Here is a 60,948-nt window from a genome sequence, read left to right as displayed (position 1 = left end):
ACCCTCTTGAACAATGGCAATGAAAATCTTTGCAATGACCACATAGAGGTAGGGTTTGTTTCAGCTTATCAAAGTAATAATGGTATCTTCTTCTTTCAGAATACATGTACTATGGAAAACATTCACATCACAAAAGCTGAGCTTTTTTAAAAAATTGGTCCTACAGATAAATAAGGGGTAGGAAACAAGGATTACTGAAAATCACAAAAAACTCTCCTTAGTAACAGATTAGGACTGTGTTTTTTTTCCCCAAATAGGTTAACTACAGCACTCGTAAATACAACATTTTGATAGCATTTGATATGGGCTTTCAAACCCAGTTATTTGATGGGTTCAACATGAGTAAAAACATTATGTCATTGCAGTAATGAAAAATTTACAACCTCAAGTTCGTCTTCAGTACAATGTAACATTTGAACACATTATCTAAATCACACAATGAATATCATTTCATATATTTGGTTGATAGAGAAGGGAAGGAATACACTTTTTTTAATACAGAAAAGAAAGTCCAAACTAGAAATAAATTGCTAATTAGATGCATTTGTTCAATTTACACGAAGCCTTGGTTATCTAATTCCCATCAATCAAAACTGAACATATTCCTCTACCTACTTCAATGTGTGTTTGCAACTCTTACAAACGTCAGTGCCTATAGGTAGTTCTTTTTCATTAACAATCTCATGAACAAGAATGAGATCATTTCAATATACAATTCAGATTATATCATTCATTTTCTGGTATTATATACTATCATATGCAATACTGGAAGTTTTATCTATACATGATACTTTCACACTGCAATGTAATCCTTACAAAAGAAAACAAAAAGCATAACACTATGATATGACTCTCCTTTTATCATGAGTTATATACCTTTTAACACAAACACACAAAATGTGTCAACACAAACCACCTCAATGCACAAACCCATACAACACTAAATAATGTTTCAAGCAACAAGTTTGCATGTTTCATGGAACAATTTCTGATAACAATGTTATGAAGAATGAATCATCAAAGTGCATTTTATATGTTTGGTGTTACACGAGTAAATTTTTGGTTGTTTTTGCAGATAAGCTGAGATGCGTAACTAAGCGAGGACCTCTCTTACATACAGAGAGACAGAAACAAAACTAATGAATATGTACAAACACACACAGGTACCCAAATACACAATCTGTGTAAAATACAAGATGAATTTGAAGTTCAACAATAAGACCAGCTTCAGATGAATACAAGGCATATAGCGCCCTCTGTGTTAGCATCCAGTGAAGCCTAGTCAGCCCAGGATTGGTCGACCTTACACAGTCTATCAGTAGTCATTCAAGTCATATGACCCAAGTGTGTCCTATAGGTGGATACTGGAAAAATACTAGAAATTAGTTATCATCATTACTAGCTCAAGGTCTGTCCAAAATAACTGTTGTTTTGCTTCCCCCCCCCCCCCCCCCCCCCCGTGTCATGTGTCATTTCAACCACTGAGCACAGTTACAAAATCAGTGTCATTTAATTTCTTAAAGTGCCTGTGCATGTGTTTAAACACCATTGTGAAAGGCCAGTGGTTTACATTCTACTGTGTGCAAACACAATGAGAGTAGTTTGGATCTCTCTTTCAAGTTCACACGTTTTCGTGTTGTCCAACAGCACTCTCTGACCCAGAGCAAATGGTCTTGGCAACCTTTCTGCAAAGTGCGATTATCTGTAAATAAGATGATATGTGACCGTGCACCTCAAAACGAACATAAAGTCGCACACACTGATTTTGCGTTAGGACTGAAAATAGTGAAATGGGTCAACCTAGCTGAACCTGACTTTTTCATATTTTCTGAAAGAGCGGGTCTTTTTTTACGTTATGCCAAAATTTGGTATCATAAAACGGGCAGGAAAGTGTGTTTTTTAGCAGTTTATCTCGAACTTTTTTGGTAGAATAGTGTGATTATGTGTGTCTTTAGAATCCCTTTTTCATTTCTGTAAAACCTTGTCCACACTCTTCACTTTCAACTCTAATAACTTTTGAAAGAATAAGGCTACTGCTCTGAAAGTTCACATTAATTATGGACAGAATGTGTTAATGAGGCATGCTTAATTTCAGTTTAACCTGATAATCCCTTCATTGTTGTTACTCTGGTGGTTTACTTCCTGTTTTTTGTCCCATTCATCGCACAGCCATCACGGTTTGGTAAAGATTAAGCGCTTGAATAGACACTGTACTTCAGAGCCTCTTCTCTCAGTTCACACTTTTCCTGAGTTTGTGCTTTCTTTCCAAAATCTAGATAGGTTAGGAGAGTCCATTTGATTTGAGTTATACATCATTTTAAAGCTTAAAGTCTGCTCTTTCAGAATAAGATCGTAGCTAAAATTTCATGTCTGGCGACTTTTTGTTTGTTTTGAGGTGCAGGGTCACATATATCATGACTCTCTGGCTAGGCAATAAATCACTAAATTCCTCGCGTTCGGTTACACATGAAATAAGACTTAATATCTCTGTGGAATTGTACAATGCTTCACACATTCACAGAGAAAATGGCCAAGTTTTAGGAATGTTTCCATAGGTAGTTGCTAATCCAGGGGGCAGGTTGCCCTTAAATCTGATGCACACTACTCTGGAGCCACCTGAAATTACCAATTTGGGATGTAAACTTCACAGAAATCATGAGGGAAGGTTGCTACGTTTATCTCAGAGACATTTCAGTGATACAAATGTCAGACAGATATGAAACATAGTCAACATCATGCACAACTGATCTGCAAAACTTTGATAAAATCATCATTTTCACAAGGGCAGTGAATACTGGGTTTAGACACAGATGTTAATACCCTGAGGTAAAAGTGACCCTGACTTTTGTTTTTTGTTTTTTTCTGATAGGCCTAAGTGTAGTCTATTTCGGCACACTGGACCTCTCCGGTATTTCTATGCACTTTTAGACTTTGCACTGAATTTTCTCTGTAAGAGACATTGTTGAACAGTCAAGCTTTGCCAACCATGCCAATTGACAAATGCTGACTTCAAAAAGTAATACTCTCAGCTATTCATCTCAATTCACAAGTCAAGCAATCATGGTAGAAGGTCGCACATACGCCACAGACTTTATACATTTTATTCTTTGATATTGTATTTTGCACATATTCCTGTTGTCTTACACAATTGTCAGGTTGTCATTTGTGAGTCCTAGTCTCTGTAACATAGCCCACTGTGTACCATGTCCAGCATGTCTGCATTGCGTTGATAGTCAATCTTCGACAGCTGACGAAGAGATCCACGTTACGAGGACACACAAGAATGGATGACATATCTACACATCAAAATATGTAAACATGGCTCACAAATAAACAGGAAACCTAATCATAATCATGATTCGTGAACAATCACATGATATCATCTATGCCATATGATGCATAGTTTCTCTTGAATAATTTTCTTCAAAAATTTACTTATTGCTTTTTTGATGGTAGTAAGTTACAAAGGACACAACTTTCACAAACCCACCTGAAAAAGAGGGAACAAAAGACAAACACACAAAAGTGACACAAAGCTCATACATTTTTGCAGTGACTGCAATTTGATATTCATGAACACTAACAGAAGTCCTTGTTGCACTTACTCACTACAGGATTCATTTAGAGCAAAAAAAAAACAACAACAAAAAAGACCCCTCTCTCTGTTACTTGTTCACTGACAAATAAAACAACATTGCAGCTATTAGTCTCACTGAAAGAACCCCATTTCAGAGAGTAACAAGTCTGCATAACAGTGTGGCCAGCACACAAAAGTGAATACAAAAATACAGGAAATAAAAAGGCTGAGAAAACTGAAGATAAAAAAAAGAAATGACAAACCTACACATCTACATGTCAACATCTTGATATTGATTCATTTTTTTTAACAACACAAAATGAAATCAATGACCACCAGGAAATGCACTGATGATCATGAGATATCAAAACTTTGTGATGCAAATACTTAAACCCTGCTTGAATACACCTTTATGTGCTTTTTTTCTTTTTACACAAGCTACATCTTTTTTACCTCACATCACACTTTCTCTAGACACTGCTGTAACATGACACAGAACTAGCAAGTTCTCACACATCAAACCCCCCATAGCACACATCTTTGCAACTGGGGTATTAAAAGAAACAAATCAAACAAACAAACAAACAAACAAACAAACAAATCCGGAGCAAGCTTCAGTTCTTCATTTTCCAAACAAGAGTTTAAAACACATCAACATGGCCCAACCAAAAATCCTACAAAGAAGGTCTTCACAAATGACTGAGTGCTCAGTAAGATTTGAGCACAACAAAATGAACATTTGAATCCAAAAACCAGAAGGTGAAGTCCTTGTAGAAGCCAGGTCAAGCACCAGTCCTAAATGAAACTCGTTTCGAGCTGCATCCTTCCACACAATGGTTGATGCAACACTTTGGAAGTATTTTATGACAGTGAGCTGTGAAGCCAAAGCTCAATCACTGACTATATTTGCAAGTCAAGGATGAGATACATGTAATATCAAATCCACACTTGACATCAGCTAGTGTTGGAAAGTGACTTTGTCTGAAGAAATGATGTGCTGTGTATCATAATTATCCATTTCATCATTCAAAAACAAACAAAAAACAACTACAAAGCAAAACATTCTGATGAGAAAGACACACGAGCAAAACAAGAGGCAAACTTCATGCAGAAAGCATTTGAAAGTTCAGAAGTATTGGATCCTTGTCTTTATCTTGAAAGAGAATACGGAGAGGAGTAACACGTCTTTCTTATGAGTGCCTTCAATACACACACACAAAGACAAATGTGAAAGCTTGCTCTTATTGAGATCTCACTTGCTGCTTGGCTACTAACCATTAACATACTCTGTATTGTCCACACACGTTAATACTGAATTACTCTTTTGATTCAAAAAGAAAATGAAAAGGAGAAGCAGAAATCGTCACAGCCATCTTCAGTTTCACTACTACTTCAAAACGGAGGTGATTCCTTTCACACACACACCCACATGGTAAAGAGGGGAAAAGTTCACCCTTGAATAAAGTGCATGATTTCAGAGCGAGTGAAATTACCTCCGCAACTGTGTGCATGCTTTTGGCAATGTCCACAAACAAACAAACAAACATGGCTGAAAGAAGCAACCAAGATAAACTAAAAGTGACTGTCTCACAGAATCCAACCAAAAGACTCCTTTTACACCACTTTTACTCTCTGACTGATATACAAGATATCAACCATGTGACAAAAATCACATCCATGACATCATCTCTGCGTGAGTAAAACTGTATTCAAACTGATGGTGGCTAGTATGGCACAATGCAGATATTGAATTAAGTTGGACTACCTGCTGTTCTTTGACAAATAGCTGTCAGGGAAGTCATACAAGAAATATTAAACTGGAAGGGAGGGGGGCAAATGGTTCCCCAACTCCATGAATAGTCATGGTTTCTTCTCCTGCTTTAGAATTAGCGAGAATTGATTGTATGTATATTGGATGCCAGATTCAACAACAAACCTCCACGTGTGCCTCTACCAAGAGTGTCAGCATATGTTGCCATGGTGGAAGAAGTGGAGAGTCTACTGTCAAAAAGGACAACAGCCATTGATGCACACAGTAGCTGTACTGATTAATGAGCTAAACTATGAATGCAATGTGAACTCAACCCTTGGAACATGGAGTCATTGCACGACCAGTCCGTAGATAGCATACATCTATGGAGTTTTCAGCAAACATTGTCATCATTACAGTCAAAAATGTGAAATAAAAAAAAACAACAACTATGAAGCACACAAGCATTACATAGAACACTGGCTGGTGTTTCTCCACAAACCATGATAAAATTGGTGCAAGTCACATGCAAGCATCCGACCCCACTCTTCAAACTGAATATCAAGCTTTCAAATTGGCATAGTTAAAAGTAATGATTATTCAAGTTGCACAAACATATGTACATATATAAAATATGTTTACCAAGTATAAAATATGTCAAACTTGCTAAATAAATAAGATTGCTAGATAATGTATATTCTTTTGCTTACAGAAAGACTAAAGAGAAAATCTACATATCAATCAGTCATATATATATATTTATATATATTATATATCCTACAGCAGTCTATATATAATGTTTGTTTTTGTGTTTTTCTGTTTATTACAATGATAAATAGTGAAAGCATTGAATAATATTCCTGAATATAACTTATATCATGAGTATATACAACTACAGAAATTACTGCATTGAATAAAAAGAATATGAATACTAGTACTAAAAAGTGAAGCATCACACTATAGTTCATATACTGTACTGTGCTAAAATGGCTCATTTCTATAATTTTTTTCTATTTTTGTTTCTTTTTGTTAGTGTATATCTTCTGACTTTCTTTTTTTTTATTATGGTGACCAGAATTATACTGGCTAAGATTCGGAATAAACGTAATTATGTGAATATCACACAGGTAGTATAACTACGGAAAAGTCTAGTTGAATACAATACTTAGATGGGATTAACTATAGTCATTTTGCCAATTTTAGAGTACACTTTATCTATTTCACATCTCCCTGGTTATCTATGTAATGTGAGCACATCTTAGAAATCCTTCATTCTTTTAAGAAACTCACAGACTTTATTCATGGGAAAAAGACAACAGACTGCCCAGTCCTGCTATTAACATGCTGGTTGGGATTTCAGCTGGATTTCAGTTTTCATGGAACAGTTTCATGTCACAATTTCAGCCTAATGAAAAAGAAGCCATGCAAAGCCATGACAGCTCTTCTGGTCATTGTTCAACCCAGAATGGTCTCTCCACTTTAATAGCATGGATTGAGTTGAAACGTCAACTCACAATTCACCCTTTTCAATAAAAGCACCTATTACTTTCACTGTCCTCTGATGAAAAAAAAAAATGCTTCAAAGATATACAAACCTTAATTCACACATAAGAGGACATACCATAAACATTCATTATGCTTGCATGAAAGTATTTTCTGATACTTGTGCTTCAAGAAACAACCATCACAAAAACATCACGCAGTTTGGGGGTTAAAATAGAGTAGAACAATAAGGTTCAGAAAGAGTTACTTTGATCTTAAAACCTTGTTAATAACAAGGAGAAAATAACCTTATTCCTTTTAAAAACCAATCATGACATGCTGTTTAACATGCCCAGAGCTAGCCTGAATGTAGCTATATAATAAACAAGTTTATCATGAGCTTTTTGTGTTATTGTAGTTCTATAAAATCAAAGTTACTCCTCTTCATAAGGAACTGCACTTATTGCATCTAATGTTTTTAATGCCAAACTTTAAATAGTTTCTCTTTACATACATTTTTGAAGGTAATCACATGCGGGGGTGGGCAGAGTTGAAATAATGATTTCTACCTCTGGTCATATAGCTTGCTCTGATTATCACCTCTTCCTTAGTTGTGGTTTCTTTTTTTTGTAGTAAGTTAAGTGGTACGTGAATCACAGAAATGTTGAAGCATACATAAACTACAGGAAAGCAAATGGTATAGGAAACATACCTCCAGACTTCTGTGTTACATGAGTCACTACGAGAGGAGGATTTATCACAGTAGTCATGGCTACCATACAAAAACTAGAGGGTAGAAAGGGGCAGTACGGAGGCAAGACAGGGGTAAGCTTGTATTGCAATGCGTCGCCTATGTGTGAATCATAGATGCATCTCACTCATGCAGAATTATGTTGGCAGCTATACTTCATCAACCAACAGAGGGCAGTGTTCACTAATTGCCATACTTGAAACTTGTTATTAATTGTTGGCTTTGTGGTAGGACAAAGGTGATGGTCTAAATTCACAGACACAACCTGACTGAATCCTTTGGAGGTCTCTTAATGGAGTTATCCAAGCACACAGGGGGTGAAGAGTGTTTCTTGCACCTTCTCTACACTCTGACGGGTAAACAGCATAGAGGAACTTAAACAAAGAAATGATTCATTAACCCGTTGAAGACTAGTCCCGAGTATACTCGGGCAAGTGTCTATGGGAAATGCGCGTTGTAGCAAAATCGACCTGTCCTCAATGGGTTAAGGCAGGCTGAGACAAAACGATAATAACAAACAAATCAAAGGCAGTATACACCTACATGGCAGAAGTTAATTACCTGAATATATTTGAGATAAGACATCTTTAAAATGTGTTGCAAATCAAAAGAGTCTGCAGGAGATCACAAAGGAAGTCTTCCAACACAAGTTAAGATGCTTATCATGTACCCATCTTTCCAAATAATGCAAATGAATGACATGAAGACATAAAGCTGGTCCTGAAGTAAGTGGCATTTCGTCTGATTCTTCCTGAATGCGACTATTGCTCTCTAATGCCTACACTAAGTCTCTCACCATGCTTAGACATATGAATAATTGCATGCAATATGCACTCATCATTGAGAAGAATGGTCACTCTATGATTTCTCTCTTCAACAAAAAAGCCTGAACAAAACATAACTTCTTCCCCTAAAGAGCACATCTTGCAAAATAGGCAACATATGGCCATTCCAAATGAAGTCAGCCAAGAAACAATACCCCAAATAACAGAGAAAAGAAAAAGCACAGGCAAGACAATACCAGCTTTCATAAATGATGCTCTATCTCTTATCACTATGTCACAGACAGAAGAGGAACAATATGAGGGAGAGAGAAAGATGAAGACTAATCCAGCTGAGCACACTTCATGTACCACACCATGAGGTACTACTGACTGTGAGACTGTCAGTTAGTTCACAAAGCGCAAACTCTCTTCCATCGTCTCAAGGATAACTGTCCATGCTATGGGAGCAGCAGGCGAAACCAAGCCATTCCTCGTAGGTTATACCTTTTGGGGAAAACTCAACGACAGCATTTAACCTCCTTAATGTCTTTCTTCATTGGAGAGTTACAGATCATGTGAATCTTTATGCTTGGCATTTGTTTTTTTTTGTGACACACATGTAGATTTCTTCTTTCACTTTAAAACAAATTTCCTTTGCACAACACCCTCATCGTAAAAAATATGAGACATCCGAAATAAAGTGTGTCCTTAGAGACGGGACACACTTTTAACAGTGATCTTTCCCTCTTCAATGAAAGCTTTTGTCACCAAAGAAGGACTGCGTAAAACTGAGTGAGCCCAACCCTGGTCTCACACCGGACATTGAGAACTTGTTGTGCTGTATCCTACTAAGTTTGGGAAGGGGGATGCATCCAAAGCACTTGTCTTGGTATCCAATCTTCATACACACTCCCAAGCTCACTCTTAACTGTTTCAAGGTACAAATACTGACAAATTTACTCGACTACTCTTTCAGGAGAACAATTAACATGTAATTCTTTTGTATAAATGTTGCTGTTGATATATTGGGAAAGGGTCAGGGGTCAGAAATAGTAGTGTTTTCGTCCCTTTTGCCGCCTAAATACGTCTACTGTTTGATGTGGTGTTGGTTAGTTTTGCTTTTAATCATTCGCTCAGGCCCGACTGACTGACATCCATACTGTCACATGAGGCAGACTCCATGCTGCTGTCATCCCAGGCTGCTCCCATCACTTCCTGCTCTCTCTGGACCACTTCCAATTCTCTCTCCGTCATCTGGCGTCACTTCTTCCTCAGCTGCACTCCCCCCGGCGTCGACGAAGTCGACGACGACGACAGGGATGTTGTCTCTGACTCGTCGATGTCCTTCTCCTCGGCCGATACCTTGATGCGCTCCTTCTTCTCCTCCACTAGTTCCTCTATACTGCTCTTGGCCAGTTCTTGCCAGTTGTTTCGGTTCATTTGGCACATCTCCAACAGGGGCTTCATCTGATCATTGACTCTGGTCAGGGACTGGATAGACAAAACACAAAGAGACATGTGACACTCTTTCAACAAGCTATTTACTTCCAAAATGTATCAATGGCTAACACTTGGGAACTAAACATTGTTGAATTCTACACATGACTAACCTAAAGTGGTAGTGTGGCTGGAATACTCCCTAAAGAGTCAAATGAACTGCACTGAAGGTACATGTTTGAGTGACTGATTTCGTTTCATAGAAAAGCCGGTCCTTGTGCCCAGCTGTTTGTTCGATGCAGCCACTTGTTTACAACAGGCACCTGATTTTTTTTTTTTTTTTTTTTTTTTTTGTTGCAACTAACTGCATAGCTCACACCTAACCTTAGATATAGCATCCACCTGGGGGGGGGGGGGGGGGGGGGGGGGGGCATTTCATGAAGTGCTTTGGTCAGATGTTTTTCTGACTAGCTGTTATAAGCTACTGAAATCCTTTCATCTGATTGGCTGAGAGCAAATTTGTCCGACCGATATGTCAGACAAAACGCTTCATGAAATGCCCCCCTGATTTGTCTCCCCTGGTTTACACTACACTGTGTATGACAGCCACACTATAGTCTTATCTGATGATATAATGATGATATACTTGGTACTGACAAGTTTCTTCTCTTTCTGCAGACAGTGTGTTTTAGATTGCTCACTTCTTCTTTTTGCAGCTGCAAGTTTGAACGATCCAAGGCTCTTGGTGACTTACTATGTGTCTGCCTCTCAATGCAACATTGAGGGAATGACTGAGGTGTGATAGTGCAAGTCACAGACTTTCTTATAGGACTACACTGCTAATTAATCAAAATCTCATCTCATGGTACATATTATATGGACCCATCATGGCAGAAGTGAAGACAAAGCTAAGATAGGCTCTACCTCTTAAAAGTTGAAGAAGTTACGTCGAAATTGTTCATCCAGAATCTGTCTGAAAGAAAAACACAAAGTCTGAAAACAAAAACACCCAGTGACCACAAACATGATTTGAGAAATGAGATTTGAGTTTCTGCCCTGCTGAAAATTAATGGATTGGCCTGAAATGTGTTGAGACACATGCTTAGATATGAGTTAGAAAGCCTTAATTCTCACCTCATAACATGGCAGACATATTGCATCCACAAAGCCAACTTGCATCTTGGGCAGTAGATGATGCTTCTCCCTGTTCATCATGTCCTGCAAAGCATTCCAGGATGCACACCAGAACATAAAACAAAATAAAACAATAAATACAAAATATGCCACACTGTCCACATCCGACATATCATGACAACCTCTATGATGTTAACTCTCAAATGTTTAGAGCCAGTGAAATGAGAATAACACCTTAAAACTATTAATCAAACTACCTTTGCAGTTGAAATAGCAGTGATGACTTATAGCTCTTCTGTGGTTTCTGTCATTTTCTTACAGCACATATTGCTATCAGGGCTACAAAACCTCATATCTCACAAATGTCAAATGTTCAAGAGAGCAAAAAAAAAAAAAAATAAATAAATAAATAAATAAAAATAAACCAGAAAAGCACTCTGAGAGCACAGACCTCCGCCAAGCATGCAGCTCATTTCCACCACTGATCTTGTTCTTCCATAGAGATATCAGTGATTTCCACCCATACGTACTGATAGCATTGCGTGCTGGAAGTCGCCCGATTTCCCAATATAGAAGCCTTTGTTACATCACCCTCAGCTGCACGGCGCGCCTCGCCCTAGCAGAAACTAGAGCACGCACTTTGGTGCGCGCATGCAAACCTCAAATACACGCAGCCTGAACTCCCAAGTTCACTGACCCTACCTGCCAAAATATCAAAAATCCTTCATAAATTCCCCCGAAATTCTCGGATCACTACCAAAATTTAATCATCTGTTACTTGTATCATTCTAAACCTTTCCTGCAAGTTTCATCAAAATCTGTTTGCTACTTTTTGAGTTATTTTACACACGGACAAACTAACTAACTAACTAACTAACTAACTAACTAACTAACAAACAAACAAACAAACCAACGGTAACAAAGACATAACCTCCTCCCTCGGCGGAGGTAAAGATAAAAATGACAGTCAAAGCAATATAACAAATGGGATCACCTTTCCAGGTCATCCCATTTGTTAAAGGACAAGTTTACCTTCATAAACATAAGGATTGAGAGAATGTAGCAATATTAGTAGAACACATCATTGAATGTTTGATGAAAATCGGACAATCCGTTCAAAAGTTATGAATTTTTGAAGTTTTTGTGCAGTAACCACTGGATGAGAAGACTATTGCAGTGCGTGAATAACTTAGATGTCACATGCGTACAACAAAATAAGGAAAATATAAAGAGAATTTCACAAAATTTCATCTTTTGAAAAAAGTACACATTCCCCAGACTCGTTACCGACAAATGTTATGGGTATTATTATTCCCCCTGCCTTTAGAAAGTGGCAAGTCAAGTGCTCTTTTATTATGCGAAAAAGGTGAAAATATGTTGAATTTTCTTTACATTTTCTTTATACTGTTGTACGCATATGACTCACAAGCTGTAGTAGTCTCCTCATCCAGCGGTTCCAACACAAAAATTTCAAAAATTCATAACTTTTGCATCGATTGTCCAATTTTCCTCAAACTTTCACTGATGTGTTCTACTAATATTGTTGCATTCTCTCAATCCTTATGTTTATGAAGGTGAACTTGTCCTTTAATGAGGCCAACACTAAACTTTGAAATGAAGAGATTACATCCAGCTGAAAGCCTAGCATCTCTGTGAATATGAACAGTTGAACAGTATCAAATCATTTGAATGGCAGATTAAACAGCATGAAGTAATGCTATTTTGCACCAAACAAACAACCTTCAAGACATCAATAAGAGTGACCTTACTAATACGTCACTTACACAAATTTGCACTTTGAATGACTTAATCACAATTCTCTGGTGTTTGCTACACATAAACCAACATCTCCTCAGAGATAATTCAAAAAGACAGAAAGATGGCTTTAGTCTTCATAAATACATGTCAGTGATCAAATGTTTCTTTCAATGCCCCTAATCTTTTAACAACTTTCCTCCAACTATACTATGTGTGACTTTACTTAAAATGTTCTTTATATTTATGCTTTTGTACTGTCTCAGCAAAGCTGTTTCTAGGAAATTGCTTAACCCTAAAAGGGCAGGGGGGGTTTGAATCACCCCCCCCCCCCCGACATTTTTCGAGACTATTCTGCTAAGCGAAATTTTTTGACCGCGTCGTTCACTGACTTTTTACTTGCAAATCTCACACATCTTTTGACATCATTTTCGCGAAAATCACACATACCATTACAACGCTGCACAACCTTTTATACCTGCCTGCCGGAGCGAAAATGGCTCAAAAACGTGATTTTGTGTACAAAGTCTATGCAAATAGAGTTTTCTCACCTTATTCAAAAAGATATGATTATTTTCACTTTTAACAGCTAAAATCAATTAATTTTAGCATAATTATGCTTAACCCTAACTAGGCCGGGGGGGGGGGGGGGGGGGGGCCTCCGAGGCCCCCCCTCGACGTTCCGCGCGATGTATCGCAATCGCAAAAAGCTATCGCCGCGACGTTTCATGACTTTTTTCTTTCGAGTCTCCCGCATCTTTTGACACCAAATTTGCAACGCCCGGGCTCGCGGTTCCGAAGTTACGCATAAATATGTACATGCATGTCAGACCAAAAATTGCTCAAAAACGTGAATTCGTGTACAATTTCAATGCAAACTGTGTTTACACGCAAATTTCATAAAAGCATGATTATTTTGGTGCTTTATTGATTAAAATCAATGAATAACATATTTTCTTGTTCGGAGTGATGTCGCGGACAAATTTCATCGAAAAAACAATGCAAAACATAAAGTTGAAAAAACAAGGAAATACATAAGAAAAAAACCCAATAAAATACTTAAGAATTTTTTCTGATATCACAATTTTCTTAAATTACATTTGTTAAGGACACTAAAAAGAATATTTACACAAAAAATGTGCCTGTTTTGAGCTTGATTTTGTGATTTATACCAAATAGTCTGATTTCATGCATAATTATGCATAAATTAGCATAATTTGGCATAAATGATAATTAAGATATTTTAGATTACATCATAGGCAATGTGTGTGCCAATTTTTGTCGCGATCGCGCAATCGACGGCCGAGATCTGGAGGGGGCCTGGGAGGCCCCCCCCCCCCGGCTCTATCAACTACCTAAATAGCCCAGCCTAGTTACGGTTAAAATGGGTTCTGTTAGTGAAAAAACCCCGAAAAAACAAAAGGTTGAAAAACAGAGAAATACATAAGAAATTCATAAAACACTAGAATACATATGAAATTAACTTTGATATCACAGTTTTTGTTAAGTGCATTGTTACTAATGCTACACAGAATGTTATCACCAAAAATTAGGATTCTAGGAGCTTTTATAATTTTATGCATATATTAGCAAAATTAATTAATATAATGGAAATTTCAATATTCTTTTTTACACTTTGGTAGATTACGCCACAGGTAATGCTTGTGCCAATTTTCATGGCGATTGCGCAATTGACGGCGGAGATCTCGGGGGGGGGGGGGGGGGGGGGGGGGGGGTGGTTTGATTCAACCCTCCCCCAGCCACAGAACACCCCAAAAAGCCCAGCCTGGTTAGGGTTAAAGACAATTCTATGCAATTTTTTCACGATTCATTGAAATCTGAAGGAAATAGCCTAGGTACTTGAAAATAAAGAAAGGGATAATTGAAGAGCAGTGACAGAACAGTCATTGCAAGAGACAATATATTCCAAGAATATCACAATTGCTGTACAGTTTCTTACATCAGGGACTTTGTTAAGCTGCTGGCGTTCCAAGTCGCCCTGCTCAAAGAACTCGCCAAAGACAAGGTTGGCAATCTGCTTCTGCACCTCCCAGGGCTTGGAGATGGCTGAGATGTCACAAGCTGTCATCAGCATCCCACGGAGCAGCTCTCGTTGGTCCTCCTCCGACCAGTCACACTTCTGCTCCTCCACCAGTTGGAAGAACTCACCCCGGGTCCTGGGGGGTTGGAGGGAGAAACCAAGGATCTCTGGAAATCAGATTCTTGTCTGACAACACGAGACTCTTTTCATTACTGACTTTCAACAATTGTACAAATTCAAAACATCAAGAGTGGTACAGATATCAGATGGGGTCTAGGGTAATTACCCCATGGGCAATTATCCTGGACCTTCCCCTGACCCTAACCCTAATCTTAATCCTGAACCTAATCCTCACCCTAACCCAAACTCTAACCCTAAAACTTAACCCTAACCTTAAACTTTACTCTAACGTTATCCCTAACCAGTATTTAGCTGGGGGTAGATTGCACTGATACAATCAGATGCAGTCATCCAGACTGTTAACTACAATGCGCAGGTTACTGATTGCGCCTTCTCGAGGGTTGTCATAATCAACAGCTCAATCTTGCAGGGCTGTCAACATTCACACATCTCAATCAGGGAGGTTCCAAAGTGGAATCTTGGAGCTATTTGTGTGTTACATGCATCTCAATATGGAAGAATTATTCACAAATCTGGGAGGCTTTGTATATTCTCTTGTAAGATCACAAAGAGATTTCCCATTATTTAAGGAGCCTCCTGCAGGATTACGGAGATTTGGCAGTTCTGAGTCAGGCAAAAAATGAAGACACTCATAAAGCAAGGCCAAATTTGTATCATTTAAGGTATGTAAACTTGAAAAGACATACCAAATCACCACTACAAAGGCTGAGCTTTCGCTAACACCATATCTGATTATCAAAAAAAACAAACTCTAAGGTGCATCTTGTGAGCCAATAAATGTCTCATAAAATCATGTTTCATAACGTTCATAAATGAAATGTCCAATCCAATAAAGTGGCAAATCAGACTTTAAATGATGATGATGAGGATGATGAGGATGATGGTGATGATGATGATGTGGTGTTGTTGATATTGATGATGATGATGTGGTGTTGTTGATATTGATGATGATGATGATGGCGTTGTTGATGTTGTTGACGTTGATGACGATGATGATGATAATGGTGACGATAGTGGTGATGATGATGGTGTTGTTGTTGATGATGATGATGACAATTCTTATTCAAAAAGAAATACCACGACTACTGAACATCTTGTCTACGAGATCTGAATTAGCTCCCACAGAAAAATATTACTTACTTAAAGTAAAGCGCTAGGTCTGTGGATAGGATGGCATGCTCCAGTAGTCGTATGGCATGTGCATAATCATCTGGCTGGAGATTCATGAAGATCTCATTGCCCTGAAACAAATAAGCAAAAACAAAAACAAAAAACTTTTAAAATTGTCATACAGAATAGAGACAGTTTGGTCATGATTCATCTCATTTCTTCAACAAAACTGTGTCAAAATACAACTTTTTTTAGATCTCTTATTTTGACTTTAATATGGGTTGTTCTGGATGCAGATTAACAGCTGTTAACTTGGCATTGCATTTAGGGAGAAGAATTTGGAGAGAAACTTATCTAACTATCCATTCAAACAATTGATGACTTAATTACTATTAGGTATGACATTCCATTCAATATATTGTCAACTTTCTGCAGCTTGTTTTATCTTGTATAAGTGCTACAATGATACAATGATAAATGATACTGAAGGAATGGAAAACAGCAAGAATAAAAGCTGTTCCACATATTACATCCACGGTTTAGCAGCTCACAAATGTCTGCAGTCATATGAATGCCTTAACCCTAACAAGACTGGGGTATTTTGGTAGCTGGAAAGACTAGGGGGCCTAAAGGGCCCCTGTTGCGACACGGATTGTCGCCCCTACACGGATTGTCGCCTCCTGCTCGGGGCGACAATCCGTGACGGGCGTTGGCAGCACGGATTGTCGCCCCCTACACGGATTGTCGCCTGGCGACAATCCGTGTAGGGGGCTGGCGGCACGGATTGTCGCCCGCCCTCGAAGCACATTTTGCTGGGTAATATCGTTCTGGACATAATCATTGAAATACTAACACATAACTTACATGGCTACATCCATGCAAACATGCCATGTAAAAAGTCATGGTGAGGTTTCAAGGAAGTGTGTATGTGCGCGTGCACATGATAATTTAGTGTCCGGTTGTGCGTGTGCGTGTGTGTGTGTGTGTGTGTGTGTGTGTGTGTGTGTGTGTGTGTGATGGAAGAATTTGTTTATTATGTCAGTTTTTTTGCGTATGTGTTTTTTAGCTGCGCGTTGGGAGGGATACCTAGTAAGCTGTTGCTGGCATAAACATTGATATTGATTTTATCAGCAGCTTTGAATTTGATGAGTTTGTTTGGCAGATTTGTATATGAATTCGGAGTGGAGCTTGCGTGCGGGCAGATGCTGCTTTTCTGCATACGGTCCATTATGTCTTAGTTATCAACATCAGGAAGGATGCGGTATCGGTTCGGGTGTGCGTCGGTATGTGGGAAGGGGGTTACATTTCGTTATTGCAAAAGTTTGTTATTCTGAAGGCTCATTCATCCGAAGGCTCATTCGTCCGAAGGGTCATTATTCCGAAGGTTCGTTATTCCGAATTTCATTTTTGGATCAACGAACCACTAGGTATAGGGAATTGTGTGTTTCGGATAAATGAAGCCTCGGAAAAAACGAAACTTCGGAATAACGAACCTTCGTGTGTGTGTGTGTGTGTGTGTAAGTATTTGGGTCGGTGAATGTGGGTGTGGGATGATTTAGGTTTTGTTTAATCACGGGTTGGTGGGTTGGGGATTGGATTTCTGAAGAAGGATAGTTATAAATGGTATGACGGATGTTGGTAGGATTTAATATTTAGGATAGATGTAACAGTAGGCCCTAGATTTGTTTCGGTTTGGGAGGGGAGGGGGTGGTGGGGTTTTTTATGAATGATTTCATTCTAGATTTGAGTAATATGTTTGTGTGTTTTTTTTTATGTATATGCCCTTGTAAGTAAGAAGGTGTTACATGATCCAAACCAATATATTCAAGGAATATAGGTTTGGTAGGCAGGGCCCTATAGGCCTACATGTCAAAACTTTCTCGTGAAGAAATTATTAGTAGGGTTGGTCTATAATCGAGTTATCTATGTTGAAGTGAGATTATTTGTGGTATAAATTGACAAATGGATTTGCTTTTGTTTCGAATTGCCATTTGTAACTTTTTTTGTTCATGTTGCACCCAGAATGGGTCGATTTATGAATGATTTGAATGGAATCAATAAATATCAAGGAAAAAAGTGTTGAGTTGGTTTGTTTGCATTATGAGGTTTGTTTGAGTGTTTGTTGGTGTTTGTTTGTACATTGTATTACGTATGTATTAGCGGTGTGCAATGGCAGTTCGTTTGTGCTAAAATCAAGTAACGATTGACAAATTTTTTACGGCGTGTGGAAATTATTCGCTCATGCATAAAGCATGCCAAACCTACTCTGGGACAAAGAATAGTGGTATGGACGTTCTAGTTTATAAGACTGATGGAAGAAAATGACTGCAGGGAAAAATGAACAAAGACAAATAACATTTGGGGAGGGTACCTCCCTCGTATGTATTTTCTCTCGGTCTCTCTCTCGCCTAGCCCGCCTCACCGCTGATATTTGGTTGACACACCCATACTATTTTTAGATCAACGCTGGTGTGAATTCTTTAAACACATGCTCATACACTCTGAAGGCGTTTGTATTGCCACAGTAGCGCCACTATATTCCACATACACACGTAAGCATACAGGCACACGTATACACACAAACAAACCACTACCACTATGTAACCACCACACATGCACAATTTCTACATAATTATTGTCTTTTGAGAATGAGAAGGGCGTTAAGTGGTCGTGAACACTATGGGTTTAGTTTATCATTCTCAGCCGACGATATTGTATTATTATACTCCAAACACACACACAAACACACACACACACACACACACACACACACACACAACAAATCATACACATCACATATCATGCAGCTCACAATAAACACACACACACACACACACACACACACACACACATACGCATAACTTACCAGTCATACCCATCCCACCAAAGCTTAACACTGGAGGAACCACCCCGAGCCCGGGGCGACAATCCGTGACGGGGCGACAATCCGTGTCGCAACAAATTTTTTGCCAACACGGATTGTCGCCTTCGAGGTCAAAAACTGGGAACTGCACAAGCGTCACGGATTGTCGCCAGGCGACAATCCGTGACGGGGGCGACAATCCGTGCCGCCAGCGCCCGTCACGGATTGTCGCCCCGAGCAGGAGGCGACAATCCGTGCAGGGGCGACAATCCGTGTCGCAACAGCCCCCCCCTGGAGATCTCGGCCGTGGATAGCGCGATCACCGCGAAAATTTGCACAATGGTAGTGTGCGATGTAATCTACAAGATCACATAGTTAGATTTTTCAAAATAGTCTCCTTTTATTTTATATTGATCAATTAATTATGCTAATTTATGCAAAAATCAGACTTTTTGCTATAAATCAGTAAATAAAGTTCTAAAAGTGCAAATTTTTGGTCCAAATACTCTTTGTGGCATTCTTAGCAAATGTACTTGAAAAAAAATTTGATATCAAAATTAATTTCTTATGTATTTTATTGTTTTATGAATTTCTTATGTATTTCTCTGTTTTTTGACCTTTTGTTTTTGTCTTTCTTTTCAGCAAAATTTTATGTCAGACATTTTTGAAGAACAATACTGCTAAAACAAATTGATTTCAGCCATTGAGAGTAAAAATAAGCATATTTATATGAACCATGTGAAAAATATCAATTTGCATTCACTTTGTACACAAAATCACATTTTGGAGCCATTTTCAGTCCGATGTGCACGTACAAAAAGTTACATAACATCAGAACCATACCCCCGGGCGTCACAAATTTGGTGTCAAAATGTGCGGGAAACTCACAAGAAAAAAGTCATAGAGCGTCGCGGTGAAAGCAATGCGCGTTGCCAAGTAATCGCACAAAATGTTGAGGGGGGGGGGCATTTTAGGCCCACCCCAGTCTTTTTAGGACAGACAGGGACAAGAAAGCAAACCACATAGACAAATCCAAACAAAAAACAAAAAACAAAAACAAAAAAACAAAAACAACAAAACAACAAAATCAAATAATCAAATAGAGCAGGTAAGTCATGTACACTGTGTAATCAACATTTGTTCTTTTTTTTTTTAAAACAAAGGTTGCTCCTGAACACAGGAATGGTTGCACAAGGCTTGCAAAAATTACGGGTAGCAACATATGGTGTAGATAGACTGATTTTACAGTATCAAAATGTATTTAGCAGGAAAAAGTGTGTGGAATAGCTAAGTAGCATATCCTTTGGGGAAGAAACATCCCTGAATTTGAATATATTGTAAAAATGATATTCTTATTGCAGTAAGTACATGTTCCCACTGTCCGTGAAGATATGTCAATGAAAGAAGGTCCTACCTTGCTGTTGAGGATCATGATACACTGGTCAAAGTGATGGTGCTCCATGGTGGAGGTGGAGTATAGCTGAGCTAGTGGAGACTCAATCCTGTTGGGATATCAATTAAGCACATAATGAATAAAAAATCAATCAAAATTAATCAATCGATCAATCAACCAATCAATCAATCAATCAATCAATCTATAAATTAATCAATCAATCTGCAGATAATCTAATCAGTCAATTATACACAGTTCTATCAATTAGTCACTTAATCAGTCAATCAATCAGTAAGCCACTCTTGTCAGTCACTTGGTTATCAGTCTGTCTGCCTGTTGGTCAAATCAGTAAGTCACTCTGTCGGTCAGTCAGTTAGTCCACTGACACAGTCACTGCCACACACTTTTCTTTTCTCTCTCTACAGAGATGTTCCAGATTAACCCATTGAGGATGGGCTGATTTTGCTACAACATGCATTTCCCATAGACACTTGCACGAGTATACTCGGGACTCGTCCTCAATGGGTTAAAGAGAACCTCCTGCAGGTACAGGGAGACTTAGCATGCTGTGTGACCTCAACAGCTGGCCTCAAGCTTATCAAGCTCATCTCTCATTGGTTGTTTTGACATTTTGTCTAGACATAGGTTTGATTCAAACCAATTAACTGGAGCTTCATAATACTAAAGAGGAGAGTATAACAATTAGCCTCTATATGACATGGAGTAAGAAGTATCACAACAAGTGCCTCAGAGGTCATCCTGTAACACAATAATGAGCAATGTACGTAGTGCCACATCCCTGGGTAACCATAGGATGTATCAAATCACCCAAAGAGAATACAGGGAATACTGTGGGAGAATGTTAACTATCTAATTGCCAACAAGAATGCAGCTTCATCCCTAACCTCATACAGACCTTGCAAGTGACAAATGTGGAAACAGAGTAGAATACCATGGAGACTAACTAGAGAGTTACTGCCTGTCATAGAGCCTTGAGGTTTTTAACTTGTTGTTGGTGACCAATCAAAACAAATTAATGCCACAGTGAGGAGATATGCTCAGCCCCTGGCATGATGTGTAATATGGGCATGATCCTTCGCATACCTACTCGCCTCAAGGACCTTCGATCCCGTTCACGATGTAAACAAGTCTACAAAAGGTTCATGAAAATTATTGGTCATTAAAGACATATTTCTAACATGCAGTAACATGTCTAACAATTCATATCATATTGAAATGAAATAAAAATCAATTCAATCTATTGCCAAACACATAACGGAAATGTGAAATATTTAATGAACTGGACCCTGTTGTTTAAGAGTGCAGATCAAACATAAGTCAGAAAATCAAACATGTCCCTGAATACTCAATTCTGATCGGCTGCTGACTGACTTACATTATGACTGACTCAAGTTTGATTACATACAATTTGTAATTACATTCATGTATAAGGACCCTGGTTTTCCTGATGCAAGATACTCAAGCTCATGGGCTCATATAATGGGAGATGAAATCTTGGTGTCATCCACTGCATGCTATACTTACATGACCTGGAAGTTGTTGTTGGTTCCCCTGTGGTCGAGGTCATGTGACAAGCATGCTACCATGAGAGTCATGACCTCGAGGTCAGTTAGGACGTTCTTCATTCCCCCACTCTGCCAGAATCAGAACAAGATGCAGCAAGAGTCTATCAGTCATTGTGAAGGCCATTAGGTCTTTACTTCTCATCTCATTTATTTACTTTGTGTGGATTTCCATTTTTAACTATGGGAATTAATGTCCTAATACAACATAACAGTTAAACAAATTTGAGCCGACTAATCTCACTTGTGGCTATAGTCTCAACACAGATACTTTTTTCCCCCCTCACTGAACAGGTGATCAGGGCCCCATTTCATAAAAGATAGCAACTCTCGCTAGGATGGCAACTTCTCATACTAATACTAACAGCCAATCAGAAAGCTGCATCAATCTATAGTGTTCAGGTTTGATTTATGCAAGAAGTGTTTGAAATATTCACTTTACAAACAATTACACAGTGTTTTTAGTAGAGCTATTGAAGATGCCCGTAAAACATTTTTAATCCCGAAGCAAAGAGGGAACTTGTTCCAAACACTGACACAGATTTCTCTCATGGCAACAGTGATACATACAGACAAACACATCTGTTTCAGTTAGAAGTCTTCATAAAAGTAAGCCACCACACTGGAAACATCGCCTGGAAGAACAGGCATGTTCATTGTATCTTTTATTTTTTCTTCATATTTCTATGTTCTCACATTTACTCAAGTAAAATGTCTGTAATTCAGCCAGCGGGCTGCTAGAGACGTTGCCAAATAAAAAGTACCTTTTCATACAGAGTGGGGTGCATGTAAAGCCCATACAGGATTTTAGAATCTTGTAGATAAAAGTTCTTTTTCATTGCCAACAGAAAAGGCAGTTTGATCAAAGATTCAAAACAAACTATTCTTGTGCCTCCTGGTACATACAAGAATCTATTTGAGTGAATATTTGAGAGCTTTGAGAGGGTTCGCATAAAAAGACAGCCACATACTTTCCTATAAAAGTCTTCCATTGGATTCTCAACTGCGGATCACTCTGCCACCGTTCCCCTTTCCAATAACTCAATCAATGAAAGATGACATGGTAACCCCTGTACCCACTACCTTCTGACAGAAAAGCAAATATTAATTCAAAAAGGATCTGCAGCAGGGATCTCACCTTGATAATGGCAAACATTGTCTGGGCCACAGTGAAGGCATGCCTCCAGTTGTGGTACGTCACGTTGCGATAGTTCTTCCTCACGCTGAGAAGCCATCTGCACATCGTCTGAGATAACACAAAATGAAGACAGTGTCAGTAACAACCTTAAAAAAAATGTCCATCTAATGTTGATATGTGAGCTCTCACAGTGTTCTCTTCCCTTCTCTCTCTTTAGTTTTCATCTTTTCTTTTCTCTTTTGTTCCTAAGATATAAAGCAGAGCTTGATGCTATCCGTTTAATTTGCTGGCCAGTTCAGGCCACACAAATCTTTTAAATCTGAAATTTTGGTGACCCCCCCCAAAAAAAACATAGTGGCCCAAAATAAACAGAAACATCACAATCCATTTTGAATGTAAGTGCCTGATCGGCCAACAAAAGATAGCCTTGTTGGAAATTTGGCGGCCTGACATCAATCTTCATTGGCCGTGGGCCATCAGGCCACCTCTATTGTCGAGCCTTGTATGAAGGCTGGATAGACAGCAGTGTTTGCTGGACTTCAGTACCAGGCTAATTTGGATCACAGCAGAACATATTGACAAGTGTCATTTGAATACCATCATATCATCAGTAGGATCCAAAGCAGAAATGATTTAGACTAAAAGTTCTTCCTTTAATTTGGATGAATTCTGAAGATTCAAAAACACAGCCTGACATAAAAGGGGAACCAAATTGTGATAAATTATGCACTTCATGGTAGGACACGGAAGCCCATGCAAACTCAATTGCGTGGTAGATTTAAAGACACCTGTATGTCTGTGTCCAATCACAAAGAATATTGGATCATTCAAAGAGAGCTTCGTAAGAGCACTCACCATCAGCTGTATAATTTGGTCACAGCAAAACAGAGGGTTCACTTGTTACAAAACAGACTACCTATACTACCTGCCAATACTACCTGCCATTAAAAAAAAAAAATGATCCTCACTCTTTCTAACCTCATAGTTTATCCTAAACTTGTTGAGCAGGTCTAGGTCCAGGAACATCCTAATTGCAGCCAGTAGTGTCTCATCCTCGGTCATCCGCAGCTCACTGAAGGAAAACTTGAGGAGTCCAAGCTCGTTGCTGGTAGGTACCACTAGTTTCTGCAAAGAGTGCACAAGATATTATTTCATAATTCAAATGACTGCATCCTATTCCTGGTAAGAGAGTACATTAATCTTCACACCTTCATACTATCATTGTTATCTGTCTTGTTCTTCTTGCTTCCGATCTTTTTTTCTCTGTGCTTTATTCCCTAATTCTCCTTACACGGGCTGTATTCTCTCTTCCCCTTCTTATATCAATCTGTACCACTAAAAAAAACCTTAAAATGTTGCTCTTTTCAGCTTGATACTTGGTATGCATCAACCTGAATCAAATTAGAACTATCTAGCAAAATGATTACATAGCAGGTCTCACATGGAGAATACTTCATCAATAATGTTACTTCAAAAACTTTGCCATCATGTATAGAGACAATAGAAAATAGAAAACTATAGAACAACTCTGCCTGCAGAATGTCAAACTAACGGCTGGTTTGGCCTACAGTTTTAAGAATCTTGGTTCTGTTATATGCACACTACTTCTACTAAAACATTTGCTGATCATGGAAACATGTGATTCATCAGACACATAGTTAAGAATACAATCCCATGCAGATGGTGTTTATATTACTCTAACTCATTTGTTGAGATGTTCTCCTCTTTTGTCTTTTTTGATTGCAAGTAGACATGTGATTGGTACAGAACAGGTTAATCCCACATGTTCTGTGTCTTCTCACTAGATTGGGCATTCGAAAAACAAATAGCAGACAAAGTGGGCATTACACAGACAGGTTTACAGATATTAAGTGCAGGATGAGTTACCTTTATCCTTTGTGCTTCTTCTTGTGGCGCTGTGGCATGGTAAGATAATGTCTGAGGAAATAAACAAAGTGAACCCAATTTTGATTTACAACACATACATAATCAAACATTTCTTCAAATATTCACCATAATACTCCTGATTATGTTTTTCTATCATTTTGACTCAAAATGAACCACTGAGCTACTGTTACTTCTGATTAAAACTATGCAATGGAAACACCATCTCTTCTACTTTAGATAGTGCTACAATAAGTGTAATACAAACAGAACATAAGAATGACTTCTAGCAAGGCATTTCTGCATCATAACTCTTAAGGGTGTTTCTCACTGAGCGGCGAAAGTTTGTGAACGTAGTTATTTTTGGTATTGTCAGGGTTCTAAACAGTTGCAATCAAATTCACAAATAGTTTTCATTGTTGCAAACAGTTCTTCTTGTCACAAAGAAATTTCGATCATGTTCAAAATTTTAAGATTTCATGCTTAAAATTCACTGAAATTGGCTGCGCTGGCAAACATTCGCTGCTCAGTACGATACTCCATTTAGAGGCTTTGTATGATGATGATGGAGAATCAAATAGGCCTAACAAAGTACATCTGAATCCTTCTTTAATGATACAAGCAACAAATGTCATTGCAAGACAGTTCTCTCCTATCATGTCATTTATCCCTTTAAAACTGTCAACAGAACAATCGTCATATTACATTACGAGTGGCAGAAAGATGTAACAGAGGATTGGAGTTACCCGTAGCACCTGCTACTTCCAATATCTACGAGTGAAGAGTCTAATAAAATGAGATGCACACTACATCACATAGAATTCACTTCACACAAATATATATATTCATCATGTCTGAAGCTCTGACAGTGACTGTCACAGCAACCATCATCACTTCATGCATCTTCTCCTGAAGCTAAGGGGGAAAGGGGGGGGGGGGGGGGCGGGGAGATGACAGAAAAAATCCCAGGCTTTAAATTAAGATCTATCCTTGCCATGATGTAATCTGATTTGTCCTCAGTCTTTCACTGTTAAGTTCCCCCCCCCCCCCTCGTTCTCCCTTTAACACTTCTGCCTGCAAATCAAATAGACAGAAGCCTGTCTATTAGATTCCACACACACGAGCTGCTACATCTAGGGTGTTGGGGTTTGGGAGGGGTAGGGTGTATTATACTGTGGATGAAAGACAGTGTTTTAAATACATTGGAAGCTTATGTAAACTGACTGAAAGGAATCAATTGTACAGTGATACACATTGACATCAAATATTATGAGCCGATTGTGGAACATAATTTCCATGCTTTGTGCCAACAGATAAGAGTGTGGGTTTGTATGTGTGAGTGAGAGGGTGGCGTGAGGGAAGGCATGTTGTATATCATGTAGCTATGTGTTTGCAGAGGGATTGGAAATCTTATAATCACATACAGCACATGTCAATATTTCATGATTGTAGCATATGCTCATATGTTGTATCTCACTGGAATGGAGCAGTTCCCTCAAAACTTTAAAAATTTACCGCTATGACATGTAGAAGTTACCTATCAAAACCATTTACCATACAAAGAAACACTTTTTGTCGCTGCAAATGAAGACTTAGTGTCGCTTTTCCTTCTGTGCTCTCCCCTAGCAAAGAGAATATACATGATTGTTCACATAAGACACTCTTCAATCTCTTGTTTAAATCGTTATAGACCATCTCTCTATTCTTTATATTATCTAGGATAAGACCAATGTTGTTTATCTCTGACATTCATATGGGGCAACAAAATTGATAGATCCAAGCAATTACATCAAAATCGCTGTTGTAATGTCAACTTACCACATGGTACTGCACCCTAGGTCACAAATATTTCTATTTTGAAAAAAAAAAAATGATACAAGACCAACAGAAGATTAGATTCTTACCTCCAGAGCGACCCGTTGCATAGCAACAGCTCGGCACACCTTTTCGTACATCTTGGTGTTGTGAATGCCCATCCCACAGAATATTGCAAATGCCTAGGAGGGGGAAAAATACAGGGAGGACTTATCAAATGCAGAATGTGATAGAAATAGAGGAATATATGAGGGGAGAAAGATGAAAATGAGATTGGAAGAATAGATTCCAGTTTCAAGATGAGGGACAGTATAAAGAATAGAGAAAAAAAGAATGGCACAACTGACTGACAAATCGTCCTTCATCGACGTAAACACAGATTATTCTGCGTCTGAGTAATAGCCAAGATTAAATAATCATGGGCACAGATACTTGCATGGGACTCAAACCAATGACCTCCTGATTCCTATACTGGCATCATATCTACCAAATTACTAAGCTTCTGCTCAATGGCCAGGGACAGTTCTTATCCCTTCTATTTAGCGGGTACTGCAGATTTATGAAAATTAATGATTTTAGTGTGAAGACATTTCTTATTGCATCTGGTTGACAAACTTCCCATCACTGATGTAAATAAACACCAGTTATTCAGTGTTTGAGTAATAGCCATGATTAAAAGTCATGGGCATACGTATACTCAGGTACTGTTATTTGTTATTTCATCAAAATACAAATTTTGTAATTGTTATGGTGAATTCAAATGTAAAACGAATACTTGTTCCTCAACACAGGTTACCCATTTCAGTGAAAAATCCTGCCTGATATAGCAGTTCACTACATACATGAAACGTTCTCTGTGTTTAATGACTGTAATCACTAGCAAAGACTAATACGACCTGGCAGAACACCCACCTTTTAAGTACTGTGTCCCAGCTGTGCACACGTATGCTGAAAGCATGATATATATTGCGGCAGGCGTGAGCTGGTCACCATATATACCATGCATTCGCCATATGCGTGCACACACGGGACATCGCAGTAATGGCGGATTTTGCCGTCAGCTTGGATTGGTCCTTACCATCCCCAGACTTAAGGCCGATATGAAAGATTGTTTGCCCACAAGTGTTGGTGATGTGGTGTGTGAATGCAACTCACCTCAAACATGTCCTCATCATTCTTGTTAAAGGCTGAGCCATCCAGCTTGTTGACCAGTAGACTGACGCCCTGAATCGCTCCGCTTGCGTTCTTGATGGGCATACACAACATCTCATGCGTACGAAACCCTGTTTCCGAGTCTACCTGTTAACCCACATAGAGTAAGTGAAGATATGTCATAAACTTGTCTGTGGAGAAAAACACTTGAGCAGTCCCAGTTTACATGAAGCAATAGAAGTGGAACAACTGTCCTGTGCCCACAGAAGACCAGGCATCTGAGATTAACTAAAAGACTGAACATGAATCTTGCAGAGAGCATAGGAACCTAACACCCACAGTTGATCTTTTTCTTTTTTTCACTTAATGTCCTTAATATACTTACTCTAGTGTGCCACATCTTTTTTTTTTTGTAATCATTTCAAACTCTACATTTGTTCAGCACATCTCTAACAACTTATAACTTTGTTCATCATAAAACTAATTCATGTGTCTCACATACAAGTGTATACCACTGCTCAAGAACTGTAGACGATTCTCGAAATCTTTACAATTTCTTCATGTACATTGTATCTCCTGGTTTTATTAGAAAACACCGTGACAATTATTTCTCTAGTAATGGCCGCTGCATGCTCATGAATGGAATGATAATGATAAATATCATGGCATACCTTGGTCACAGTTATCAAAGGCATCTTTCAGAGTTACTTTGGTTTGAGGAAACAATTTAAGGCCAAAGTCAGATTACTATCAGCACATCCTTATATAGTGATGCAGCACACATCCCAAGCTACCATTATTCATCCATGAAATCTGATACATTACACAAAGCTGTGAGGCAAATAAGTGTCATTGTCTGTTAAATGCATGTCAATGGGTGGAATGATTTTTCAAATCAGCACAGCTTTCATATCATTGTCTTGCTAGTGCCACTAATAAATAGTTTAATTTCAGAGGGTCTCAACTTATGGAAATTTGCTGGATTTGCACCAGTTTGTTTGAGATTCTTACATCAAGAGATATTCTTACCTTTGGGTCAAACCGTGGATCCTTGTATGCATCTGAAATGTTCAGAGTCTGTACGACACAACCAAAAGCAAACAAAATACAGACAACGATGACTAAACCATACATGAAAGAGATATACATATGACTTACTTTCATAAACCCACAATTGAACTTTGAATTCTCTCTAAAGGAATAGTCAATTCATAAGTTATTTAAAGTTAGATTCCCTCAAGAGTTATGCTCTCTTGGTCATTTTGAGTATGAAGGAAACAAAAGAGTTCTGTAACAAGGACTTGGATTTCACATGATTGAAATGGTGACTTGGCTGCCATAGACATTATGGCAGATCATGCACAGATAGTCAAGTGCTAATGACTTAAAATCATTTGTCCAATTTGCCTTCTAGGTTAGGGCTAAAATTTTCATTAACAATACAGAACACAAACAAAGCATCAAAAGTTGAGGTTAATCTAAATTTTGTACACCTACTCTGTCAAATTTCTCTATCTTACTTCACACTTCCCAATAATACTTCACTTTGGTTTTTTTAGACTCAAAGTAATGTATCATCTCTATGCTTATGACCATGTAGCAGCATGTGAGCAGAAATAAGTACGACCTTAGAATGTCTATAAATACATGCATACTTGTGGACAATGAGAAAGAATGAGATACAATATGCCCTGATTCCAAAATCCCTACAATCAATCTCAAATTCCCACAATTGACATTGAGTCTACTGCAACCACCAATCATATGGTTGATTGTCATTTCTGGGCTAACCACGCTTCTTTTGGATACATGGATCACCTGATTTGGACACCAGTGGCTTAACCTAAATCCGGCTTACTGCTGGAATCAACCTGCTACCCAGGCAGAGGTAGATGCCAGGCAGAGCGGTATGTTTTAGCTCATCACATCCCTGTTTACGCCATCCCAGTTTACGCAAGCTTCTCTTGCGTGCTAGTGTTTAGAATTCGAGGCTGTTCATTACAACTGCCTGTTTATCAAGATATGACGAGGGAGATGACACTGTTTCTCACTATCATTTGGGAATCTCTTACCACAATCCTACAGCCTTCTAGGCTGCTTGTACCCCACTCCTACCCCTTCCCTTCCCTTACCCCACTCCCACCATTTCCCTGTCCTTCCTATCCCCTTCCCTACCCATATTCCCACTCCTTTACCTCCCCTTTTCCTTACCCCACTCCTACCATCCCCTCCATTTCTCCTACGCCCAATCCCACCACCCCCTCCACTCTTCTACCTCCTTTCCCACTGTCCCCTTCCCTTCCTCTTCCCTCTCTTCCACTGCCCTCCCTGTCCTTATCCTTCTCACACCATCCCCTTCCCTTTCACCACCTATCACCCATAATCATCTTCCCTTTAGTTTCCCTAATACCAGCTCTTGTCATTCTTCATCTATGCCAAACTCCACCCAGCCTCTCCCTTCTTCATCTACTCCTCTCCCATTAGCCCCTTCCTTCCTCTACTCCCACTTCCACTAGCCCCCTCCCTTCTTCATCTATCCATCTCCCAATAGCCCCAACTCCCTCTCTTCCCCCTACTCTTATGTTTAATGCCACTACCTCTACCCACCCCTCCCCAATCACTTCCATCCCGTTCCCCTCCCATTCTCTACTGCCAGCCCCAAGATGGTCATGACGAAATCACTGCACTTCATGTTCTCCTCAACAGCCTGTGGTATAACACTGGTTGGCATGCATTGTCCTTTTGCAAGGTACAGAGTATGCTCTCGTCTAACATTCTAAATCCCACATTAACATATATCATAATTTTTTGTACATTTTGGTAAAGACTTAACACAGCTAAAAATACAGAATACAAGTTCAGATATGTTAGCCATCATTGACAGCTACCCATAAGATAGATGTCCCTCAAGGCTTGCCTGTGAATTTAACATTCAGTCAGAGCACAAAGACTACATTTGAACAGTGTCAAGAGAATATAAGATTTGATCCCATGGTGAACAGCTTGTAGATTCAGTCCACTTTTATGCTAAAAAAGCTGACTCATCTCATAAGAATGGCACTGGACTTGATTCAGAGTCATATCAAAAAGAATATGAGAAATTTAATGTTTATTTACAGAGAAAAACACCAACAAAAAAGAAAGCAGTAAGGTGAAATGTTGTTTCTAAGGCCAAACAAGGACATTGTTAGATCCAAAGCGTGACACGTTGCTCTGATTTAAATGAAAGGAACAGAAATAGATGGCAACAAATTTCTAACAAGTCTCTGACAACAGACATACAGAAAGAATCAAAGCAGTACCTACCTCCCCTGTTGTGGCCACATACCCTGTGATGCCAATATGGATTGGAAAGCGACAGCCGTTACTGCATGGAGAGAACAAATGCAATGAAAATAGACAAATCCAATAATGATTCAGATGACAACACCGGCAATAAACAAAAACACTAACATAGTGACATATTCTTATGTGTTAAGTTTGATTGACGACCGACAAGAACTTATTGTAGCTTGCTTGAGGAAAGTCTGGGATTTGGTTTGTATTTTTGAGTCTTTTTTGTTTTTTTGTTTCATTTTGTTGTGTTGTAGTTGTTGTTTATTAACTGTTTGTTTTTTTTTGCCGGCAACAGCTGTTAAAAGGCTGTGCAGTCCTTTGGCACTGACATAGGTAAACTTGGCAAAAAAACCCAAACACCGATACATGGAATTTGAACACACTCATGAGTTGGTTTCTGACAAGTGCACCGTTGATGCACTGCGTTGATATCTGTGGTACAATGAGCAAGCTGAAGTATAGGAAGCCTGCACTAACTGTGTACAGGCTATGCTGGAGTCATTTATTAGGTACTCATAGCAGTCATGTGGGAGCTGAAAATGGTTTCTAACTTATGGAGAATCTAATGGTACATGAAATGCCTTTTATGTGTGAAACCATTATCCTCTAGAAAAATTAACAATTTGCCACATATTTCGAGGAGCTAGATGCAGATTTCGCAAACAGTCAAGTCACATGACCAACTCGATGAAATTATTAGTGATGTATAAACACAGAGTAAAGATTAGGCTCAGGATCTGTAAGCAATTCAATCATCCAGCTGTAAGACTGCAGCTGTTTTCATTGGATATGTGAACCATTTGCAAAGGATGCGAATGTCAAAAAAATGGCAAGGTCCAACGTTTGTATGTTAAGCTGAAAAAGATCGCAAAACCAGCATTGGGATAAGAAGCATCATCAAATGTGACGCGCTACAACAAAAGGATCCGAAAGTCGGGGGAGGACAATTTTCTGAAAATGGCATGACATAATTTCCTTACTCTTCTACTTTAATTTCATATAGAACACAACTCATAACAGTACTCTGTTGCGGAGATATCGATGATTTTATTAGCGCATGTCAAGTGGTTGAGGAAATCAGAGTTTCGAGAAAAACACCTTCAAAGTTTTCCTTCCGACGCTTTCATGAACAAGGGGAGGCGAGACAGTTTTCACCGCATGGCAATAGAAGGTATGCTCCTAGCAACCTCTGCGATGTTCATTCAAGCTTAGCACCAGCGGTCTACGCACGACCAATCAGTAATCAGGATGCCACGCACTGACCAATAAGATCACTCCTTCATTTCTATAGGGGCGGAGTCTAGCTGCGGCGCTAAATCCAAATCTTCGGACACGTTTCTGTCACGTTGAAAGTCGGAAAATCAAGGCCCAGAAAATCTCTGATTTCTTGCCTTTCCTTTGATGATTTAGCTTCAAAATTTCGGCAGATGATAGACAAAACATTAGACTACAAAATTAGGCCAAAAACAGAAATCCAATAGTTTAGACCAATTTTGATGATGTGACATCAAACTCGTTTTTCTCGGCTCAGCCGTCAGCGACTTTAGGATCCTTTTCTTGTAGCTCGTCACAAATGTTCATGGGCGTCATTTCTGGTTGGTGGGAATTTGAAACAATCTTTCATGTGTGTATTTATGTAGGTAGGTAGGTTTCTATTTTTCTGCTCCAGTATCAGAACAGCTGTGTGAGGTAGTAAAACTATGTCTCCTGTTAGTCAAGAGAACCCTGTACAGGAAGTAGAGATGGTGCACATACAATCACTGATAACATTGTACGCTAGTCTAGATGCATATCTTTGTGAGATCTTACAACGGCATATTTATCATTTGAGATTTGTATTGTGTGTATACATATCTCCAGTAACACATACTGACAGCCACTGATTATAAGGAGTTGACTGTAGAACACGATTAATTAAATCACATATTTTTCTTGCACAAGCGTGACTGAAGTAAAAGGGGTAGATATGTTGCAGTTTTCAAAACATGCAACAATGAATCTCAACTTCTCTAATGAAATACATTCACAACAAGGGTACATTGCTCCTTTAAAGGCTCATGGAGGTGATACATCATGTTTGTGATACATCATGTTTAGTCCTCCCATGTCATTGAAGGCTAATGATTCAGGAGGCACTGACGGCATTGCTTGGGGATACCCCAAACATGATAGCATGCAGTATGGCTTTCCAGGCTTCTTGATACTCTAAGGTCTCGAGCTGCCCTGCCCCTTCTCAGCCATACTAATTGCTGAGGTGTACTGCTTGATCAGTCCAGAGACCACTTTTCCTCTGAACATTGATGAAATGAGTAGGAGTAAATCAAGATTTATGAAGGAATCAAAAGCAGAGGACCATCATCCATCAAATTGTCATGAAATCTACAAGTGATGATCCCTCTCCATGCCTGCTATTCACTTGCCTCATGTTGGCCACATTCTCATACAGTGTGAACTCATCTCTTGTGAAACATACATCATACTCGAAACATACTTTAAGGGTATCTTGGCTATCACCCTTTCTTCCCATTTCCTACCCCTCTGCTTTCTTCTACCCCCTTCCCCTTTTTCCTATCCTCATCTTCTTTTATTTTCCTTTCTCTTCATCTTTTGCCATCCTCCTCCATCTCTCATCTTCCATCGCTATTTTCTCCATCTCTTCCAACTCCATCTCCTTTCTTAACCCACCTTTACATTTTTCATTCTTCCCCAGTATGCACAAAACTACATGGATAAGACTAGAACTTGTATCATCTTCAATTTGTGACTTGGGGTGTTTTTATGCTCAATTTGCGATTGATGGCATTTTTACAGGCTGGTTTCAAATGCAGATCCAAAATGCTGTTCACATGGGTACAGTTTGTGCTCAATTTTTTCGAGCTCGAGGAGACAACTTCACGAGCATGCACTCTGCACTGTTGAAAAACTATAAACCCCTATCAGAGGAGCTGTTCAGCATTCGTGTCTATTTCACATTAACTGGAAAGGCACTGAGAAGATGTAAGAATATAAATCTTTATACATGATTTTGCATTTATGCTTCTCCATGAACCATATTTACAGAGAATCACTGATTGTAAATGTGATTTCCATTTATGCTTCCCTGTTAATGCATTTAGAGAAAATTGCTGATTGTCAATGCACCTTTTTGTGCATTTTGAAACAGTATCTATATCAAATATGACGGAATAAATGAATAAATAAACAAATAAATAAATAAATAAATAAATAAAATGAGTTGGAACGCAACTACGTTTTCAACTAAAAGCATTTCAAAAGCCTGATTCTGGCAAAAAGAAAAAAAGAAAAAAAAAAGGTTGAGTATAAATAAATGCACCCTTATGTTCAAGAACATGTAGGGGGGAGGGATTCAAAAAGACTTTTAAAATTGTACCTGTCCAGGCAAAAAAAAAAAAAAAAGCAGAAATGCATGCCATATGCTTTCTTCACAATTTCCTTACCATATGAAATAATATAATATAGTCCACATATTTCTCCCACAGCCCTGCTTCCCTGCTTACAACTAATCTACATATATACCACACAGATGGAAACCCATCTCATTAGAATCTACCGATATATTTCATCCCAGTGAGATGTTTATTTGTGTAATTATCTGACTTTTTTCCTTTCCATTCATTCTAATTTCTTTCCATCTTTAATCATTGTAAGGACAACTAACCAGGATGGAAGATAATAAGGCAAATGCAGTATCTCTCCTTCATAGTTATCATCAGATACCTTCCAGTTCTTATGAGATGGTCATCTCATTAATGAGATCCATTCATGGCGTGACCTTTATTGTGTCCTCCTGTAATGTATCCAGGCAATCTTTTCCATTTTCCTCTCTTACACACACGCCCACATCCCCTCTCTTTCTCCCAGTCTCCATTTGAAAATCTTCTTTTCTATCCTATTCATTCCAAAAGTCAGTATACTCATAATTAGCCTTGGGTAGACTCAATGAGAAAACCTAATCACACTGGCTACAAATCTCTGTGTGTAAGACTCTCCTGCCATTGTGACATTTTAGTCGGAAATACTGATGTAAACTCAGAAACACACAATTCTAAAGGGTTTAAGTCATCATCGTAGGAAGCAATGTGACAGAAATAGCGAAGCAAATCTTTATTTTTGCCTGTAATCAGATTATGAACATTTCTCAAAATGCTGTCACCGTGAAGAAGCTCGCTGTGACCTAGTGTGTGCGTTCGTACGGTTTCTTATTGGCCTGCCTCGATGGCGCTGCGTCGTCCGGGGTAGCGGGTAGCGAGAGGGAGAGATGCCTCCATGAATTTCCAATGAGAAGCCAAATGAGAGTAATTCAGAGAGACTAGTGAGAGAGGCTCAAGGATGCTTGGTGGCAGCGAAAAGTGAGAAGACCGCAACGGACTGGATGACCCCCTCAAATGATGTACTCTGCCCACTGACCCAGTGGGGGCCACGGCGGACACTCCATCAATACCAGTCAAAGATTACAGAAAACTCTTTCCACAGGAAATGAAAATGGCGATACATCTCACTCACATCCAATCTTGCTGACCATTTCTCTCTCCTCCTCCCCCTGCTCCTTCTCTCTTCCTCTCTCACCCACTCTGGCTCTTTCTCTCTTCCTGTTTTTTTTTTTTTTTCATCTATGCCTCTCATATTATGTAATCATCTCCTGACTGCTCTCATTTCTACTTGCACATATGCACCCTTCTGCTTTCAATTTCCTATCCTCAAAATGATTTTCTGTATCTGCTACTTGAAACGGATGATACGCAACCAGCATCCCACTCCTTCATACTCATCCAAACTATTCCCTTTGAAAATTAATGTGTCATGAAGATTTCTCTGCAAATCCATGCTAATTTAATGGCTACTAGTTGTAGTAATTCATACACTAAAACATTTTCTTCTTAATTCTTACAATTTCTGAATAAGTTTGCCTCTTCCTCCCACCCCCAAAGAGAAACCAGAAAAATGAATAAATTAACAAATAAGTCTCACAAGTAGCCTTGACATACATCCCTAATTTGCAAAACACAAATTTCCTATCGACAAATACCACTATATCCTCCTGCGTACACAATAAAGTAGAAGCCTGCTTTACGAATGCATAAGCAACGGAAAGTCTGAACAGAGCTCTCTACACTAATCCAACCCATTTGATGTAGAGAGCCCGGGTTCTCCGCTACACTCGCTCCAAATGTTGATTTATGCAGTGCAGAGAACATCTCACCACTGGCCACTGACTTCACAATGAGTAGAGGGGAAGAGTGGCTCGCTTCGGCCGCTACGTCCCATTCCCCGCTTACGTGCCGTGCATCGCCAATTGCGGGGGCAAGCAGGCATAAACTCAGGAATTGTTATTGGACGGATATCCTTGAGTGTTTTCCGAGCACCCACGACAAGACGGTAATTCCTTCTAGGCTAAGAAAGCCACCTCTCATCCTTGGGTAGTGGCACTCTGTGGTTTGATTTTGCAACTTACGTCAATCTTATGCCAACTTGGGTAAACAAAGAAACAAACGTCATGTCTTCCTACGAAAACGTCAGAATGGAAATATGCTTTTTCAACACACTTGTTATGCATCATCGTAAAAATAAAAACTGTAGATTTATTTGATACCTGTCACTGTTTATCAAACAAACAACACAAAATGAGTGTGGATGAATCATAACAGTAGTTACTGTTGATGATCCATATGTTGCAAAATCAATGCAACAGTTTGTCAAGTGAGTGTATCAATTCACTGAGGCACTGAATGAAGAATCACATTTTTCACAGAGAAGTGATTATTCACTTGAATCCTTAAAAGTATTCGTTACCTTGCTCTAAAAGTGTATCCATGACATCATTTCCTTTTGTATTTTCAATTTATTGATCACTATCTTTCAGGTAGGATATACTGTAGGATGCATTCACTCAAGTATGATTTTATGGCAAACCAGGTTTAACGTGGAAGTCTACTTTCTGTGTTACAAATTTTACTTCAACTGAATAAAATCACCAATAGTGAACAGTGTAGGTTTTTGATAAAAGTTTAAAGAAAATTATAAAGCAACACTGGAATTTTCAAGCTTCTCATAATTTCATGAAAAACTACTTCAAGTCACATTCACTTATGCAAATTAGATTAAAGGCATAATTTACCATTTGCAGATGAAACAAAAATCCAGCATTAGTGCTTTAAAATAGGTCTAGAAGGTGAGTTAGGGATAGAAACAGCCTCTGTAAAAAATCTAATTGGTAAAATCAACGTAAGTATTGTTGAATATACAAAATATGAACAATAGTTATAATAACAATGCTTCTAGACTAAACCGTCTACATTTATGGATTAATGAGAAAAATACAGATATCTCCATATGTTTTAGGCTTTATCGCAAAATTTTATATGATAGGAGGTTTTGCGATACAACAGACCTAGTCATGTGCTTTAAATGTCATATCTTGAAAATTTTCTAAATCATTGTACCCACAGGTAAATAGGACCTTTAAAGGGACATGGATTGTAGATTCAAGAGGGCATGATTACATGCACTCAGACAAAGTTTGCTTGCTAGCAACCCACAGGAACTTGTGTGTGAATATGTGTAACATAGCAGTCAAGTTTGCTTTGTAATTGTTTTACTAGTTCTCGATCTACATAAGATTGATATGATCAGTCGAGTCCAATTTGCTCACACCATGCTTAATACTATGACAGTGAATCATAACTGACTTTATGACATCGTAAGATACACATATCAATATATATGCACAATCAAAGTCATACTAGGATTATACTTTTAAAATGCCTGAAAGAATGTCAAATAAGACATATCAATATATATGCACAATCAGTCATACTAGGATTATATTTTTATAAATGCCTGAAAGAATGTCAAATAAGAGTACAGTGCTAGTTCTTTCATTCACATCATCAATGGGTCTCATTTTGAGAGGGGTAAAAAAAGAAATGAGGTTAGTCGATGCAAAGAAAAAAAATCATACAATGCAGATATACACACTTCCATATATGGTTGCATTAAACAATAATAGGAAAGAAAAAGCAACAGCACTCAACAGGCAGATGAACAGATGTCATGTCGCATTACAGCAATCAGTACAGTACACTGAACTTCCTCAAACATGCAATCATTAATCTCCAAACTGGACCACATCACACATCACATTATATGAAGAAAGAAATGGCATAAAGAACAGCAGGTCATATTGCAGAGTGTATACACATGTTGCAAGCAATCACATTTCCAGTCCAGCTGTGAAGGAGAGAGTAAACTAATACATTTTATATATATATATTTGCTTGTCATCTGTTCAATGAGAAATAAGACATGCTATCATTTTCTTGACATAACATGGAGTGCATGGTAGGAGGATGTCCATCCAACGTGGATACAGGATGAGAGGGCTTATAGTACATGGTAGAACTCTTGGAAATAGTATTCTTGTACCACTTCTACATATGAATAAACATTTATGCACATATACATGTGTCTACCTCTCTCTACTTACATAAATATGTGTGTTATCATGTGTGTGGTGTGTGTGTGTGTGCACGCGTGCACATGTGTGTGTGTGTGCATGATAATGTATAATTTATATGAATATATAAACACCTATTACACAAACACATCCACTCGAATTAATGACCTTCTGACACTCTTTACCCTTTGCAGTTTCTTTACTTTTGATTCATTGCCAACACAGTCCCTGTTTTACCAAGATTCAGTAAAGGTTCATAACTGCCCTTCTTTGGGCATTCACATGATCCCATCAATTGTGGGAGACATTTTGGTTTTTACCAATACGAGGCACATTCTCTACAAGCTGATCTCACCAACCCAGTAAACAGCAGAACTCTAGAGATTCTCATCTCACACTCAAACAAACTCCCTATGCTCCCAAAACCAAAGGTATAACACTTTGAGAACTGAGTGTGCCCATGACAGTGTGTATGCAGAAATTGACGTAGGTTAGACAAAAAAAAAAAAAAAATGGGAATGTCGAGTCATAGATACAACAGGTACAACAATAGGTATTATTAATTCCTTCACATAAGTATGTAAAAGGCAAATGTAGCATCCTTAAGTTGTATGTGTTTGCTTTGAAATCTTAAACTGTTTGACAAATCAAATCAAATCAAATCAAATCAAATCAAATCAATACAAGTATTTTGACCTTTGAAAGCCGAGAAGGGCACGTAACTGTAAAAACTGTGTATAATTCATGCTTGACTACCTTTCCATTGATTGCATCAAGGGTCATGCAACTGTAAGTCCCCAGGCCAATTATCAAATGGAGGTGATCAACAAAATCCACCAGTGCCAATCAAGAAAAAAGAAAGAAAGAAAAAAGAGGGCAGATGAAATAAAATGTTGTTGGCCTCTACGAGAGACAGCGACACACTGTCACACTGATTCACCACACGACCATAAAAAAGGGCCTTCAACAAGCAAACCTTGCTTCAATATTTTCCTGTGTCAGGGCAGCACAAACACATGGACCCCCATGAACGACATCACTGCAGGACTCATATCATCCAAAGCTCAATACATTATCGTTCTCCAAAAACAAGCTCTTAAATGCCATTTCAATGTGCTCCACTGAGAGACAATGAAGTCATGACTCTTGATACCACCTGCTGATGATGGCAACTCAAAAAGATGCTTTTCACTTTATTGTCTTGTTAACCATAACCACCAAATCAAATATTTTTACCTGAGAAAAGTCCCTCTTTTGTGCTTGCCGATATCTCAAACATTATTCACAAATCAATTACAAGAATATCAATAAGTCAAGTCCTCTGGTCCTTTGTGGTTACAACCTTGTTTTTCTCTTTAATCTCCCTAACAATTTCTCACATGTCTCTCTATCTCTCTCTCACTCATTCTCTGTATATTCTATCTCCATCTCCAACATGCATAAAGTTGTTCATTTCAACTAGATTCATGTTCAGACCTTTTTTTTAGCCCCCCCTTGTTTCAATCATCCTCTCCCCTATGACATAGAGTGTTCCTAGCCAGCCCAGAATAGTGCATACGCATTATTTCATAACAGATGCCAGCCACTACCAACTGGAGGTGCGTAATTGCCGTTAATAGCATCTCGCGATTTGGCCTCCCCTGTAGACGGGGCGCAGGAATGAGTATCTCCCAGGACTTACTGCAATGAGCCCTAAATAGCAGCCTGGGATCCCATTTCCACCAGCTATTCCGCACCGTGTTCAGCAATTCACGGGGAGGGAAATATGGGATAGGGGGGAGGGGTGTGATATGTAGCCATCCAGGGTAGGCCACAGTCATGATATTATTATCTGCTCCATTCTACTATCACTTGGTTACTGTTATGTAGAGTTATCTGCATGTCTGATTCAGCCTGACTATCAGAAAATGAGTTTCAAACACAAACATCACTTTACAAGATATTTTAATGAGAAATCTTGCTGTGTGATACACATATTGTACCAGCAGAAATGATAAGTACCACTTTTTCCCTATCAGAATACACAATGTTGTCGTGTTATATGCTTCTTTTTCATAGTTGTATGCATACAGCACAAAAATAAGTAGACTTTTTGGTTTATATGACATATCATCTTATTACCTGCACAAAACGATTATATCACAAGAACTTATCATGCTCAGTCATGTCTAGTCATGCTGTGGAAAAGAAATATAGCAATTCATCTTTCTTATAACTAATGATGTCACAAAGTCAACAGATGAACGTCTAGTCTAGTCTCTCTCAACTACATACACTAGCCTATACAGACACAAAGCTTCATCTTATTGTCCACTGAGCTTTCGGCGGAACAGATTCCGCACCCAGTGCAAACTGGGGCTTTCTCCAATTCCATTTATCCTAACTGTCTGCCTTGTGGCCCCATACGGATCACAGAAAGGCAATGCATAAGGCATGGATGCATTCTGGTAAATTGTCATGCACTTGCATGCTGTTGGTGAGCTCTGCAATAGAAGGCATTCATCAGGCCTCTCAGTGTCATTCCAAGGGCAATACACCCCAAACTGACCATTCTGACTCATATGCCTGCATTTTGTTAACAGCAAGAGAAACATAAAATGCCTAAACCTAACCGTGTACTAAATTTTCCCCTATTCAAATGCCTGCTCTTTTGCAGAACGGACAAAGAATGTATTCTTCATGATCATAAAATTGTTATTCCTAGATGTGTGGCATTAAACTTAACAATATTCTGCATACAGCAGCAGATTCTTTTACAGTTAACGCCAAATGACATTATCTTTTCACAGCATCTACATCACTATCACCACCATTATCATCTCAAACACCACTACTCAATATAGTTAATAAATAACAGATATCATCATAGCTGTGCCTACACATTTACTATTTTACTGTCATATTCATATTGACACTACAGTGTGATGATCTAGGTAAGATGTGAAAGAAGGAAGAGACCTTGCACTCCAACTGACCTGCCAAAGTGCATACAGTCACTGTCTTGCAGCATGCAGGTTTTTTTGTTTTGTTTTTACCCAAGTCTGCCACTGCATGTTGAAAGAATTCAGTACTTCGATATCAACCTAACATTACTTTCTTTTTTTGAAGCAATCTGTTGAACAAAAACCCAAGACATATTCAATATGGAACAACGTTTGCTTCCTTTGAAAAAATGCCCCAGCGGGAGAGAACAGAATTCAGTATGATGCTTCATTTTATATGTGGGATTGGCTCTCTAAAAATATTTCCTTCCTACGATAGGTGCAGTGGAGGTACACCCTCATCAGACACATAAATATTCACAGATACAGTACTCCCCATTCCCCCCCCCCCCCCATAGTTCACCTAGAAGGGGGCTAGATTATCTAGCATGTCCTCTCTCTTGTGTCTCTTCTGAAGCATATCATCAATCATGGCATGGCATAAAATGGCAATGTTTTAATCAACTCCTCAGGGAGGGTCTGCTGATGCCTGCCTAGGTGACAGTATGTATGCGTACTTTTACACTACTGGTAACCGAAAGTGTGACACAGTTCTGAGATATCAATTTCATATGGAATTAATCAAAATACACTAAAATTATTTCCTAGGGTTTTTTTTGTGAGCTCTGTGTAACAGGGAAAGATAACCAATTAAATTTTAAACATTTCCTCAAATAGACATTAATCTTATTTAGCATGCATTCCAAATGTAGTATATGTCAATTGAGCTTTCTGTTTACAGTAACAAGAGTTATGCAAGGTTAACAAATTTCCTTATCTCCAAAGCCAATAGGTTTTATTTCTGTTTTTTTTTTCTTTTGGCTGAATTTAGTCATATGTTTTCATTTTCTCTCTAGAAACATAGCTTTTGTTGAATTTTGAGGGTGATTTCTCATGTGTGCTACATCGTTGTTGATACAAATCATGTTACACGAGGCTGTGTGTGTGTGGGGGGGGGGGGGGGTGGTGTGTGGACACCAAACTGAAATTTGCAGGAGTATCTCAAGGATTAAAATTTTGATGTTTTACTGAAGATTGATGTTTTGGATGCATCTCCATGAGTTTATTTTAGGTACAGATTACAAGCTTCCATAAAATCAATTTGAGGTAGAATTGCTAATTTGGGTACCCAGGACCACGGCAAAATTATTGTTGCTTGGGCTTCTAGTGTGTGTGGTTGTTATTATGCCTAGAGTTCTTCAAATCAGAGATTTTAAATCCTCTCTGATCTGTAAAGCCATCATCCAAGCCCATGGTGTAACATTTGTTGAAAAAAAAAGAGCAGTTGGACACTGAGAGTAACATGCATTCTGCTCATGGGAAACTAGCTATTTGAGGCACTCTTTTAAATTTCAAGTGATTTTTTTTTTTAATCTTCTTCTTCTTCCTGCTGAGTGACCTCAATCAACTAGCTGATTATTTTGTCAATTTCAAAGGAGATTGGTATTGCACCCTGCACTAATTTGTCTTCTTGGTTTAACTTTAAATGGCTTGTCTTGTTGAGGAGGGCAAAAGACTAAATAAAACCAATAAGCAAACATAAATGAATAAAAATAAAATGAGAATAGTGTCAGCTTGGCTATTACTCCAGTCTCAAGGCCCTTGACACAAAGGTGTTAATGGTACTGGCCTCAATGACGTCCCACGGAAGTCTGTTCCATTGTTTTATGGTCCATGATGGCCACTTGCAAACTACAGATATTTGCAGGGAATAAAAACTGAAAATGGTACTTATTTATTGGAAATAAGTGCACAAACTGGCTTCTTCCTGTATGTTGTAGAGGCATACGACACTTATGGCATCCACAAAAAGTCAATGTCTACTGTACAATGTACCATAATGAAGAAATCCATTGGAAAACTTTGACCCAATTTTATCTATACTGCCTCTTTTCACACATAAGACAGATTTTTGAAAGAAATACCACAGCTGTGTGATATGATATTTTTAATTTTCTGTGCTAAAATCTTTCCAGTATAGTAAAAAATATAAATAAACCATAACTATATCCTCTGTGATATGACTTTAGCCTACAGGGAACACCAAAAATAAAACACTGAAGCTTTCTCTACACTTTTGACATTCAAATGTCTTTCAAATTGTTTTCAATTTCATCATGAACACAACACAAGCGAATTACAGGATGTGCGATATCATTATTATCATTATAACCTGCCATTTAGATACGATATTCATAATTCAACTATATCACTGTGCTTGCAAAGAAGACGAATGTACACAAACAAAATAAAATATTATACACAATCCTGAAACACATTTTATCTAAATATGATGTTTCCAATTGATTTAGGCACAGGTTTATTTTCACGATATTCCTATTCGAGTGTTCGGTTTACCCTTTAAAGATCGCATCTTACTCTCCATGCCACGATTTCATCTCAACCAGTTGTTTGCTTTCTGTGTGTGCATGAGCACCTCTCTCTCTCTCTATCTCTCTTCATTCTGCTCCCCATCTCCCCTTTTCTATCTCTCTCTCTCTTTCTCTTTCTCAGCATCTCATCCACCTCTACACTTGGAATGTTTGGTGTTTTCTTTCATAAATGCATGCTTTCAGATCATTCCTCAACTTGCGCTGCACTTGAAGGCTGAAGCGATGCGTCCAGCTTTGGCAAACTTGCTGGGGTAGAATCACATTTCCCTCAACCAGGCATTCCACAAATAGCAACCAAACACTTAAGATGTTGGCTATCACCAACACGAAGTATAAAACTCCGCCCCTCCTCCTCTCCCCCCCCCCCCCCCCAAGATGTAGGATGAGGTGGTAAAATTGACACCAGAGTACAGCCTGGCTTTTTCCAGTCATATGAGTCTGTTTTGTTAATTCCAAACTTTGAGAGTCATCTGGTGGCAGAGCTCTGCTTTACCCACACATTCTCACTTGCTGCACCCTGTCTGCATCGCCATATCTGCCTTGCTCATCTGCCCCACCCATCTGCCCTGTCTACCCACCCCAGCCCATGACTCACCCAATCCGCCCCTCCCAATCCTAAACCAAGCCAACTGAGAGGATAAGAAGTAGGATTCAATAGCTCATCCAGCACTAATAGATGCCATGTACAAGCAGTTTTAACACTGTCAGCTTTCTGTTGTGTTGTTTCAAGTTTATGCTATTCCATAACAAACACCATGAATATAAATCTAACAGACAAGGCACAATGTAAATGTCCACTACTTTCAATAGTATATATAAAATAAAAAAAAATCAGTTGACACGCAGGAACTCATACCTGTCATACCTTAATAAGAACTGGCAATAATTTATGAAAACATGACCTATGATATGCTTTGTTATATTTCCCTTTCATTCAGAGTAACAAAGCAAGTAAGGAAGGTGTCTTTTTTTTCAAGACCAGAAGAAGGTACAAGGATATAGTTTGATTACGATCAAGTCCACAGTTAGAAGAACAGAGCAAAAAGATGAGTACAGACATCCTCACCGGTGCTTTCCCCTGCAAAAACAAAAACAAACAAACAAACAAACAAACAAACAAACAAACTCCAGAATCCAAGAGTATTTCAAAAGACTATCAGTGGTCAAGTGATGCAGAATGGAGAGAAGATGAGGGAATGAAACTATGAGGATCAAGGAGCAAAGTCTTTATTCTGAAAAATTCATTAGTTTGTGTACACTGCCACCAGGCATACAGCCAATGAATAAGATGTTATACATCTCCAGTGAAATAATCCCCTTCACCCAATCACCAAACACACACACACAGACAAAGTGAATGCACAGAAAAGGAAACATCTTATGCTGGATGTATGAAACATATATTGCTGAACAGTGACTAGGTGTTATCATTTTCATTGCCATCATGAGAGAATCCTAGAGTTGGGAAAGAACGATGGAGGGGATGATACCAAGAAAAAAGAAAGGGGCAAGGCAGGGGAAGAAAGAGGAGAAAGAAGAGAGTAGGAGAGCAGAAGAGAAGGAAGGACAGACAGAAGATAGGAAAAGAGAAAAAGAGAGGAGGAGACACAGAAAGAGAAAGCAGAAAATGGGAGGAGTGGTTAGAGAGGGAAGAAGAAGGTAAGAGAGAAGAGAGGGGAAGAAAGGAGGAAAAATGAAAGGAAAGAAAAAGAGGATGACGGAGAACAGAGACCGAGGAGAGAGAACAGGAATGAAGAGAAGTAAAGAGAGGAGAGGGAAGGAGAGAGTAGGAAAAGAAAAGAGAGATGAGGGAAGGGAGAAAAAGAAGAGGAAGAGGAGGTTTAGGAAGAGAGTGAAAAATACAAGAGAAAGTAGAGGGCAGGAGAAAACAGGGAGGAGAGGGAAGAAGTAGGAGAGAAGGGAAAACAGATGACTAGATGGGAGAGAAAGAGGAAGGGAAGAAGGATTGGAACGAGAGTAGAGGAGCGAGGGAGAGGAGGAGGAGGAAGAGGAAGAAGAGGTGAAGTGAAGTGAAACTGGCTAATATAATCCAAGCAACCATAGCAAGCAAGTCATCTGGCCAGACTCTGCCTTGTTTCCGAACACATCACCCTTTCATGCATTGCCTTGGTCTCCAAAGGCCGCTCAATCCCACACCAATGAGCATACCACACATTCAATCTATCCCACTTTAGGCTCCTGCATGGTGTGAGTGTTTACCTCGACACCTCCGCCTCTCGCTTTCAACCCCTTCCCCCATGTCTTGGGTCATTGTGTGCTCAAGTAAGGCAGATAGTTACATTCTGGCCATAATGTCAACAGCTACACTGTAGCATGAGAATAGACACCGTCAACAAGGATTTTTTTTTTTCCACTTCATTGAGCAAAGTATGGTATATTCATGACTATCTTTCAAAAGTGGAACTATGGAATTAGATGTTTCAACAGATTTTGGCAAGATAATTTCTACACCATACCTGGTGTTAAATTAAACAATCTCTTTCAGAAAGATCGACTTTATTATCTCCCTCCTTTATGAGTGAAGATCCTATATCATGTACTTTGATTTATATTACAACAGTAAATCCCTTTAGACAACAGGTTCAGAGATCATCTACTATGAGAATGTAGCAGAAGGACTTTAATCACAAGTGCCTCTATAATTCGAGTCCTTCTGCTGCTGAATCTCCCATTACATTTGTGCATCACTATATTCACAGTTGAAAGGCCATTCATGAAAATGAATCCACCACAAAAATTTTAGCTAGTACAGTATTTGCCTTACGTTAACTCCTTCCCTATATATGACATGTTAAAAACCTGACAAACTTTGTATAGGCCTTTACAAATCTGGTATGCAGTGGGTTCATGTCTACTTACCATCAGATATCTTTCCCCTAATAAACTTCTTTGATTGTACAGATAGGTAAGACAAAGAGGCGATACTCAAGAAAGTCATGTGAATAGCAGCCACGAGATGATAAACCAGTCTCCTGGTTGTATGCTGGATAATGATATCCATGGAAACAACTAGGTTTGGGGCCATGGTCAAGTACAACAGTCCTACCTTGCGAGGGTGAGCAATGCAGCAGCGAGATGTTTGCTTAACATGCAGTAATGGAAGATGGGGAAGGATATAGACCATGGCGGGCTTGTCGGGGGAAGAGAGCGGGAGGGTTTGAAAGAAGTGGGCAGGAGGGTTTGAAAGGAGAGGCAAGATGAAAGAGGCGCCTAATGATCGACTCCTCTTGAATTAAGCAGATCACAGGAGCAGCAGGATCAATTTCCTGGGCCGATTTTCTCACTGTCGAGTGGTATTGAAAGAAAACAATCATAATGGGCCGGCGGAGATAAGGGCGGAGGAGGAGGAGGAAGGGGAGAGAAGCGCATGAGATGTCTCTCAGGGGCTTCACACTACAAAAATTTCTCATTTGTAATCATGATTCTGAAATGCTAATTGCAAATGACAGTGCATACAACAGTGCTGTCACAAACTCCATATCCCGTCAATCAAACACACACCTCTTGGTGTGTTTTACATGCATGCAAGAATATGTGCATACATGCACTCATCATGGTAGAAGTGAACCACAGGTCAAGCTCAGATCCACTTCCACACTCACATTTTAGAGGTTAAACCATTCTCACTGGAAATGGACAATCACTCAAAACACAATTGCTCAGCACATCCTGACCATAGATGGGAAAACAGAATTTGTGAAATATGTTTGGAGCAGCATAATTTTTGTTTGCATTAAAACTTACAAAAATAACTTAATTACCAAGAAAAGGGTTTTCTAAACAGGTTTCCAAACACGTTCTTTTGTACGTCTGATAAACCTCTTAGAAGGACTGAGAGAATGCATGCAATTTGCAGTGCATGAGCGAAGAGCACATGGTTGTTTGGTGGGACGACTACAAAGGGAGTAGAGTACAAACACAAGACTCTGGGGTGAAAGGTGGATGTCTTGAAATTGAGCTATGCAGAGAATATTAGGATTGGGGTGTGGTTGATCTTGGGACTCTGTGTGGGTCAAGGGAGGACAGACTGCTGTAGAAAGAAAGAAAAGGATGAGAGTAATGGTGATATTCCTTGCTGAGGGTCTGATCAAAAGCGACTGATGGAAAAAAAGGGAGAGAATAATGTCTAGTATGGATCCAGGGAGACCAGGGGGTGACTAAAAAATGCAGGAGGAAATCAACATTACCAACAGAGGTACTACAGAAAAGTGACGGCTTAGCACACAGTCAGGACAAGAGGAGCACTGACTGAAACCTTCAAAAAATCAGAAGTGAGAGGTTACAAAAAAAATATCCAGACTATAAAGAGATATGTAAGAACTGTGAGATGTAATTACCATGAGAATAGATTTTAAAGTATAAAAGGAAAAATGAAATTAAGAAGAAATATGAATGCTTCCACTTTCTTTTACTTGACAAAGATCCAACAAAGACTGATGTCAGATATACCTTTGAATACAATGTCACATAAGGGGAAACTGAACTTTGGAACATTTCCTTACCCCTGTAACCTGAGATGTTGGAATAAAAGGTCAGGACAACAAATCCAACAAAGATACTTGCCCCACATTTTCATTTTCTTTCAGGAAAGAGGACTGAAGGGGAGATGATGAGAAAGATATTGAAGGGAAAGCATGAAAGAGGAGCAGGCACAGCGGATGGGAAACATTTCTGGTGAGCCAACACCATATGATGTACGTGGAGACAGACAAAGATGCGGGAGTGATCCCTCCCGTCAGCTGGGCCAAAATAGAGGGGCAATACCCCACAGCTGGGGGATCAAGACACCCAACCTGGCATGAACAGAACATCAAATTCGGATGGCATTCATTAAAAGGGCAACCCACACTACGATATAAGAGAAAAACACCAGGCAAGAATGACGGGGACAATCTTGAACAGACTGAAGACAAATATGCAGATTAGCTGACAAGACCAAAGGAAGGAGGACCTGGAAAGCTGAAAGAGAAGAGACTGGAATAAATTCTTGGGCCATGTGTGGGTATCGGTGATTACTTCCTTGGGAGAGAGACTGGAGCACAGACAGCTGGGTAAATTAGTGTGATGAGGTGGAGATGAAAGAGATGCACATACCGTGACAGAAGAGGGTGGGGAAGAAAGGGCAAACGCTGAGAGACGCCAAACATAGCGGGAGATGGAGGAGGGAGAGGGGAGCAGGAGGGGGGCACATATGGGGAGAGAAGTACAACACAGATTAGTGGAAGAAAGCTATCAAGCAATGAAGCATACAGACTGAAGAGTGTATGCATAATGACGCACAGGGAACAGAGACGAAAGATGTATTGGGGGGAAATGTTTGGCATGGAAAGCCCTCAACTTGTCTAGCCACAATCTGGCGTAAGTCAAGGAACCCACTCTTCCCACTGAGGAAAAAAAAAGGCGTAAAAGCAGTATGTCAAAGAAAAACACAATTTGCAAGGTATGTTAGGATCTAAATTGGAGAATAACATATTAACTGTGTAACAGAAGCCATGATGGCAAGAGAGATCGGTATGAAGGAAATCCCCAACCGTAGCAGTTTTTAAATCACGGCTAAAAACACATCTTTTCGTTTAATTGTTCATTATTATCAAGCACATCAGGAGCTTTTGCAGCGCAGAAGAATATATGTCTATAGGTTTTGCGCTTTATAAATTGATATATTATCATTATTATTAAATCACTTCTGCAATAGAGGAGGGCTAGAGTGTGAATGGGAGCAGAAGCTGGTATGGAATAGAGGCTATTCTTTATGATACAGAGGATGGTTAAAGTGTGAAATGGGAGCAGAACCTTCTACAATAGAGGATGGTTAGAGTGTGAAGTGGTAGTCGAAATTTTGGAATACGGGATCATTAGAATGTGGAACGGGGCAGCATTAAAGGAACAGATGCACAAATAGCATACATCATAAATATATTTCATCAAGAAGACATGACGGTACTGTACACAGAGCAAACTCACAGGGTAAAATCACACATGGAATCATGATATAGTGATACAGCAGGTAAATAGAGAGAAGAAATGGAATGAAAAGGACTCAGTAATGTCAGTGAAGATGGGGGATAGTACTGAAGTGGGCCAGCTTGTAACATTACAGAGAATGTGACCCCGGGTACTAGAGATCATCAAAGATCTGGTAGTGTGGGGAAACTATGCAATGGGAAGCTGGCTCGACCCGGATACCAGTATTCGGAAATCCCTATAAAGAATTGTGTACTACTTCATACAGAGCACACAAGCAGCCAAAGAATTTCGACTTTAGTTAAACATGACCAATGACTGTGCAACCTACTATCACATCGCCAGTTCATTTTTTTTTAATAGACATATCTTAAAGGACAAGTCCACCTTCATATACATAAGGATTGAGATAATACAGCAATATTAGTAGAACACATAAGTGAAAGTTTGAGGAAAATTGGACAATTGGTTCAAAAGTTATGAATATTTTTAATATCTGCGCAATCACTGCTGGAAGAGAAGACTAAGTACAGTGTATGATGTCACATGCGTACAACTATATAAGGAAAATAAAAAGAGAATTTCACAAAAAATTTACTTTTTGAATAAAGTGCACATTTCTTTGACTTGCTACTGACGTATGTTAAGGGTAATATTATTCCCCCTGCCTCCTGAAAGAGAGAAGTCGAGTGTTCTTTTGTCATGCGAGAAAAATGGAAATATGTTGAATTTTCTTTATTCCTTCTTTATATCGTTGTACTCATGTGACATTACAAGCTATAGTAGTCTTTTCATCCAGCTGTGACTAAGCAGAAACTTCAAAAATTCATAACTTTTTAACGGATTGTCCGATTTTGCTCAAACTCTCACTGATGTGTTCTACTAATATTGCTGCATTCACTCAACCCACATGTCTATGAAGGTGAACTTGTCCTTTAAGCAAAACTAGAGAAGCATTCGGAGAGCACAGACCTCTGCCAAGCAGCTCGTTTCCACCCATACAAAACGTGATGAAAATCACCCTATATCCCATAAGACAACTTTCTACCTCATCTGCTTTGAGTTCCCCTGCATGCGAGTGCCAGCTCAGTGGGTGCATCCACACCTCAAATATGTGCAGCTTGAACTCCCTTGTTTGTTGGCCCTTTTTGCCAATGATAATCCTTCAAAACAATTTAACAAAATCCTGGATCAAGACCGTGGTCCGGATCACTATCAAAATTTCATCATCTGCTTCTGGTGTCATTATCAACTTTTTCTATAAGCTTCACCCAAATCTAATGACAACTTTTTTTGAGTTATTTTGCAAACAAACAAACATACAAACAAGCAACAAACAAACAAATGCTGGTAAAAAAACATTACCTACTTGGTGGTGGTAATAATCTCAGTTCTAGCATTACACTTCATTGCAATGGTAGTTTTTGCTTTCACTCACCTTTCATTCCATGTCAGAATGTAAATTGGTGTTACCTCAAAAATATTCACAAAGCAATAAACAAGGTTCCTGAATCCCATTCCACAAATTCAGTATCCCCACAGGAAGAAATGGAAAGAAAAAATTACAGCAAAGTCATCTTTGGAAGTTTTTCATGACAAGAGATTCAGTAAATCATACCATGATGCAGGAATAATGATAATCTGTAAAGAATGTTTTAATTTTTTAAACCTTGAACTACCCCTGAATCAGTCTCTTTCATGTTCACCCAAATCTTGCCATTCCTATACGCAATGCAACAATGCAGTAACTTGCCTAATGCATCCTGTACCAAGGTAGTATCATGCACAAGGATGGATAGGGACAGTTTTGCAGCCTATATGTTTCCTTGGCTCATGAATGAATGTATAAAAACTTGCTGTACAGATCAAGCAGTATCTGAGGGCACTGTGGTACAGTGGGTGAGACACTGGACTACTTGAACCAGGGAGGTGTTAGAAAAGGAAAGACAACTCTTCGTAATTCATGCAAACACATGTTTTGGTTCAAAGCGTTACAATGGGATGTCTAGCATTCCACTATACACTTTGAAGTCATGCGCTGCACCGCTCTACTTGCAAGACGAAGTTCGGAGACGAAGAACGCATTTCACCTTTCGTTGAATTACAAGCTTTATTTCCCCATAAAATTTTAAATGAAATACTCAAATTGATTAAGAGCAGTTTAGGAAAGAATTCAATATTATAAACATGTATTTCTAGTTTCTTCGTAATGCGCAAATTGAAACGAAATGAAAATTACGCCATCTTAAAAACCTAATATTTTTCTATAATGCCCACATTTCCGCATGTTAGTTTTCTATCCTTTAATCAGGGATAGTTTGATCTTTCAAATAAAGTACTCCACTAAAGCGTGCACCAGCGTGCTTTTAAACTATTTGCTGTTAAAATTGTCAGTTTACACTGCATTTTGATTTGCTGCTCCAATTCAAGGTACACAAATTCATTGTTGCCATCACATTGAAAGAGAGAGAGAGCGAATTGCAGTAGGGGCAAGTATTTCTAGATGTGAGAGCGCTAGTCCCAATTATGGACGCTCTCTTTTGTTAAAGCACCTGATTTCCACCTGTAGTTAAGCGCATAACTTCTTGGCGGTGCCGCACATGACTTCAAAGGAGAGCAGGAGTTGTCTCTCCTTTTCTAACACCTCCTGATTGAACGGAGGTCCTGAGTTCACACTCCTTGTAGTCCTTACATCCTTCTCTTCTGTTGCGCCACTTCTGTGGAATTCTCTACCAGTCCCGCTTTGGAATGTCACAGCCTTAATACCTTCACACATGAACTGAAGACTTATCTTTTCCAGCAACTTTGTGAATGATGTGTGACACATTGTGGGAACCAGGTGCCTTTGACTGTCTCTACAGATAAATGGCGCTCTATAAATGCAGTTTCATCATCATCATCATCATCATCCTTGGACAAGAAGTTGTACCCACATTGTCTGTATCAATCCAGGTGTAAAAATGTGTACCTGGCAATGCTTGGGTAATGATAATGGAAGGGTCCTCTGGTGCTAACACTGAAGGGGCTACCCTGGACAAACAGGACCATTTATCAAAGTATAGCAATTAAACATTTGGTAAGTTACCTTGGAGAAGCTGCACCTCTGGTACTGTAAGCTTTAATTTACAATGGTATTTGGCATACACACACACCCCTAATTTGAATATACTCAATTAAAAATATATGTGTATTATGCTTTAATTTCTGGGGCAAAAGACTTGAAGAATCTGGCTAGTTTTAATGCTCTGCTGCTACTGGAATTACAATTCTCAAACATACATACACATAGACACCATCAATTTCAGAAGTTAACTAAATTCTCCCACTGCAAAGAGAGTGACTATTGGATGATAAAGAATTACGTTAACTTGGCCAATCCTGTGTACACATGGTACAGTATGCTTCAAGTCAGGGAATTTAAATAAAAAAGGCCAAGTAAAAAACTGAAAGTAGTTTCTCGTCCCGAATTTTTGGAGAGAGGTGATCTCAGATGTCCCTACCATTTGATATCTTACTATTTTTCTGATATAAAGCCACTGCATACATGGGCAAGTGCAAGCTAGCAGATACATATTATGATGGTTTCAAGTCTTGCACAAACTAACCCCCCCCCCCCAAAAAAAAAAAAGAAAAAAAGAAGAAAATCACAACCCAGAATACCTGCACCTGAGTCTACAAAGTCAGGTAAAAGTTGAATATTTGCCATTAATTTTGGCACTTCTGCACATTTTGGAATGATTTTACAGTGCTGCTATGTACATGTACATATCACATATCGTATTTGTATACCAATGGCTGCGCTATAACGTGTGTGTATTGTCCATACCGCACCTGCTTACAATGAGTACAATGCAGAGCTTTCAACTTAAGCGACTGCGTTATTCCAAAATGTACTTGTCTTCCAGTTCTATCAGACTTTGGAGACTCAGGAGGAAGAGTGTTGGGATGTGGGATATTTACAGTGATTCTGTACTTCTGATAATCATTTACAAGGCGGTATGAAACCCGGTTTTACCATACTTGGCATCTTGGTTGGCACGGTATAGCGGGCCGAGTACATAACCAACTGTTGAAATGAAGAATAATACTAATGTTTGCATGCATACACAATGTGCAAAGACTTATGTGCATTCACAATGTACAAATGTACAAGCGCTGTGATGCTTTTTCAATACCTCACCACACACAGGCCCACAGTATAGTGGCGGGTTCGTAGATCACTCTAGTGGTACGATATACGGGTCTTAGTGGATACGATATTACTACAGGATATTCTAATGCAATGTATGCATGCAATTGCGATCTGTAGGTAAATTTCTTGACATTTTATTGGCCATCCCAAAGAAGTAAATATCCAAAAAGTTGATGTGCCAACTAAAAAAAGATGCAGACAAGGACAAGGAACACAATTTTTGATATTTTCATCATTATTTTGACAGAAAGAATAAATAGTAAAGAAATCAATATAGCACCAAAGTCAGATGCCCGAGGATGAGAAACTACTTTCTGTTTTTTATTTGGCCTAATATCCTCTTGACTTGAGGTGATATACAAAATCCAAATGACTCATTTCTCTGACGCATTCAACTAGGATATAAATGATGAATGTGATTAGTCTGGTAAAATGCAATACAGTCAGACTATGGAAGTTGATGGTAATTTTATTTCAAAAACAATTTTCATACACTGCTTTGTACATGTTGCCATGTATGAACTAAATGCACAAAATGAACGCATAAGAATTGTTCCAACTTATGTATAGCTGCAGGGTACATCTTTAACCTGCTAAGGACGAGTCCCGAGTATACTCGGGCAAGTGTCTATGGGAAATGCATGTTGTAGCAAAATCAGTCCATCCTCAACAGGTTAAAAATCATTTATCTTCCAACAAAACTTCCTGTGTAGGAATTGGCCAAAGAAAACTCTCATCACAAAAACATGGCTCCATACCATCAATGAAAGCTGAACAGTTTTGTGATGACATTATCTCCAAAATTCACTGTCATCAATGAAGATGTGAATCAATATTCATTTTCTTATCACCCACTGGCACTGCAAGCATTCAATTTTCATTTGTTCATCAAGTAAAAACCAGAAACAAAAGGGGTATGTACATGCATTGGATATTGTAAAGTGTGGGTAACAGAAGTTTATATTGGGGAGATTTGCAAATGATTAGCTATATAGATAAAATAATCATGTCAACACCTTTTAAGTGGACAGGTACTTATAAAATCACAGTGAGTTAAGGTGGGTGGTTTTTTTTTCTCACATATACTTCTGACTGATAGGCATTTATGTTAGCTTTAAAATCTTTCCAAATAAAGTGGACCATTCACTCACAGGCACCTTGGTAATTCTGAATTCTCACCATGAATTATATCACATTATTTTTTTCTGGGACAGCACCACTAAGAAAGTACAGCTTCATCAGGCAAGTCATGGGTCTAACAAGAGCCTGTAAACTGTGTTGTTACCTCTGCTTTCAACATTTTACATTTTGATTATCACTTCTGACAAGAACAGAAAATATCAGCAAGTTTGAATTCAGAAGTGAAGATTGAAAAAAAGAAAGAAATATTGATCCCCAATCTAAAGGGAAATTATGTACTTCTTGATTCATGGTTCGAACACTGTTACTTTGTTCCAGCAAATTATATTGTAGGCGACTCCTGTTATAACGAAGTTCTCGGGACCAGCATTTTTCTTTCCATTAAAATTTTGTAATAGCCAAACAACATAGAATGTAAAGATTATATAGACAGTGATTGTTAGACCTGCCTTTTTACTTTCATTATAGGGTTCATTATAACAGGAGTTTACTGTACCACATCAGGGGGGTATTTCATCAAGCATTTGTCATTGATTGTCACTGACAAATCTGCTCTCAGCCAATCAAATGCAAGGATTTCAGTAGCTTGAAACAGTTTTCAGGGACTGACAAGTTTTGCTGCCCTGATTTCATTTTCCTTCTGTGAGTGAGCTTCAATTTTCAAGCATACAGTTTTTGTGTTTTTGTTTTTGTTTTCTAATTCACACCAAAAAAAAAAAAAAAAAGACCTCGGAATCAAACATTGCTCAAAGTCAACCAAGCCAAAAACAAAATTTCACACCATTCATCGTCCACCTGCATCACAATGAAGGAATTCTCAGCAAACCTTGACACTCTCAGGGGGCGAGGGAAACACTGCACATCACTGCAAACTTTTTGAGGCTATCTTTACATCATACCAATATAGGGCACAGCTCAGGTAAAAACATGTACACACCCACAACACCCATAGATCTTCAACAAACAGGACCTGGACTAGAAGGCATAGACTAGGCCCTGTAAACAAAGGGAATATCATACACATACAGGGAAGGGTGGGGCAAGTACATTGTATACATATATAAAATTGTGTAGCATATACATGTACATACTAGGCAGAAGTAAATAGTTACAGGTACAGATATAGTTGAGCACTTTCAAGTGGGATTATAAGGATATATATCTGTCAAATACCAATATATGAGAATAAGCATGTATACAACTCTGAGCTGTCATGCTTAAATATACCACAATACCCAAAGCAGAAACTAAGAACCACTTGAACTTAATCAGAATGTAACGAAATGGGATAGATGCTCAGTCAAAACTGAGTTGAGACAAGGGAGTAGATCAACTCATAGTAATATCTTCATGCAAAGATTGTTGTCATTTGTGTTGTAGTAGTACCCTTTACCTTTGCAGTTCATTGCAGGGGGAAGTCAGTCACTTAAATCATAATGTTACATTAGTAGATTATGTCTTAACAGGATATGCAATGCAAAATAACGGGTGAGTATGGGGCGCATAGCCTGTCATGAACTTGAAGAATGATACTTTGCAGCTTTTAAGGGAGATGTTACACATTGTAAGTGTTTGGGATAACATTAAAGATGTAAACTGCACCTAATCTGACCCATAATGACCTATAGTCCGAGGTCCAAGATCCCAAGTCTTCATTAACACATGCATGAAACAATATCCTTCTATCATGAATGGTGGTATGCAGGGTATACAATCATCATCACTATTGACATCTTTGTATCTTCTTGTGTGTGTATTATACAAAAACACATTTTAGATATGAATATAAAGATATACATATGACAACTCGACTACTGAAATGAATATTGATAGGTATATCCTGCACTTATCAGTCTATGAATGTTTTGCAATTTTTGGTGTTTCAAGATTTCTTTCTCAATAGTTGGATATTTTTTACATCTGACCATCAAGTTCAAATTCAATTTAATGCCCTGACTTTCATTGATATGACAGGTGACATAACTAGTCAATGTGAGACAAATGTTCAACCCATGTGGTGTAAGGATGACATACCTTGTCCGTCAGTCTAGTCCTGTATCCAAATGAGCACTGAATATTAACTTGTATCTAGAACCAGTGGCCTGTGAAGCATCATGGTGTTTAAACTCTGACCACATCACAGACCTACCCCCCCCCCCCCCCCGTGGGTTTCTTCTTTTTGTTTTTCTTTTGTTTATGAACAATGCAGCCTAGATAGTGATACAGCAGTACTCTTCTCAATCCTCAAAAATAAGAAATTAATTCCAAACTCTAAAAACTGAACAATACAGCAGTCTTAAAGTCTCTCTCAACTTACAAAATGTAACCCAAACACTAGCTTTTGTGCATGTTCTTCTCTTGCACTTAATTTGTAATGGAACATTTACTCATTGCAACCTTTTTTTTTCATGAAGAATAAGCCTACTGCCTTTTTATTTGAAATTTCAAAATGATGAGCGAGCAAAATCTGATTTGTCTTATTTCAGTATGACCAGAATTTTTAGTTTATAGTAAAAAGGGAACATATACATAAGATAAATAGTCTAACTTCAGCATATATATTCAATGTTAGTACTAACTCTTAAACTAGATTAATATTTATTGTCGCAATTTTCATATTTATCCTTAAATTTTCAAAATTATTTATTCTGTTGAAGCACTTAAAGCCCCCAGTTTTATGAATATCTTTGTTAACTTTAACATTACAAAAAAGTTATTTTCATTTTTCACAAAGTCTTTGCTATGTCTGAACTAACTTTTTTGCGTCTTTACAAAAATGAAAAAAAAGGGGAAATCAAGAGAAAGTAGATATTTATCTAAACTTAAATCTCTCATCATATACTGCACAAAATATGGTAAGAAATTCCACACTTGTGAGAGCTGAAAGGTTGTGTAGGATTCTACTTTCATCTGATGGATTCTCCAGATCTCTTCATTTCGTCAGGTGTTGTATGTTTGTGGGTGAGTGTGATAAGTATGGTGATTATGAAAACACTGGATACCAGCACACCACATACACAGACGATGAGAACGAGGCTGGGGGTAAGTCACGGAACACGACGTATGAGTAGATAATGGGGTAGTTCAGTGGTGCAAGCACTTCAGACAAGGGACGATGTCATATCAGCTGGTTCAGGCAGTCATAAAATCAACCTGTCATATGGTCATTTTGTATCCAATATTGGGTCAAACTAAATATGTTCCTAATGATATAAATGGTTTACACCCTGATTTTACATCAAAATCTCATCATTGAAAGTTTCTTTTTCAGTCTCTTGAGTCTTGATATTTCACACTGCAGGGTTACATACATGTGGGATTAGAGGGTGTAATGAACAAACCACACACATCAACACACACCATGCTAAATGGGGTATAATGCACAGTCAGCAAAGAAATCCACTTTTTTCACAAAAATAAATCAGAGAGCCTTGTTTCCTGGCTTGAAAAAAAAGATTCCATGCAAACTTGTCTTTCAGCAGGGAATTCGCTGCACTTGTAACAAAAATGTTGCTAATATATGGAATAGATATGACTTAGTATCCAGAACCTCTACCATATGGTGGTATAAAAGCAAGTAGTTGCTTTATATAGGAACTACATTATGTCCAAGTCATTTGAAATGTCAAGTGAATAAACTGAATAACTCTAAACTCACCATGCTGGGATTGGGTAAGTGGCATCCTCAAATTGGCACCAACAGAAAGGGACTTGCAACCATTCCATTCCTCCTAAACATCCCCCACAATGTTGCCGTATGATACCCAGGTTGTTGCCAATTTAAGGAAGAGTAATAAGGGTTATTAATGTCTTGGAAAAGATTTGGGGAAACCCAACACATCAGGGGTGGGTGCATAATATGGAAATAAGAAAGAAATCATGCATGCACTGCAGTCAAAGAAATAGGTGACTTCATGCAGGTCAGAGGTTACAGGAAAACAGGAGGATTGTGGGAAGTGCAAGTGTTGTTGTAAAGAAAAGTGGATTGGTGATTAAATGAAAAAAAAAACAATAAAAGTGTAAATCTGAAAATGAAATGTACCGTCTGCTCTTTACTGGCCAGCCGCTTATTTTTCTTTTTCTGTGAATAAGAAGAGTAAAAATAAATAAAAAAGAGGACAGAAACATTATGGGAGTGCTTACATGATGCTTCACTGCTTGTGTTCTCTCTTCTTTTCCTTAAAATGATTACAAAGAGTGTTAAGACAACAACACAAAAATGAATGAATCAAATCATATGAAATATTCTTGAGAATGTTATGAAAACGATTGCAAGAAATCATATTTCAACTACAATGATCAAAAATTCAGACATTAATGCTAAATGCAAAGGATAGAGGAAAAACAGGAAGACATTTTGAGCAATTTCTTCATGAGACTACTGCACAGGTACTCTACAACACAATCAATGTGTGCATAAGTTACGATTACTTCAGAAAAAAGAAAGAAAATGATACCATTTTCTTTTTCCTACGCATATGGGGAGTTCCAGGTAGCTTGAAAAATACAGACTCCAGGACAAGTGTGGTCTACATATCTAGCACCAAGGGTCAAACAATTAGAATGGGCCAAACTCCAGGGGGGAAATACGTAATATTAATATCAAGAGGTGAAGTAATGAAAGTCAGTACCAAAATTCTCTTCCAACAGGATGAATATCACACACGCAAACAAAAACCCAAATGCACACATAGGCACACATTGGCACTCATACTTGGAAAGGCCTTCTAACATGGACCAGTTCCTTGTTTGATGATGTTTTGAACCAAGTAATTAAGGAGCCCAAAGTAAGACTGTTCAACAAGAACCTTAGACAGTCTAAGATGAAATTCTGTATTTAACCATGGACTATACTTACCTGTAGCTTTACACATAATTATAGGCCAGATTCAAATACAGTTTCATGTAACAACACTTTTTCACTTGTGTATGAAATGGGGACATTTATAGTCTGCATGTATCCATAAGTAATTGCTGTTCACAGTGGGAATGATCCATATTGGAAGGTATTAACAAAGACTCAAAAGTACAAACACACATAAAACAATACTCAGAGGGTATAGGGACTGACATATATCTTACAAACCCTAGACACGCAATGCATTGCAGGGTTCAACATTAAAAAGCTAAGAGCATATTAAAAACAAAAAAAAAATCTAATATATTAATATGATAAAAAAACTATATAGAATTAAAAAAATATTGAAAACCAAATTATTTTGTTGATATAACTGGCACATAATCCTAATATGTAACTTTTCACCCTGTATTCCATAGATTCCATTTCAAGATGTCACCTCATGACAGATAAAGTCTTGTCAACAGAACGCAGACTTGAAATGCACTTCAACTTTGTAGGAAATGCAAATTTCATTTTTATAAAAATCACGAGTCCAATCATTAAATGAAAGGAGAGTTAATATAAGAATAGGTGAGGACATTCAATTTCCTCCTGCCATAAGTAAAATGGTGTTTACATCATTTGGTAAAATAATGATGAAAAAGAATCTCCATCATTTTTCACACTAGTTACACCAATGAAAATAATCCCTATTTAAAGTTTTCCACATTGAAGATTTAAAATACAGAAGGAAGATGTATCACCCAAGCACAAGAGCTGAGAGTCAAGCATTATATTGCATATAGCGAGCAATCAGTGTGGACCAACCCACTCTGA

The 60,948-nt window shown here is 38.6% G+C and overlaps 1 protein-coding gene and 1 long non-coding RNA gene across 2 annotated transcripts in view; both read right to left on the bottom strand.

The window, feature by feature from the left end:
• Positions 1–8,866: 8,866 nt before the first annotated feature.
• LOC139719413 (dual 3',5'-cyclic-AMP and -GMP phosphodiesterase 11-like) lies at positions 8,867–33,531 on the bottom strand. The gene is made up of 14 exons (XM_071630829.1): positions 33,527–33,531; positions 31,077–31,137; positions 28,800–28,847; positions 27,774–27,917; positions 26,708–26,800; positions 24,807–24,857; positions 23,898–24,044; positions 22,920–23,027; positions 21,744–21,853; positions 20,220–20,307; positions 15,973–16,073; positions 14,611–14,827; positions 10,896–10,979; positions 8,867–9,815 (listed from the first exon to the last, which is right to left on the bottom strand). Exons 1-14 carry the CDS (start codon positions 33,529–33,531, stop codon positions 9,585–9,587), a joined length of 1,488 nt encoding a protein of 495 aa, XP_071486930.1. The 3' UTR covers positions 8,867–9,584.
• Positions 33,532–59,316: 25,785 nt separating this feature from the next.
• The window catches only part of LOC139719401 (uncharacterized), an 18,460-nt gene continuing 16,828 nt past the window's right edge, over positions 59,317–60,948 (bottom strand). Inside the window, exon 3 of the long non-coding RNA XR_011710101.1 lies at positions 59,317–59,352. This is a non-coding gene — a long non-coding RNA (uncharacterized lncRNA). The remainder of the gene's footprint in view (positions 59,353–60,948) is intronic.

This window comes from Diadema antillarum, unplaced genomic scaffold (genome assembly GCF_040938485.1).
Source record: "Diadema antillarum isolate AM-2024a unplaced genomic scaffold, OU_Dant_1.0 scf00000110, whole genome shotgun sequence".
Lineage (NCBI taxonomy): Eukaryota > Metazoa > Echinodermata > Echinoidea > Diadematoida > Diadematidae > Diadema > Diadema antillarum.
Note: the sequence above shows the minus strand (reverse complement) of the source record. Positions and strands in the feature narration are given on the sequence as shown.

Coding starts and splice junctions, on each gene's coding strand:
- LOC139719413 (XM_071630829.1), bottom strand. Junction 26,801..27,773: donor ATGATGAGGACATGTTTGAG/GTGAGTTGCATT, acceptor TCCCCCTCCTAG/GCATTTGCAATATTCTGTGG. Junction 21,854..22,919: donor CAATGTTTGCCATTATCAAG/GTGAGATCCCTG, acceptor TGATTCTGGCAG/AGTGGGGGAATGAAGAACGT.